Source organism: Salvelinus fontinalis, chromosome 14, assembly GCF_029448725.1.
Source record: "Salvelinus fontinalis isolate EN_2023a chromosome 14, ASM2944872v1, whole genome shotgun sequence".
Lineage (NCBI taxonomy): Eukaryota > Metazoa > Chordata > Actinopteri > Salmoniformes > Salmonidae > Salvelinus > Salvelinus fontinalis.
The window spans coordinates 44255818-44323690 of NC_074678.1; the positions used below are offsets into that span (position 1 = coordinate 44255818).

The window sequence follows — 67873 nt, forward strand, 5'->3', positions numbered from 1 at the left end:
AAAGGCACAGTCAATTTAACTTCTTGCGACTACAGGGGGTGCTGTTTTCTCATTAGCATAATTGCATTACAGATTAAACGGCTTCCTACTAAATTCTTTATCGTACAATATGCATATTATTACTATTATTGGATAGAAAACAGTCTCTAGTTTCTATAGGCGTTGGAATTTTGTCTCTGAGTGGAACAGAACTCATTCTACAGCAATTTCCCTGACATGGAGTCAGATTTCACACATTTTGGCCCCTGATCTGGAGTCAGTTTAAAGGCCACTGTGAACGCTATCAGGATACGGACACTGCTTACGTCTTCCCCTGGATGCCTTTACGTGATGACGCTTTGAATGGTATCGATTGCGCAATCACAGCCACTATAAATGAAAAAAACCTGTAGGTAGGAACTCTTTTCCAGATGCGCCGGACGCGCGGTGGACACCGACCTGCTCTTTTTCCAAGCATTAGTGTAGCCAGTAATATTTCTCAGGTCATGTTTTTACTCGTTATAGGAGTTAAAAACATCATAAGGTAGTTAATTTAAACCGTTTTATAGCAATTTATATCCGTTTAGTGCGCATTTTGGGACATTTATTTCTGAGACACTTTGAAGCGCCGGGCAGGTTTCCAGTTCATGCCGAACGCAGTTGGCATTTCCACATGGCAAGAGGACAGCTTTCGACCAAAAGACGATTAGACCCAAGAAAGGATTCTTTGCCCAAGATTCTGATGGAAGAACAGCTCAAAGTAGGAACAATTTATTATGATAAATCGTGTTTCTGTCGAAAAATGTTAATCGCTTATGACGCCATCTTGTTAGACGTAGCTTCGCTTGGCGCAAACTGTATTGAAAAGTAAGGATAATTAAAAAAATGTAAATCAGCGATTGTATTAAGAATTAAATTGTCTATCAATCGCTGTCCACCCTATATTTTTTAGTTACGTTTATGAGTATTTATGTATACGACTAGATCACTGTCTAATATGGCGCACGACATTGTCTGACCAGCTGGGCAGCTTTTGTCATTGTCTAACCATGATTTTGGTGGCTAAATATGCACATTTTCGAACAAACTCTATATGTATGTTGTAATGTGATGTTACAGGAGTGTCATCTGAAGAATTCTGAGAAGGTTAGTGAAAAAATTAATATATTTTGACGTTATCGCTCTCTTTGGCTAGAATCAATGCTCTGGTAACGTTTGCATATGTGGTATGCTAATATAACGATTTATTGTGTTTTCGCTGTAAGACACTTAGAAAATCTGAAATATTGTCTGTATTCACAGGATCTGTGTCTTTCGATTAGTGTATGCTGTGTATTTTTACGAAATGTTTGATGATTAGTAATTAGGTAAACACGTTGCTCTATGTATTTATTCTAGTCCATTTTTGACGGTGGGTGCAAATGTAAACTATGATATCTACCTGAAATATGCACATTTTTCTAACAAAACCTATCCTATACCATAAATATGTTATCAGACTGTCATCTGATGAGGTTTTTTCTTGGTTAGTGGCTATCAATATCTTAGTTTAGCCGAATTGGTGATAGCACCTGATGGAGTAAGAAACTGATGGAGTTAGAAAAGTGGTGTCTTTTGCTAACGTGGTTAGCTAATAGATTTACATATTTTGTCTTCCCTGTAAAACATTTAAAAAATCTGAAATCGTGGCTTTATTCACAAGATCTGTATCTTTCATTAGGTGTCTTGGACTTGTGATTTAATGATATTTAGATGCTAGTATTTAATTGCGACGCTATGCTACTCAGTGTGGTGGGGGGTGGGGGGTGCTCCCGGACCCGGGGTAGATACTCGTGAAAGGTTAAAGGCACAGTCAACTTTTGACCCACTGGAATTGTGATACAGTGAATTATAAGTGAAATAATCATCTGTAAACAATTGTTGGTGTCAAAAGTAGATGTCCTAACCGACTTGCCAAAACTATAGTTTTTTAACAAGAAATTTGTGGAGTGGTTGAAAAACGAGTTTTAATGACTCCAACCTAAGTGTATGTAAACTTGCGACTTCAACTGTAAATAGGCATGTTTAATTTTGTCTGGCTTAGCATTCCAAATAAAATGAAACCTTTTTTTCTCATATGATTTAAAAAAGTAAATGTGATGTTTCCATAAATAGATTTTACCTTTCCATGGTTGCAGAATCTTGTCTATTTTTGCAAACTTTCTATTGAAATTGATAAGTATGTCATACTAAGTATGTCTACTTCACCATCCGCCCATTTTATTGGTAAACTACAAGGTAGTGTAAACACTGTCTTTTAATGATCCAATACGTAATATGGTACACTTGTCATAATTGGGTTTTAGTCCAGAGAGGCTAGAAAAGTGATCAAGATCTTCAATAAGAATGTGCAGGGATCCAGATTACAGACCTTAGATCCAACAAGAACGTCTAACGGTTAGAAATCCAGGGGATAAAAACAAAAGTGTCAATGTATGCCGATGACTCAAGTTTTTTATTTTTTATTTAATAGCTAGCATTTGAAAGGCCATAATAAATAGATATGGAGACAGACAGCCTTGTTTGACTCCTCTTAAAAGCTCAATACGTTCTGAGAAGTAACCATTATTTACTATTTTACACCTGGGGTTGCTGTACATAACTTTAACTCATTGTATCAGAGATTCACCGAAATTAAAGTAATCCGGGCATTTATATAGAAATTAGAGTCGTACTTTATCAAACGCCTTTTCAAAATCTGCTATGAAGACCAGGCCTGGTATCTGTTGATGTTAAATAATGTTCAATTGTTTCAAGTAATTGTTGTATATTATCTACAATATATCTTCCATGTAAAACAATATCTAGTAAATGAACATGATGTGTGTCAGGCTGGGAGCAGCTCATGGGCACTTAGGGGTTGTTGTGGTAGGTTCCTTGTTCCTTGTCAGTCATTGGCTTATTGGTGAAATCAGCAATCAGACAATATCTTTAAGTAAATCAATCAAACCTTTATTAATACAATTGCAGACAGAAGTTGACAACGGAAACATAGCACGCATGTTTCCGAGTAAGTTCTGCAAAATAAAATGGGTCCAAGTTGCTTTAATATGCTTGCAGTCAACCCCTAGTGATGTAACTGCCTACGTCAACACCTTCTACTCATGAGACCAAGCCCATGCATATACAGTTATACAAACTTGCAGGAGAGAACAATAGTTGTAGCTGGTTACCCTCTAGCTGCTGGATCACTCCCTGCAGATTTCCCCGCAAGCATCTAGGGGTTTGAACCGATAACCCGCCAGTTATTGGAACTCCCTTTCTAACCTCAAAGCTACTGCCGCCACTATTACGTTTGCTCTTTCCTCACTCCTTTGCTCAACCTTTCTTATCAGCCCTTCCCTCCTCAAAGTATGTAGTTTATTGTAGAAATATGGGTGAAACTATCCCTTAAAATCTCTCCCTAGCGGTTAAGTGTAGCGGTTAAAGTCAGCAAGGTGGAAAAATCAGCTGTTCTGCCCTTGAGAAAAGCAGTTAACCCCCAACAACTGCTCCACAGATGCCGGAAGACGTGGATGTCGATAAAGGCAGCCCTCCACTCCTCTGATTCAAAGGGGTTGGGTTAAATGTGGAAGACACATTTTGGTTGAATGCATTCAGTTGTGCAACTGACTAGGTACCCCCTTTCTATTTTGCAGCGGATGAGATAGACCAGGAAACGCTCTAGCTTTTGGATGACTCCACTATAGCCTGATTCATAGTGCTGGGCAGTATACCGGGGCGGTCGGTAGCCTAGTGGTTAGAGTGTTGGACTAGTAACCGAAAGGTTGCAAGATCAAATCCCTGAGCTGACAAGGTAAAAATATGTTGTTCTGCCACTGAACAAGGCAGTTAACCCACTGTTCCTAGGCCGTCATTGAAAATAAGAATTTGTTCTTAACTGACTTGCCTAGTTAAATAAAGGTAAAAAAAATAATATATATATATATTTTACGATATACTGGTATTGATGCACAGACCGGTATGTGTTTTTGTTCTATAACGGTATTTCAATGTTTGGTTTGTTAAATGTGATACGCCGTGTAACATACATTTTTATAGTTTACTTTGCTACTTGAGTCATCTCTCTCCGCTCTCCCCATGCAGCTAGTTTGTCTTTTCGCAGCAAGTTGGGCCTAAATGTTGTTAGCCGCTAATGCTAATCCTATGGTCACCGAGGACACACTTATCAACACTTTGGTTACAAAATAATAATATTTAACACTTTGGTTTAATACAGTGAAATGATATTTGGGGCAATCGCCCAACCCTAAGCCTGAAATTAAAGAACATCAGACTTACACAGATCGTTGTTTTACACTTTCCAAACTCAATAGCAACAGATACAGGAACTATTTTATCCCACAGGCCAAAAACTTTCTGAATCTGCACATGAAATGAAATGTCTATTTATTCCTGCACTTTTGCACAATGTTTGCTCTTTTTTATCGATCTTATATCGGTTGTATGGTTTTTAATTGTTGAACCCTGACTGCACAACAAATTTCCTAATTGGGACAAAAACAATTACTTGAACTTAACGCCACCTTTTTTTATACACAAAAGGAGGTCCTCAGGACACATACATTAATACATAGGACTGTGGACACACCAGGCTTGAGCAGTAGCCGGGTCTTGCTAGGTATATGTTTAAAGATTGTTTGTGTATTTTGAAAACTGATTGTTAAAAATAATTGAGTACTTTGTGCTCACAACAGGGTCAAATGTGAGAGGGCAGCCCAGATGACCGAGTGGGTGAAGAACAACATCTAGCCGACAAACCAAGTTGCGGAGTACATGAAGGAGACCTCAATCCAGAGGGCTCAGTGGACCAGACAGAATGGGGCCAAGACAGTCGAGATAGTCTGAGAGTATCCCACCATGCTGGATACTCCAGGCATGGTGGGTTACATTTTTACAAAAACATTAGACTTGAATTTAATTGTTTTCTGTGATTAACAAGCCTGGCTGATGGGACACAGCGCAGGGAGAGCTATAACCTCACTTGTCTGGAAAGGAAGCTGTTTGTTAATGCAATATTCACCCATAAATTGTGAGACAGGGTTTGATTGGTTCTCTCAAGTGTTTTTTTCCCTCAGGGGTTGAGACATCTCAGACCTCTCATTGTTTGAATTTGAAAATCCAAACATTATAATAGAAGGGGGTGGCGCTCGGAGCCTGAGTGTGGGTGTTTGAGTGAGAAAGACAGAGGAGAGCCAACCAGTAAGCACAGCCCCCTTCATTATGCCGACACCATCAAAGAGCCATTCCAGAATGAGGTTAGGGGGGCTTTGAGAGTTAGGTGTTAGCCAAAATAACGATTAACTGCAATAGAAAAGTAATTGTTTGTCTACTTTACTTCAGATTGCGCATGACTTCTCCATTTTACACCCAGACTGCTTGGGGAAACTCACTGAGAATTGCATCACGGTCTTCAAGGACAAAAAACTTTGCCTCGCCAGCCGAGAGAACAAGGCCCAAGATCTTGTCTAGGAAGTGCAGGTATAGCTTGAAGTCACCCTGCTGGTGGTGCCTCAGACGATGATTCATTTTTAGTCTGAAACAATCAAGTTATTCCCTAAACATTCTTCTCTCCAGATACACAAGGTGACATCGCTTTAAGACTTCTGTCAGTAGTCCTCTCAACACCAGTGTACAAGATTGTCAGGAAGACATTCCAACCCGAGATTCCAAAAGACCAGAAAGTCAAAGTCCTTCATTGACTTGCAGCCTGTACATTTAAATAGTGGATAGGCATGGAGAGATTGATAGGGAAATTAGATGATACCATTTGTAAACCTTGAATGAAAAGACCAGCATTCCAAAATATGTTATGCATAACTGCACACTTCAATACATTGTTGTGTAAATGAACCTATGAGCCTCAGCCCCAAATGAATGGGAGATGTAGGCATCAACCAGGGATTGGGTGTTTATATTGATGTGTAAATGGCTAAAACAAAAATATAAAAGCAACAGCAACCATTTCAAAGATTTTACAGTTACAGTTCATATAAGGAAATCAGTCAATTAAAATAAATGCATTTGTCCCTAATCTATGGATTTCACATGACTGGAAATACAGATATGCATCTGTTGGTCACAGATTAATGAGGTAGGGGTGTGGATCAGAAAACAAGTCAGTATTTGATGTGACGACCATTTGCCTCATGCAGCGAGATATCTTCACATAGAGTTGATCAGGCTGTTGATTGTGGCCTGTGGAATGTTTTGATGAGGCTGTTGTTTGTGGCCTGTGGAATGTTGTCACATTCCTCTTTTAATGGCTGTGTGAAGTTGCTGGATATTGGCAGGAATTGGAATACGCTGTCGTACACGTCGATCCAGAGCATCCCAAACATGCTCAATGGGTGACATGTCTGGTGAGTATGCAGGCCGTGGAAGAACTGGGACATGTTCAGCTTCCAGGAATTGTGTACAGATCCTTGCGACATGGGGCCATGCATTATCAAACTGAAACATGAGGTGATGGCGGCGGATAAAGGGCACAACAATGGGTCTCAGGATCTCGTCACGGTATCTCTGTACATTCAAATTGCCATCGATAAAATGCAATTGTGTTCGTTGTCCATAGCTTGCCTGAGCACACTTATCCTGCGTGCCAGTGGCCATTGAAGGGGAGCATTTGCCCACTGAAGTTGGCTACGAAGTCGATATGCAGTCAGGTCAAGACCCTGGTGAGGACAACGAGCATGCAGATGAGCTTCCCTAAGACGGTTTCTGACAGTTTGAGCAGAAATTCTTCGGTTATGCAAACCCACAGTTTCTGGATAAGTATCTTGTCTTGTATGTAGTGCGACAAGTGACAGGAATAAGTGTTTGTGTTCCTGTGAATTAATAGATCAATCGATGGATGAGCCATGAGTGTCTCCCTGATTCAGACGGGTTGGGTTCAATGCAGAAGACACATTTTGGTTGAATGCATTGAGTTGTGCAACTGATAAAATATCCCCTTTCCTTTCATATTGCAATACTAATATGCTCTTAACACTAGAACTGCTAAAGCAGTCATTTTGACTGCTCATGAATTTAATGTTTTTATTGCTCTGTCATTTTTAAAGTCATCACCCCCTCCGTCCTTAACAAGTCTATGACACACTGCCATTGTTCCAATCTTAATATAACAAACTGGAGTTTTAACCAGTTTAATGAGGGTAATTTCTTTTTTTTCTCCTGACAGTAGGGCCTGCTCCACTCCTTTTCGCAACAGTGGAATGTGCTGTGCCCAGTTGATAATCACCTCAATAATTGCCTCGAAACTGAACCTGAACCAAAACTAATTTTACACATATAACAGATTAAATAAAAAGTATGATGGGGAGAATGGATGAGTTGATGAGCGAGGGGGAGCAAACAATGCATAATTATGTAATCACCAATTGTGAATGAAGAAAGGGGCGTGGTTAGGGCTCTGGTTGTCACGAAATTTTGTCAGCCGGTGATTGTCAACCAAATACAGTAACTGTTGGACTCACAGTAATTTACCATTAATTAACATAAACACATTTAGCATCTCCTGGCTTTCACACACGCTACAAGCCACTGATGCAGACCTTTGGAACATCTACATTTTAAAAAGTCTAATAGATCCATGTAATATAGCCTACACCTTCCCAATAAATCCATTATTTATTTTAGACCGGTCTAAAGAAGCATGATATGAGGAAAATGTATTATATTTCAAAAGAACAGAATAGCATACTCTGTTGTCCTTATGTTAGGTCATGATCTGGCTTTGCCAAATGGCTGTGGGCTACATTAGTTAATTTAGCAGACAAGCTTTGCTTAGAATCCCATGGCATTATTTTATAGTATGAAGAATATAGTAAAAATATTTTCTCCAAAGGATTTGAGGGAGTGCGCACATACAGCTATTCTGTGTTGAGAGGTTAACAAATAAATAGCTAATCCTATTTGCTTAATTTAGAGTTATTCATGTAACTTTAGTTGTTCTACAAACCTTGGGCTATATGTTTTGATTTTTAATACATTGTAAGGCTGTATGATGCGACTGTAATGATGATTTGAAAAACGTCGCTTGAAAGGCATGAGCTCAGCTCTGTTTTTTTCCCAGGCTGTACACACTTCATTAGTCTCTCATTCACAATTTGACAAGCACTTGATAATGCCTTGAATTTCCCGACTGCATCCCTTTTGTCACTGTAATGCAACCTAAACAAAATCCATGCCTTTTGTGGCCAGTGGCCGGTGTGCTCCTGGCCCGGATTGCTGCGTTATGCCCTTCTCCCTGAGTGCTGCCTCTCACTCACATGGCTCTCCATCATGTGATCGGGTCTTTCTCACAGACTACAAGTGAAGACTATGCGCGTCCTTATCCAATACCTAGGTGGATTTTGAAGATATTGGAAGAACTGTCCACATTTACTTTCGACGGCCAACAAGATGAGTAGGCCGAACAAACAGCAGAAGCACTAGCCTATGTCAATCTACGATCCCCCATTGTACAAAAGTCGACCTATTCTGTACGGGAAATAAATATTCCAAACAGTCTGGGACAGTTGTGGGATGCAATAGATCCCAAATTAATACAACCACTAGCATTAAACTTTTTTACGCAATGTGGCTGACGCAACAGATCAGAACATTTGGCTTAAAATGTTGCTAAACTATTTCTTCAAATTATAAGTGCAGCAATGCGCACATGGCAGTAGGCTATAAGTGCAAATGTTCCATTAGCAGGAAAACACCATTATCAAAAGTGACAGGAAATGCAATTATGCATGTAATGCTTTTATTATAAAAGGTGCATTTTTATGGTGAGAATTATCTTCCCCAAACTTGAAACTAATGCGCTACTTATGTATGCCAGTTAGGCTCTAAACCCGGTGTAAAGTGGATTAATGTGCTTAATTTTAAGAAGTTATTTTGCAACTTTAGTTGTGATACAAACCTTATCAAAACATATAGGCCTATGGGCTAGGCTACATAAGGTGTGCGACTATGATTTTTTTTTAAGGAAAAGCAAATTTTTTGTCCATTAAAATAACAGAAATACAATGTAGGCATTGTTAATGTTGTAAATTACTATTGTAGGTGGACACGGCAGATTTTTTATGGAATATCTACATAGGCGTACAGAGGCCCATTATCAGCAACCATCACTCCTGTGTTCCAATGGCACGTTGTGTTAGCTAATCCAAGTTTATAATTTTAAACGGCTAATTGATCATTAGAAAATTATTTTTCAATTATGTTAGCACAGCTGAAAACTGTTGTTCTGATTAAAGAAGCAATAAAACAGACCTTCTTTAGACCAGTTGAGTATCTGGAGCATTTGTGGGTTCAATTACAGGCTCAAAATGGCCAGAAACAAAGACTTTCTTCTGAAACTTGTAAGTCTATTCTCGTTCTGAGAAATGAAGGCTATTCCATGCGAGAAATTGCCAAGAAACTGAAGATCTCGTACAATGCTGTGTACTACTCCCTTCACAGAACAACGCAAATTGGCTCTAGGCAGAATAGAAAGGAGTGGGAGGCCTGTCTCACGCACCCATGCTTTGCAGATCAAGTTTAGCTGAGGCTTTAGTCTGATGTTTGTTTGGACTGTTTGGTTCATGAAATAATATAAATGAATTTTAATAATCAATCCTATCTTATGAAATAACATACTAGGCCAATAGGGCTTTGTTTCAATTTGCTATACATGTTTTAATTTCTATGTACAATTCTCTGACGTGATGTATGTTCTGAAATTGAGGCAATACAAATACATTATTTGAAATTCAACATTGTATCTTGATTGTGTGTAGGAAAAGGAAGAGGGTGGGATGGTAGAGAAATCTCAAATTTAAATTAGGATTACACTGAAAATACCCAGCTGGATTGCATTAACCCAATTCTCTGTTTTGCCAATCTTGACCCAGAGCTGGGTTGTCGAAATTACCCAAAATGTAATCAGTATCCAAATGTTGTGTGTTTTCTGGTTGTTTCAGGCAATAGTTCTGAACTGGGTTTGATTGAGTTTTTGTTTGAATTATTACACATTTGTTAGTTATCTTTTAAACTTCCATTGGTTGAAATCTATTGCTCAGTTCAAATCAAATGTTATTTGTCACATACACATGGTTAGCAGATGTTAATGCGAGTGTAGCGAAATGCTTGTGCTTCTAGTTCCGACAATGCAGTAATAACCAACAAGTAATCTAACCTAACAATTCCACAACTACTACCTTATACACACAAGTGTAAAGGGATAAAGAATATGTACATAAAGATATATGAATGAGGGCCTCCCGGGTGGCGCAGTGGTCTAGGGCACTGCATCGCAGTGCTAACTGCGCCAGCAGAGTGTCTGGGTTCGCCCCCAGGCTCTGTCGCAGCCGGCCGCAACCGGGAGGTCTGTGGGGCGACGCACAATTGGGCTAGCGTCGTCCGGGTTAGGGAGGGTTTGGCCGGTAGGGATTTCCTTGTCTCATCGCGCTCCAGCGACTCCTGTGGCGGGCTGGGCGCAGTGCGCGCTAACCAAGGGGGCCAGGTGCACGGTGTTTCCTCCGACACATTGGTGCGGCTGGCTTCCGGGTTGGAGGCGCGCTGTGTTAAAGAAGCAGTGCGGCTTGGTTGGGTTGTGCCTCGGAGGACGCATGGCTTTCGACCTTCGTCTCTCCCGAGCCCGTACGGGAGTTGTAGCGATGAGACAAGATAGTAATTACTAGCGATTGGATACCACGAAAATTGGGGAGAAAAGGGGGAGAAAAAAATAAAATAAATAAATAAAAAGATATATGAATGAGTGATGGTACAGAACGGCATAGGCAAGATGCAGTAGATGGTATAGAGTACAGTATATACATATGAGATGAGTAATGTAGGGTATGTAAACATAAAGTGGCTAGTGATACATGTATTACATAAAGATGGCAAGATGCAGTAGATGATATAGAGTACAGTATATACATATACATATGAGATGAGTAATGTAGGGTATGTAAACATTATATTAAGTGGCATTGTTTAAAGTGGCTAGTGGTACATTTTTACATAATTTCCATCAATTCCCATTATTAAAGTGGCTGGAATTGAGTCAGTATGTTGGCAGCGGCCACTAAATGTAATCACTCGTCTCATGTAAATAACTCTGTAGTTGTCCCTTTAAACATCCTACGGTCAACATCCCCATAGTGTTCACATTTCTTTCATTTAAAATGGTGTAGCTTCATAAAGATGAAACCATTTATTTGGGAAATATCCAGTCTTTGCTGACTTACCATGATGATGATTTCAAGTTGTCTTGGATTTATTTGATCTGTTAAGACATTGAATATGTGTTTAATATACACTGCTCAAAAAAATAAAGGGAACACTTAAACAACACAATGTAACTCCAAGTCAATCACACTTCTGTGAAATCAAACTGTCCACTTAGGAAGCAACACTGATTGACAATACATTTCACATGCTGTTGTGCAAATGGAATAGACAACAGGTGGAAATTATAGGCAATTAGCAAGACACCCCCAATAAAGGAGTGGTTCTGCAGGTGGTGACCACAGACGACTTCTCAGTTCCTATGCTTCCTGGCTGATGTTTTGGTCACTTTTGAATGCTGGCGGTGCTCTCACTCTAGTGGTAGCATGAGACGGAGTCTACAACCCACACAAGTGGCTCAGGTAGTGCAGCTCATCTAGGATGGCATATCAATGCGAGCTGTGGCAAGAAGGTTTGCTGTGTCTGTCAGCGTAGTGTCCACACCATGGAGGCGCTACCAGGAGACAGGCCAGTACTTTAGGAGACATGGAGGAGGCCGTAGGAGGGCAACAACCCAGCAGCAGGACCGCTACCTCCGCCTTTGTGCAAGGAGGAGCACTGCCAGAGCCCTGCAAAATGACCTCCAGCAGGCCACAAATGTGCATGTGTCTGCTCAAATGGTCAGAAACAGACTCCATGAGGGTGGTATGAGGGCCCGACGTCCACAGGTGGGGGTTGTCCTTACAGCCCAAAACCGTGCAGGACGTTTGGCATTTGCCAGAGAACACCAAGATTGGCAAATTCGCCACTGGCACCCTGTGCTCTTCACAGATGAAAGCAGGTTCACACTGAGCACATGTGACAGACGTGACAGAGTCTGGAGACGTCGTGGAGAACGTTCTGCTGCCTGCAACATCCTCCAGCATGACCGGTTTGGCAGTGGGTCAGTCATGGTGTGGGGTGGCATTTCTTTGGGGGGCCGCACAGCCCTCCATGTGCTCGCCAGAGGTAGCCTGACTGCCATTAGGTACCGAGATGAGATCCTCAGACCCCTTGTGAGACCATATGCTGTTGCGGTTGGCTCTGGGTTCCTCCTAATGCAAGACAATGCTAGACCTCATGTGGCTGGAGTGTGTCAGCAGTTCCTGCAAGAGGAAGGCATTGATGCTATGGACTGGCCCGCCCGTTCCCCAGACCTGAATCCAATTGAGCACATCTGGGACATCATGTCTCGCTCCATCCACCAATGCCACGTTGCACCACAGACTGTCCAGGAGTTGGCGGATGCTTTAGTCCAGGTCTGGGAGGAGATCCCTCAGGAGACCATCCGCCACCTCATCAGGAGCATGCCCAGGCGTTGTAGGGAGGTCATACAGGCACATGGAGGCCACACACACTACTGAGCTTCATTTTGACTTGTTTTAAGGACATTACATCAAAGTTGGATCAGCCTGTAGTGTGGTTTTCCACTTTAATTTTGAGTGTGACTCCAAATCCAGACCTCCATGGGTTGATAAATTTGATTTCCATTGATAATTTTTGTGTAATTTTGTTGTCAGCACATTCAACTATGTAAAGAAAAAAGTATTTAATAAGAATATTTCATTCATTCAGATCTAGGATGTGTTATTTTAGTGTTCCCTTTATTTTTTTGAGCAGTGTATTTACAACATTTTGTGTGTTTTGTGTTTTCTGAGAAGTTCATTTAAAGTCATATGTGATTTGGTTTATGTAGATAACATGTTTTAACACACATTAACCACAAACATGATCTAATTTGCATATTGATAGTTCGTTTGCGGCAAATTTGCATCAAACAGTAGATATGCAAATATTGAGGCGGCTTATTCCAATGCTTACCTTAACATCATGAAATATATCGAGACAAATTAGACAGTAGCCTACAAGTAGCAAAATATAGAGCCTATAGAGCCTACTGTAATTATATTTGAATGCAGTCCTCTTGGTTTTCATTTCTTTATTTGGATCCCCATTAGCTTTTGCCGAGGCAGTAGCTACTCTTCCTGGGTCTACAAAAAAACACAAAACAAGTACCAAAACACTGATAGACAAGGAAAGTCACAACTTGCTTCCATCCAGCCACAACAGCATTAGTGAGGTTGGACATTGATGCTGGGCGATTAGGCCTGGCTCGCAGTCGGCGTTCCAAATCATCCCAAAGGTGTTCGATGGGGTTGACGTCAGTGCTCTGTGCAGGCCAATCAAGTTCTTTCACACAGATCTCGATACAAACCATTTCTGTATGGACCTCGCTTTGTGCACGGGGGCATTGACATGCTGAACCAGGAAAGGGCCTTCCCCAAACTGTTGCCACAAAGTTGGAAGCACAGAATTGTCTGGAATGTGATTGTATGCTGTAGCATTAAGATTTCCCTTCACTCGAACTAAGGGGCCTAGCCCAAACCATGAAAAACAGCCCCAGACCACTATTCCTCCTCTGCCAAACTTAACAGTTGGCACTATGCATTTGTGCAGATAGCATCCTCCTGGCATCTGCCAACCCCACATTCGTCCGTCAGACTGCCAGATGGTGAAGCGTGATTCATCACTCCAGAGAACGTGTTTCCACTGCTTCAGAGTCCAACGGCGGCGAGCTATACACCACTCCAGCCGACGCTTGCCATTGCGCATGGTGAGCTTAGGCTTGTGTACGGCTGCTTGGTCATGGAAACCCATTTCATGAAGCTCCCGACAAACAGTTATTGTACTGAAATTGCTTCCAGTTTGGAACTCTGTAGTCAGTGTTGCAACCGAGTACGCTTCAGCACTCGGCTGTCCTGTTCTGTGAGTTTGTGTGGCCTGTCACTTAGCCATTGTTGCTCCTAGATTTTTCCACTTTAACAGCATTTACAGTTGACCGGGGCAGCTCTAACAGGGCTGACATTTTACAAATTGACTTGTTGGAAAGGTGGCATCCTATGATGGTTCCATGTTGAAAGTCACTGAGCTCTTCAGTAAGGTCATTCTACTGCCAATGTTTGTCTATTGAGATTATATGGCTGTGTGCTCGATTTTATACACCTGTCAGCAACGGGTGTGGCTGAACTAGCCGAATCCACTAATTGGAAGGTGTGTCCACATACTTTTGTATATATTTATGTATTTCACTGCATCAATTTGCCATTGGATATTCTCACCTCTGTGACCCCAGTCACAAATTATATTATGATCTTTCCTTTTCTCCCTGGTTTGCTGTATGATATCTCCCAGAGATAACATACACTCTCGGCGGAGGTCTTATGTTAATATGAGCAATCATCATGCTTGATTTGCAGAGGACCAGTCATCTACAACGCATTAGCTAGCTAGCAATCTAATGCTCATGCCTGACTGGCAAAGGTTGCCCCCCCTCGCGGTTAATCAATATCTTTGTTGGAATTATCGAGGGTCGACCACATCTGATGTGGCAATTTAGCTGACAAAAACACATTAGATGTGTTAAGATAGTAAATAAAAGGTGAGTTATCTTAATTACAACTGACTCACTTCCTCATCAACACAGGTAGGAGTTTCCCTGTCTTCCTGGTTGATATAAAGAGTCCTGAAATCACACACGGCCACAGCTACTGCCACCTAGTGCTTGCTGTAAAATTTTTAGTTAGACCCTGCAGCACTTGCAGCTAGTGCAAGTGATCAGCTCAACGATACACTATTATGGAGTATATTTTACATCTGTGAATTATCTTTACTTACTGTACAGTACATCAAGGTCTACTGAATGCACAGTAACCATCTTTTTAAAGCAGATAGTGTTCTCTCTGCATGTCATACTGGGGAAGGTACAAATCAACTTTTATATTGCTGCTGTAGGCTGTGGCAACCAGTGGCTGTCACCAGTAATGTCATTCTGTCTGAAATGTAACAGGCCCTCTAGGTCTCCATACGGGGGTATCTTATTGAGAAATGGGGTCACAAGAGAAAATCGTATGAACCGATTCTATTTCATTAGATGTCGTGCTCGTGCCTATAGGGGTTCACATCCTCATTTAGTGTGTTCTATTTGACGTGAGCCCAGAGGGTTGTAATAGTAAAGGGCAACATTCTGCAATGTAAATTCCATTACCTGCTATCCTTGGTGTTAATCCTATGGTTTAACCCCAGTCTGGAAGGGTTTGGGGTCTATTGCATTTCTACAATTCAGCAATTACATTTTTTAAAATTTGTTCGCAGATGTGTGAGTTTAAATCAATTGAATCCAGCCCTGCTGGCTGACGTATAAGAGGGTCTTACAAGAAAGAAGCACTCAGGAGACAAAGCTGGGTGGCCAAGGGTGGCTGTCCTTCCCTCTGCTCCTCATCCATTCAAAATGGCAGACACTCTCCCAATACTTGCTATCATTGTTCAGAAGAGTTATTGGACCAGAAATACTGCACCACCGGTCTCTCTACTCATCACCGCGCCTATCCTCCTCCTCCTCATCACCATATCCATTAAAATGAAATAAACAGTGTAGGCTACAATCAATTACTGCAATCTGTGGTAGACTCTACATGAAGTAAATGCAAGTAAATAATAAGTAATAAGTCCCAAACTAGATCTAATAATTATTTACACCAGGGACATCATTATTTAAAGAAATTGAAAGAGAGATTATTATTATTATCAACTGATGTTGAAGAGCAGGGCTATGTATGGTCATTCGATTAATAATTTCCTGACACTCTTTTGTAATAAATTATAAAGAAGCACAAGCAAGGAGGATAAATAATAAATAGGGATAGGTTTAACGCATCTTGAATATTTTAGGACGTTTCAGTGTACGTGGTCCAGGATTAGTGGCTTGAAATATCAATCAAACCCCACCAACATTGAGGGCCCGCCCTCCTCAGTAGTCAACTGTCAGTCATATGACGTTAGGGTTTCTGCAGGTGCTTGACGCGGTGGTGTATTGCGTAATAGGAGCCTAAAATACACTTAAAGGTAAGGATATAATTATTATATTCATCATTTACACTATAGCTGGTGTAGAGTTACGTTTGTTTAGAATTTTCTATGGAAATGCGCCAAAAAAATAGAATAAAGGAGAAACAATAACCATCATTTGACATTCGATGCTTGCTTTTTACAGATAAATGTAATTGCAGTAGCTCGTAAATATAGTATTTCATATGGGGTTGGTTACAATTATGCCGTAATGTATGACATTTCAAGCCTTGAATAACCACAGAATCAGTGAGAGAAGAATGACCTGTCGAAATTCCAAAAATAGCTAATCGGTTACAGTAGCATATCTTGTTCGCGATACCACATGTGTGTCCTTCATTTGTGGTGCGGGATAATTCTTACATCAATTAAGCAATGTATAATTTACATGAATTAATATCAGGACTGCCATATGGAAATCCAATGCGCTGTAGATAGGTACACGGGTCGCTCTGTGCTCTCAAAGACAAGGGAACGAACATACTCGTATAGGCTGATTGACTTTACGCTGTTCTGTTGGCTATTTAAATCCTTGACGTCTTCATAAAACCACGGCTTTGACAGCACAAAACCTGTCAGAGAGAATCGTAATGCTGTGTGTCTGAATGGGACCACATCAGCAAGCAGGGGTAGGGGACTCTAGTTACCTACTGATTGTAATCTCAGGACAGTTTACACGCACAGTTTTTAGCCACTCAACCATGTCACCGTCTATGAGCTTTGGGATGATGCATTGTACATTTCCCCATTTTAGGTAGTTATACATCGTTATATTAATTGTCAAAATAGCAAAGCAAGCTATGTTAAATTGGACAACTAATAATAAATACTCATTTAAAAAAAGCTACTTGAGCATTTTTGCACGTTAGATTGGGACCATTTAAAATAATCATAATTTGAATGCAAGAAAGTAGATATTCTATGCTATAAAGGAAATTGTAGGCAGTTAGGACAGTTCGAAATTTACTGGGGTGGGGGGTGGTCCAAAATAGGCTGGATCAATATCCAATATGAATCCACAAGGAGAAATAGGAATAGCTGATAGGCAGTGGAGAGGCCAGGTGCGTCATTGCGCATGAAAGAACATTGAAGACATGAGACACTCAAAAAGCTCCCCTATTGACCATGTTTAGGGAAAAAAACTAGTATCCTACCTAGACTAGCCAACAACACCACAATGCAATGAATCATTTCATTATTGTTTTCAAATGAGTACTAAATTCTACTCTAGGCTGCAGTGAAAATCTAATTTGAATAACAGCGCAAAAGCCCTGTGATTTGAATGTTTCGTTCCATTTGGATCAGTTGTGGGTCTACTCTAGATATTTTATAAAGTCTAGAAAGGCACAGTAGCAGGCCATTCTGGCTGTATTTCTACCTATACTGAGATGCGCTGTCTGTTGCAGATCATCATTCTCCCAAATCGTCCTATAATAATGTGCCCACATATGCTTCCGGCAGGCCTAGTTATTCAGGAAAGCTTAGTGCACGCTCTGCCTCCTCTCCAATCCAAGTGGCTATTCCTCACACACCTAGAACCTAGCGCCTCAATATAGCCTAAATATTTGTTATTTCACTTTTAAAACGTATTACCTTTTATATGTGACATAAACACAACCAGTCACAATGTTTTAATCTTATTAGGTTTCTTCAAAAATCTCCCGTAGGCATGCACACTTCCGTTCAAAATATAATTCCAGCATCCTCAAAATGGCTTGACATTAACCAGGTTTCCAACCAACCTTTTCATGCGAGTAAAGTACGTCGGATAAAAAATGTCACATCATGGGAAAGCATGCAGTTCATTAGGCTACATTATGATTAAATAAATTATGATGAACTTCACAGGGTGGTGAAAGTGCTGAGTGAGGAGCTTGATGCTCCTTTCAATAAAGATCGAGGGTCTTATTCTGGTGACATGATGATCGATGCTTGGATGCTGTTTGACAAATAACAATAATCTCGCAGTTTTGTCCATAATAATCTCATCATGTAGGCTATACCCACACTGTATCTGTGAGCTGTTGGCTAGAGTGCACGTGTCAATACCAGAGTGGTTATATTTTCAATACCTATGCAATATTTTTTGTGACAAAACCAGCAGTAGGCCTTGACTGCAATGGAAACCCATTCAACTTGTATTTTTTTATTTGGTAGATGGGAATGTAACCGCAAAAGTAATTTTTATGTGCACTACGTATTTATGCAAACTTTTATCCGCAACAAGTAAATTTGATGGAAACACAACTCTGATGGGAAAATGTGTATATTGTTTTTATGCAGATTTTAAAATATTTACATGAAAATCTGTCGCCAATTGGATGCAAACCTAGCTATTGACACCCTAAAGAGTCTGGCAAGTGCGCTAGTCTGGTGTCACTTTGATTATGCCTGTACTACATGGTTCACCAGCAGCCCCAAATGTCTAATGAATAAGGTACAGACTAGAGGTCGACCGATTATGATTTTTCAACGCCGATACCGATTATTGGAGGACCAAAAAAAGCCGATACCGATTTAGTCGGCCAATTTTTTTATTTATTTTTATGGCTTTATTTATTTGTAATAATGACAATTACAACAATACTGAATGAACACTTTTATTTTAACTTAATATAATACATCAATCAAATCAATTTAGCCTCAAATAAATAATGAAACATGTTCAATTTGGTTTAAATAATGCAAAAACAAAGTGTTGGAGAAGAAAGTAAAAGTGCAATATGTGCCATGTAAAAAAGCTAACGTTTAAGTTCCTTGCTCAGAACATGAGAACATATGAAAGCTGGTGGTTCCTTTTAACATGAGTCTTCAATATTCCCAGGTAAGAAGTTTTAGGTTGAGGTTATTATAGGAATTATAGGACTATTTCTCTCTATACCATTTGTATTTCATATACCTTTGACTATTGGATGTTCTTATAGGCACTTTAGTATTGCCAGTGTAACAGTATAGCTTCCGTACCTCTCCTCGCCCCTACCTGGGCTCGAACCAGGAACACATCGACAACAGCCACCCTCGAAGCATCGTTACCCATCGCTCCACAAAAGCCGCGGCCCTTGTAGAGCAAGGGGAACAACTACTTCAAGTCTCAGAGCGAGTGACGTTTGAAATGCTATTAGCGCGCACCCCGCTAACTAGCTAGCCATTTCACATCGGTTACACCAGCCTAATCTCGGGAATTGACAGGCTTATAGTCATAAACAGCACAATGCTTGAAGCATTGCGAAGAGCTGCTGGAAAACGCACGAAAGTGCTGTTTGAATGAATGCTTACAAGCCTGCTGCTGCTCAGTCAGACTGCTCTATCAAATATCAAATATAATTATAACATAATAACACAGAAATACGAGCCTTAGGTCATTAATATGGTCAAATCCGGAAACTATAATTTCGAAAATAAAACGTTTATTCTTTCAGTGAAATATGGAACCGTTCCGAATTTTATCTAACGGATGGCATCCCTATGTCTAAATATTGCTGTTACATTGTACAACCTTCAATGTTATGTCATAATTATGTACAATTCTGGCAAATTAATTACGGCCTTTGTTAGGAATAAATGGACTTCACACAGTTTCTCAATGAGCCAGGCGGGCCAAACTGTTGCATATAACCTGACTGCTTGCACGGAATGCAAGAGAAGTGACAATTTCCCTAGTTATAAGAAATTCATGTTAGCAGGCAATATTAACTAAATATGCAGGTTTAAAAATATATACTTGTGTATTGATTTTAAAGAAAGGCATTGATGTTTATGGTTAGGTACATTGGTGCAACGACAGTGCTTTTTTCGCAAATGGGCACCGCATCGATTATATGCAACGCAGGACACGCTAGATAAACTAGTAATATCATCAACCATGTGTAGTTAACTAGTGATTATGTTAAGATTGATTGTTTTTTATAAGTTAAGTTTAATGCTAGCTAGCAACTTACCTTGGCTTTTTGCTGCCCTCGTGTCACAGGTAGTCAGCCTGCCATGCAGGCTCCTCGTAGAGTGCAATGTAAGGCAGGTGGTTAGAGCGTTGGACTAGTAACCGGAAGGTTGCAAAAACGAATGCCCGAACTGACAAGGTAAAAATCTGTCGTTCTGCCCCTGAACAAGGCAGTTAACCCACCGTTCCTAGGCCGTCATTGAAAATAAGAATGTGTTCTTAAACTGACTTGCCTAGTTAAATAGAGGTGTAAAAAAATATATATATATAATAATAAAAAATAAAAAAATATCGTCAAATCGGTGTCCAAAAATACCGATTACCGATTGTTATGAAAACTTGAAATCGGCCCTAATTAATCGGCCATTCAGATTAATCGGTCGACCTCTAGTACAGACCAGCCAAAACAAGCTTGTAAGAATTATACTTAAACTCCTCCCTCCTACTCATCTGGAGGTCGAGCATTTTAAGCAGCTAAGTTAGCTATCTGTGGAAAAAAGAGTTGTATTCATTCAACTTGGTCTGGACGACAGAATTTTCACGGACTCAGCCCCCAGGTACAGTTGAAGTCAGAAGTTTACATACACTTATGTTGAAGTCATTAAAACTAGTTTTTCAATCACTCCACAAATTTCTTGTTAACAAACTATAGTTTTGGCAAGTCGGTTAGGACATCTATTTTGTGCAAGCCTACCTTCAAACCCTGTGCCTCTTTGCTTGACATCATGGGAAAATCAAAATGAAATCAGCCAAGACCTCAGAAAAAAAATTGAAGACCACAAGTCTGGTTCATCCTTGGGAGCAATTTCCAAACGCCCGAAGGTACCACGTTCATCTGTACAAACAATACTACGCAAGTATAAGCACCATGGGACCACGCAGCCGTCATACCGCTCAGGAAGGAGATGCGTTCTGTCTCCTAGAGATGAACGTACTTTGGTGCGAAAAGTGCAAATCAATCCCAGAACAGCAGCAAAGGACCTTGTGAAGATGCTGGAGGAAACAGGCACAAAAATATCTATATCCACAGTAAAACGAGTCCTATATCGACATAACCCGAAAGGCCACTCAGCAAGGAAGAAGCCACTGCTCCAAAACCGCCATAAAAAAGCCAGACTACAGTTTGCAACTGCACATGGGGACAAAGATCGTACTTTTTGGAGAAATGTCCTCCGGTCTGATGAAACAAAAACAGAACTGTTGGGCCATAATGACCATCGTTATGTTTGGGAGTGCTTTGCTGCAGGAGGGACTGGTGCACTTCACAAAATAGATGGCATCATGAAGCAACATCTCAAGACATTAGTCAGGAAGTTAAAGCTTGGTCGCAAATGGGTCTTCCAAATGGACAATGACCCCAAGCATACTTCCAAAGTTGTGGCAAAATGGCTTAAGGACAACAAAGTCAAGGTATTGGAGTGGCCATCACAAAGCCCTGACCTCAATCCTATAGAAAATTTGAATGCAGAACTGAAAAAGTGTGTGCGATCAAGGAGGCCTACAAACCTGACTCAGTTACACCAGCTCTGTCAAGAGGAATGAGCCAATTAAACAATTTAAAGGCAATGCTACCAAATACTAATTGAGTGTATGTAAACTTCTGACCCACTGGGAATGTGATGAAAGAAATAAAAGCTGAAATAAATCATTCTCTCTCCTGTTATTCTGACATTTCACATTCTTAAAATAAAGTGGTGATCCTAACTGACCTAAGACAGGGAATTTTGACTAGGATTAAATGTCAGGAGTTTAAATGTATTTGGCTAAGGTGTATGTAAACTTCTGACTTCAACTGTACTTATCCAAACATTTTTAATTTGTTTGAAATGTACACCAGCATAATACCAGCACTAGAGACTAATATTCACTGTTTTAAATATAAAAGTCTATCTGGTAAGAAAACATTTTTATATACCGCCGCTATTGAGTGGAACAAACTACCAGAGAAACTCAAAGCCATACCAACCATAACCCCTTTTGCCCTCAGAACAGCCTCAATTTGTCAGGGCATTGACTCTACAAGGTGGCGAAAGAATTCCACAGGGATGCTGGCCCATGTTGACTCCAATGCTTCCCATAGTTGTGTCAAGTTGGCTGGATGTCCTTGGGAAGTGGACCATTCTTGAAACGCATAGGAAATTGTTGAGTATAAAAACAAAACAGCAGCCTTGCAATTCTCGACACAAACTGGTGCGCCTGGCACCTACTACCATACCCTGTTCAAAGGCACTTAAATATATTGTCTTGCCCATTCACCTTCAGAATATCACACATACAGAATCCATGTCTCAATTGTTTCAAGGCTTAAAAATCTTTCTTTAACCTCCCCTTCATCTACACTGATTTAAATGGATTTAACAAGTGACATCAATAAGGGATCATAGCTTCCACCTGGATTCACCTGGTCAGTCTGTCATGGAAAGAGCAGGTGTCCTTAATGTTTTGTATACTCAGTGTATTTAATTGTATGTATTTATGAAAGAAATAGGGACCACAATGAAAATAAGTCCCCGACTTTATTGTACAATCCTCGTCACTTGTAAAAAATCTTTGTGCTCTGTATATATTGATTTTATGTCAGTAGAAAAAAATACATCTATCCAAACTGTGCAGCTGCCATTTGATGAATGGAGAGAGACATCTGTTAAAAAACACCAACAAGTTTAATGACATTCAGGGATTGTCAAGCCAAGCCTTCGATACTGGGAATTGCTGCACAGCTTTTTCAGGTCTCTCCAGAGATGTTCGATCGGGTTCAAGTCTGGGCTCTGGCTGGGCCACTCAAGGACATTGCGAGACTTGTCCCGAAGCCACTACTGCATGTCCTGGCTGTGTGCTTAAGGTCGTTGTCCTGTTGGAAGGTGAACATTCGCCCGAGTCTGAGGTCCTGAGCGCTCTGGAGCAGGTTTTCATCAAGCATCTCTCTGTACTTTGCGCCATTCATCTTTGCCTCCTGACTATTCTCCCAGTCCCTGCTGCTGAAAAGCATCCCCACAGCATGATGCTGCCACCACCATGCTTCACCGTAGGGATGGTGCCAGGTTTTCTCCAGACGTGACGCGTGGCATTCAGGCCATAGAGTTTAATCTTGGTTTCATCAGACCAGAGAATCTTGTTTCTCATGGTCTGAGAGTTATTAGGTGCCTTTTGGCAAACTCCAAGTGGGCTGTCATGTGCCTTTTCCTGAGGAGTGGCTTCTGTCTGGCCACTCTACCATAAAGGCCTGATTGATGGTTGTCCTTCTGGAATGTTCTCCCATCTCCACAGAGGAACTCTGTCAGAATGACCATCGGGTTGTTGGTCACCTCCCTGAACAATACACTTCTCCCCCGATTGTTCAGTTTGGCTGGGCGGCCAGCTCTAGGAAGAGTCTTGGTGGTTCCAAAATTCTTCCATTTAAGAATGGTGGAGGCCACTGTGTTCTTGGACCTTCAATGCTGCAATAATTTTTTTGTTACCCTTCCCCAGATCTGTGCCTCGTCACAATCCTGTCTCGGAACTCTACAAACAATTCCTTCGACCCCATGGCTTGGTTTTTGCTGTGACATGCACTGTCAACTGTGGGACCTTATATAGACAGATGTGTGCCTTTCCAAATCATGTCCAATCAATTTCATTTACCACAGATGGACTCCAGTCAAGTTGTAGAAACATCTCAAGGATGATTTCGCTTTGTCATTATGGGGTAGATTGCTGAGGATTTTAATACATTTTAGAATAATGCGGTAACTTAACAAAATGTGAAAAAAGTCAAACGGTCTGAATACTTTCCGAAGGCACATTTGATATAATTATAAATATGGCATCAAAATGTTGAAAATCAGATTTCCTCCTAGCTGATCATTGTCTGCAGCCAACTCTGATCATAGTGTAGGACTAATGAAACAGGCAGGGAAAGTGAGCTCATTCATGGTGGTCGGCGAACGCTCAACCTTCTGGTCCGTAGCCCAGTGTGGCATCAACTGTGCCACAAAAGCATGCTGAAGTGGCAAAGTATATATCCACGTTCATAAACAAAGGGTTGCTACATTTGTTATTTGTGGCCTATACATTTCAAACGGTCCCTTAAGCTACCTGGCCTACTAAACAAATGTAATCACAGATAGGATGTGGCTGGCCTATTCAACGTTTCAGAAGGACTATATTGTTGCAAATATGATCTTTTGAGTCCCATGGCAATATTATATACAGACATAGTCTAAATGTGTGCGTGAGCATTTACCTTAAATATACTTGAAAGAGATCATACTCCAATGTTATTGCTGGATTCTCTGGGGGAAATGCATCACAGAAAAAGTATTAAGGCACCTTCAATGTTTAATGGTTTAATAAGGGCTGCTATTGCCTGCCCTACAATATTATATTAGATTACAGAGCACTTTTTGTTTCCCCCCCCCATACTACGAAAACAAAAACTCCACTCTCTTAATTGCAGGCTTCCATTGTGATACTAGCAGGTTCATGGCATCTTCTGCTCTATAAAGAGGGAGGAAATGCTATATTTAGCTCCTTCTGATCTGCATTTGTCTTCTTAGAAAATGGAAAATGTGATTGGATGGGGGGAAAATGCCATATTAGGCAACTTTCTGGATGTTTTGGTACCTTTACAGTTCTTTGGTTAATGTCTCACTATGAATTTTCATGTGATTTGATTCAGTCCAATTCGGTCCACTGTCAATTGAACGTTTATTTCCCTTTTATGTTTTTCCACTACCCAAGTAATGAATCATCACTTTTTGTGAAATGAATTCAGCCCATCCTTGAAAGAGAATGCAGGGAGTTGTCTTGGAAATGGGTGTGTCTGCTGTGGAGTATAATTTCTCAGTTCTAGCAATGTGTTGACAGATGTTTATTTTACTGGGCAAAGTTACTTTACTGTAGAGGGCCTTTTAGTGCCTCAGTACATTCAGTTCTGTGATTTCAGGATGAGAAATTCACCAATATATCGTTTATTATCTTGGCTAAGTAAGTTTAATCTTTGCTCTTGAATTAATACTGTCGGCCACTTAATTTGACAAAAGAGGATAGCTACAATGTGTTCCTAATTAGATCACCCAAGCAACTCTTTATATCTTTCATGAACTTGGGTCACCTGGGGTTGGCGTGTAGCCTAGCGGTTAAGAGCGTTGGGCAAGTAACTGAAAGGTCGCTGGTTTGAATCCCTGAGCCAATGAGGTGAAACATATGCTAATGTTACCTTGAGAAAGGAACTTAACCCTAATTGCTTCACCTGGATAAGAGCGTCTGCTTAAATGTAAATGTTTGATATAGGTTTGAAAAATACAATGTTTTATGAAGAAGCACAATGGTTTCTTCAGACTGCTTAGCTGGGAATATAAATTCAAGTATCTCACATCAATAAAGATGAAGCATATTTAGGACAGGGGTTATAACAATATTATGGACATTCTAACATCCCAAAATGGAAGTGGATTATTTATTGCCTTACATTACATTGGCCTCAGAACAACCATCCGGCGTGGAATAACCTTAGTAATTACATAGTAATATGCTATTAAGTTATGGCACATTTCATTAGCATTTTTGTATTGTCTTGTAAGAAAATAAGTACCAGCTAGGTAACAGCCTGGACTTAACTTGACTAACTCACTAAAGTTATACCCTTATAGTTACCCTGGAATAATGCATATCTAATGTATAGCGCTGCCCAATTTGCTTTCACAAAATGTTGGTTTTGTTTTATTTGAGCCAGATTAAGCTGAGGTATACTTCAGCTCCTTTGGCAGACTGTCATTGTCTTTCTCATTAGCTTGCCTAATGCCAGGGTGTTTGGATCAGGTCTGACTCTCAGGCTTTCTGGGATCATCCTGGACTAAAACAGGATTAACAAGCTGCCAGTGGGAACCCATCCAAAAGACTGATCAAAACTGTCTGACTCATAGTGCAGCGACACAGTTTAGGACCAGCTGACATCACACATCTGTTAAGATGTCAATCTCTTTAGGCTGAAAAGAAGAGCCAACACAGGTTTATGCCACAGAAACACAGGTTGGTGCCACAGAAACACAGGTTGGTGCCACAGATGCACAGGTTGGTGCCACAGAAACACAGGTTGGTGCCACAGAAGCACAGGTTGATGCCACAGATACTTTCCTCAGTTGGGAGAGGTTGAAATGTTTATGGTAAATCACGTTGGTTGGAATTATTTTGAGTCTTCGTCTCTCATTTAACATATGGTCAAGACTCATGTCATCTTTTTTTTGTCCAAATTGTGGGATTAGTTCTCTTGGCCTAATATATTAGCATATTTCAGTCAATAGTTGAATAGAATGCATTTGTTTAATAAGATTTAGACAAATTGCACAAATCTCTTGAAAGGGAGGTGTCAATAATGATGATTGGGTTTCCAATAGAGTGGTGAGTGGGAGGAGGAGCTCTGCGGACCCTTAAGTGTCCGGAAGCAATTTAGCCATTCATTGTATCATATTTCCTTGAGTTGCTATTTTGTGTACATATCCAGCTGTGTTGGCAAAATGACTACATATTCCATCGAGGTTGCCCATTGTCACAGTTCTAAGACCAGTCGAAACATCCAGCTATAACTCTACGCTAATGACGTCAGTGGATCTCAAAACTGAAGTTGGATCCCCGTTAAGAAGCAATGATATCCTTCGCCACTGTCGTCATACGACATGTCTCGAACCAGTCATGACCATTCAACAAAACAATAAAACAAAATGTACGTTTCTTTCCAGAAAATGTCTTAGTTACATGATTGCATAACTAGCAAAGGAGTTTTGAAGTTGAGAGTGCAGTATTTATAAAGTTTGGCAATGAGGACGAAAACTAGCTTAGTTCAGCTAGCCAGCTAAACTCAGCAAAAAAAGAAACGTCCTCTCACTGTCAACTGCATTTATTTTCAGCAAACTTCACGTGTAAATATTTGTATGAACATAAGATTCAACAACTGAGACATAAACTGAACAAGTTCCACAGACATGTGACTAACAGAACTGGAATAATGTGTCCCTGATCAAACAGGGGGTCAACATTTAAAAGTAACAGTTAGTATCTGGTGTGGCCACCAGCTGTATTAAGTACTGCAGTGCATCTCCTCCTTGTGGACTGCACCAGATTTGCCAGTTCTGGCTGTGAGATGTTACCCCACTCTTCCACCAAGGCACCTGCAAGTTCCCAGACATTTCTTGAGAGAATGCCCCTAGCCCTCACCCTCCGATCCAACAGGTCCCAGACGTGCTCAATGAGATTGAGATCCGGGCTCTTCGCTGGCCATGGCAGAACACTGACATTCCTGTCTTGCAGAAAATCACACACAGAACGAGCAGTATGGCTGGTGGCATTGTCATGCTGGAGGGTCATGTCAGGATGAGCCTGCAGGAAAGGTACCACATGAGGGAGGAGGATGTCTTCCCTGTAACGCACGGCGTTGAGATTGCCTGCAATGACAACAAGCTCAGTCCGATGATGCTGTGACACACCGCCCCAGGCCATGACGGACCCTTCACCTCCAAATCGATCCCGCTCCAGAGTACAGGCCTCGGTGTAACGCTCATTCCTTTGACGATAAACGTGAATACGACCATCATCCCTGGTGAGACAAAACCGCGACTCGTCAGTGAAGAGCATTTTTTGCCAGTCCTGTCTGGTCCAGCAACGGTGGGTTTGTGCCCATAGGCGACGTTGTTGCCGGTGATGTCTGGTGAGGACCAGCCTTACAACAGGCCTACAAGCCCTCAGTCCAGCCTCTCTCAGCCTATTGCGGACAGTCTGAGCACTGATGGAGGGATTGTGCATTTCTGGTGTAACTCAGGCAGTTGTTGTTGCCATCCTGTACCTGTCCCGCAGGTGTGATGTTCGGATGTACCGATCCTGTGCAGGTGTTGTTAGACGTGGTCTGCCACTGCGAGGACGATCAGCTGTCCGTCCTGTCTCCCTGTAGCGCTGTCTTAGGCGTCTCACACTACGGACATTGCAATTTATTGCCCTGGCCACCTCTGCAGTCCTCATGCCTCCTTGCAGTATGCCTAAGGCACGTTCACGCAGATGAGCAGGGACCCTGGGCATCTTTCTTTTGGTGTTTTTCAGAGTCAGTAGAAAGGCCTCTTTAGTGTCCTAAGTTTTCATAACCTTGACTTAATTGCCTACCTGTAAGCTGTTAGTGTCTTAACGACCGTTCCACAGGTGCATGTTCATTAATTGTTTATGGGTCATTGAACAAGCATGGGAAACAGTGTTTAAACCCTTTACAATCAAGATCTATTTGGATTTTGCCGAATTATCTTTGAAGACAGGGTCCTGTAAAAGGGACGTTTCTTTTTTGCTGAATTTAGTTTAGCCAGGGAAAATCGGGGAAAGTGAGCTTGGGCCTTGTGCACATGTGCGCCAGCTGGGCACACTAGGCTAATGCAGGAGACAGATTAGAGTTTTTATGCCCTGATATTATCAGGAGCTGTCAGCGGAAAGTTAAACAATTCAGAGACTGAAACGAATAAATCCGATGGTTTATATTTAAGGAGAGAGAATTGATATACAATCCCAAAATCAGCTGTAACTTTCAATAGTAAAGCAAAGCTTGAAATTATGTTTGAGTGAACCCAGAATACAGAGAATGAATGGTGAATTCGCTTCTGGACACAGTAGACTCCTCACCACTCTATAAGCTCTTTGTGAGGTCCAGCAACTATGTATTGGTAGGTCTAGGCCTATAGTCTAAATTATGTTATTTGGAAACAAGAGGCAAAACCACATGGCTTTGAATGTTGGGGACATTTATTATCAGGCCCACAAGCAAGCTTATTTCACTCATAACCTGAGTGTTCAAAGCTAAGAGTGTTCTTTGAGACAAACATTATTTTTCTAGTAACACTGGACAGCAAGTAAGGCAGAGTCATATGACTATCTATCATCAGAGGAAGCTTAGAGAAATCTTAGTCATCATGACTAGAAGCAGACACGTTAGAAATTACCTTGAATTTCACTCTGATATTTTGACATGTCAGGGATACACTTAAACAAGAACCTGCATGATTCAGGTTCTGGCCATTTGTGATGTATTATATTGAAGGTTGTATAGTCTGTTATGTCAGTTTATTTTGTCAAGACTTATTTAGAATGTATTTAGAGTTTGCAGTATTGATCCGGTTGCATATCAATTCCTGGCATGCTTTTTCTATTGACCTTATTTGCACTTCCTTCTCTATTCTTTACAAGAGTCCTGTGTCAAAGCTATGAACAGCACCACAGTAAATCTGAAAATAGCACTATGGGTACAGTTGCACTAAGGTCAAAGATGCACTATGTACTCCACACAGGTTAGCGTTTTTCGTCATGAAACTTGTTCTGGAGGCAGCTGTGCAGAGTGGTCACTAGCTGGCACAGCCACAAAGTCATAAAATCTGATTTTAAACCTAACCCTAACCTTAACCCTAGCCTTAACAATAATGCCGAATTCTAACCTTAAATTAAGACCAAAAAGCACATTTGTGTGCTATAGATGGAGCCTTAAGAGACCTTGAATCCTGATGGGCTGAAGTGAAGTCACTGTTGCCCTAAAAAGTAAACACGATTCCCGCCACAAGATCAATATGATCCCTGCCAATGCGATCAATCACTTTACAACTATACTGTTCTATCAGGGGGGCAGATGTCCTGAGAGGACGAGCAGTCAATCCAGTTGAAATCCTTTTTGTGGCATGTGGCGTAGGCTGCTCTATCTTTCAAGAATGCACTGTTGAGAGCTGACTAAATATGTACACAATGGCTCACATCTTTTGAGAGACAGAATGATTGGTCTGTAAAACCAGCAACCCATAATTAAAGAGGTGTTGTAATTATCAGGCAGTTCAGAATGTTCAACTTTGTGCGAAAAGCTTTGATTCCTGTCAGGTGCAAGAGAAGCCGTCAGTGGACTATTTCCTCGCCCACTGATATCTTGTTGTCACGTTGAAGGGAACCGATTTAAATGTTTCTTGATGCACTGCCTTGTCTTCTTGTGCCTCTGGTTTATCGATGTTCCAGAACTTAGTGTCTTATTGATTACTACCACTAGTTGGCCTTGGTGAACACTGATAAACTGCACTGTGATGGATGAGGTTGCTCACTTTTTGTACTAGGTGTGTTTGATAAGGGGTTTTAAGCAGGCCCTGTGTGGATATTTGGCACTTTGGATTCTGTATTGTTTCGTCTGTACTTAGAACATGGCCTCCACTGCTTATCCTAGGCTTTACCTTTTGAAGTAGGCATTTCTGAAGTGTTAGAGGCCATTTATAGAAACACAATGTAATAATAGTACTGCTCTGTGATCCGCCAAGAATCAGTATTGGAACTCTTTCCATGATACTTCCAAATACAAGGGATATTGTCAGTCAGTTGACAAACTCTCTCTCTCTAATCTTTCAGATGGCTTCAGCTACAGCTACCTATGGACAGAAGGAGTCTTCAGACCAGAACTTTGACTACATGTTCAAGATCCTCATCATTGGAAACAGCAGCGTGGGCAAGACCAGCTTTCTGTTCCGCTACGCAGACGACTCTTTTACGCCAGCCTTCGTCAGCACGGTGGGCATTGACTTCAAGGTGAAGACCATCTACAGGAACGACAAGAGGATCAAGTTACAGATCTGGGTGAGTTTTGGAGATGGCCCCTTTCATACGGTTGATATGTCCCTGTAACAAAGAATTCTGTCCCTATATTCATCCACTCAAAAACACAGCCTAAAGTTAGTTGAACTTTCAATGTGTTATCACTACACTTTCAACCATCTAAAATAACAACCAAATTCCAATGGAAAAACAATTTCAGATTTTTGGTTTAGTTGTCACCCAAATGTCTATCACTGGGCTTTCAACCATTTAAAAGCACAGCAAAGTTCAAATGGGAATACAATGTTAGATATTTTGTTTATTTATACAACAGATTAATGTCATCATTGTGCTTCATCTAATAGCAGAAACAAAGGACCTGGACTGCAGTTGAGATTAAAAGTACATAGTGCAAGTGATCAATGCCGTTCGAGATTTTGCGTAGATTATTATAGCAACCTGTGATGACCTATGCATGCTATCTTGAACAAGCACGCTTTATATGATTACATAAGAAGGAATGCATAGTTACAGTAACCTAAAAATGTGGCCATGGATATGTTAGTCAATTTAGGTTGAATGTAACATTAGTTTGTAAGATAGCCTTAAAGGTGCTACACACACATGTGGAAGCTAGGTGAATTGCAACAACACTTAGGTTGAATACAAACAACTCTCCCTCCTCCTCTACATCCCATTTCCCTGCAACATGTTGGAGACTTTGTGTCTGTGGAATCTAGTGGAAACCACTCGCGCTTGAGCCTTTAACTTTCAGTTTTGTCCACCAGCTTTAAACAGCTGAAAACAAGATATTTCACAGCGATTTTGATGGTGCAATGATTCTGTTTACTATGAATTGCTTGTATTGTCACATAAAATGAAATTAGGCGAACAATTTAGAATTTTAGCAACCAGGTAATGGAATGGTGATTTTCTGTGGCTGAATGGCATTATTGGAAACTAAGACTATTCTCATGGCAGGTCTGGCAGTTTTGACTAGCAGAAGCAACTTTTCGTAGCAGGTTAGGATAATTAACATGGCAGGTTAGGAAAAGGGTTAGCTTAAATGCAAAAATTGTCCCCGACGCGACTTGAACATACAGTATCTCGATAAAACCAGGCCTGCCCTGAGAACAGTCTTGGTTTCCACTAATGTGATGCTGCATTTCTGTGTCTTTTTACTTTCGGTTTTGTACATCACTTTCAAACAGCTGAAAATACGATTTTATTTGTAATTTAAAATATATTTCACAGCGATTTAGATGGTGAAATGATTCTTTACACTATAAATTGCTTGTTTTGTCACATGAACAGAATCTTTTAATTTTATTATTATTTTTGTACTTTTTACCCCTTTTTCGTGATATCCAATTGGTAGTTACAGTTTTGTCCCATCGCTGCAACACCCGTACGGACTCGGGAGCGGCGAAGGTCAAGAGCCATGCATCCTCTGAAACACGACCCTGCCCAGCCGCACTGCTTCTTGACACACTGCCCGCTTAACCCGGAAACCAGCCGCACCAATGTGTCGGAGGAAATGCCATACAGCTGGTAACCGAAGTCAGTGTGCATGCGCCAGACCGTCACAAGACGTCGCTAGAGAGCGATGGGACAAAGACATCCCAGCCGGCCAAAATAAATGTATGTAGTGTTCTGTCCTTGAGCTGTTCTTGTCTATTAATGTTCTGTATTATGTCATGTTTTTCGTGGACCCCAGGAAGAGTAGCTGCTACTTTTGCAACAGCTAATGGGGATCCTGATAAAATACCAAACCCTCCCCTAACCCAGACGATGCTGGGCCAGTTGTGCACCGCCTCATGTGTCTCCTAGGATCGAACCCGGATCTGTAGTGACACCTCTAGCACTGCGATGCAGTGCCTTAGACCGCTGCACCTCTCAGGAGGCCAACATTATAGAATTTTATCAACCAGCTAATGGCAAGTTGATTTCTGCCATTGATGATTCTGCTTGTGAGATGATAACCACTTCTCTGAGAGACGTTGATGGAAGAGAGGGGGGGTGCAGCCTGCCAATTTGACATCGAGCCAGTCTGGCTTTTGTTGACCAATAGGAAGGCTGAACAATCTTTATGTAATTTCGTGTGGGCCCAAAACATTATATTTTAAAACATTGTGAAACACTATGATTCCACTGAAATTACAATGCACAAATATTTCATATAGCTCCTTTAACTTTAGGCTATTTACTGTATTACAAAGTAGTATTGAATTGTGTTTGGTTGACAATGCAACCAAATATCAACATATAAAAGATGTATCTACTGTATTGGATAGTTCCATCTGAACCACTGGCTTAATCCCATTCTTTAACTTTTATTTTTGGTTAACTTGTAGAACTTGTAAAAATAATATTGAGTTACATTTAGCGGACACCCTTACCCAGAGTGACGGCATACATTTTAATACTGCTCCCACGTGGGAATCGAACACATAACCCTGGCATTGCATTTGCAATGCCCCACCAGCTGGGCCACATAGGAATTGTGTTTAGTTGTCAATGCAACCAGATATCAACATTTTAAGAATATTTATATTCTGTTTGGATAGTTCCATCTGTAACACTGACTTAGTCTGGCTTTAATTCCAGTTTGTCTACACATTAATAATTTATATGTTAAAAATCAAATCAAACTTTAAATCCACTTTAAATAAAGTTTGATTTGATTGATTCCTTTTATTTAACTTTGACTTTTGTTTGAGATGGAGATGTGAATTAAAGCCAGACTAAGTCAGTGGCAAAGGTGGAACTATCCAAGTAGAAGATACTTCTCCTTCAAATGTTGATATTTGGCCTATTGTGTTGTCTATTTAGCTGAATTCTGGGTTGAATTCAAACAGTTGCTGTTGATGACTTTGCAAATGCTATATAGGCCTAAATAGCATCATTGATGATTGATAAAGTTCACATTTAATTTGCTCTGTTAAACCTACCCTTTGGAATGACTTTAATAGTGAATCTATTTCATTTTTAAGTGGGGTCCTCTCAACAATCATTCTCATGATAGCACATTGCTAATAATCAATGACAAATATCATAGCTAAGTAGGGCTGGCCTTGGTTAAAACCTTGGATGGAAGACCAAAGGGTAGCTGTAGATAGATCAATTAGAAGGTGCTGCCCAGACTATTTAAAAAACAATTCTGATAGTGGATATAACGTTGACAATCTGACATTTTAAAGGTACAAATTCAACATATTTTATACAAGGTTTATGTTGAAATTTGGTTACCATGATGACATAATACTGCGGTCGAAATTTCACCCTCACAACAACAGTTTACGTTCATTACTTTTTTCAAATCCAATGTATTTCCCACATAGATTCCACATCACAATACATTGACAAATTATGTTGAAACAATGTTGATTCAACCAGTTTATGCTGTGGGGCACTGCAGTCTCTACTGCACATCCATATTGTGTATCAAACACTGCTATAGTGGGCTGGTGAAAGAGGATACGTGTATGTGTGTTGAGGAAAGGCTTGTTCTGTTGTCAGCCTTTTCCCAGGGCAATGACTCTGAAGTGTGCACCCTCCCCCATTACTACACATTTCTCTTGAGTATATAACCCCCCCCCCCACACCACCTATACACACACTGCTCCCCATCCCCCACTTCCCAGTACAGCATACAGTCAGCTTAGCACACACTCAAGTGTAGTAAAATTGAAAAAGCTGTGTATGCTGATAATTCAAATATGACCTAAAACATAAACAAGCACATTTGTTACACACCATATAATGTACATATTTCACCCAATTTACATATTTACATGTGTATTCAGATTCATTATGCATGCTAGACATTGCTCATAAAAAAAAAAAAAAAAATTTGACTACTACCCTAAAATAAAGCCTAACCAGCATAGTGTTGTGTGTAATGGGGATTGGGGCTGATGTTGCTCCACCGTTTAGAGAGATGCAGTATTAGGGTTGTCAGGGAGGCCTCATTCCCTGAGCATTCATTAGAGCTTAGGCCGTAATTCAATCTGCCCCCTCCACCCCCCGGCTTGCCAACCAAGGAAGGGAGGCGAAATTTGGCAAGTCACAGTGGAAATGCGTCAGGAGCTGTAAAAGCTACTGATACCCCATCATCATCTGTTGGCAGCAAAAGCAGTCTGCGGGTAGACTGTTTGAAGTCACCGGAGGGTTTTAATGTTCTGTCGTTATTGGTGTGCGTGGGACGATCGCTGTCAATGTCAATTTGACTGTGGTGCATGTCAATTTGGCTGTGGTGCTCGTTTTAATGCAACCCCCGTGTGTGTGTGTGTGTGTGTGTGTGTGTGTGTGTGTGTGTGTGTGTGTGTGTGTGTGTGTGTGTGTGTGTGTGTGTGTGTGTGTGTGTGTGTGTGTGTGTGTGTGTGTGTGTGTGTGTGTGTGATGTTTCTAGGATACGGCAGGGCAGGAGAGGTACAGGACTATCACCACCGCTTACTACCGCGGTGCCATGGGCTTCATCCTCATGTATGACATCACCAATGAGGATTCCTTTAATGCTGTGCAGGACTGGTAAGTGATTGCTCAGGAATGTGGTGTGGTCATGTGACCATATGGCAAATAATAGTACAACAGTGGACAAACATAGACCAGTGTTCCTTAATACAGTACAGGCCTGACTGGAGGAGGTCCAATTGGCACCAAAGGTTTGTTGACCTTTTCTTCATAAAGGCCTACGGTGTGCTAGGTCCAAACACTTGTAGAATCTATACCAAGGTGCATTGAAGCTGTTCTGGCTCGTGGTGATCCAATGCAATATGTTGGTGTTTCCTTTTTTTTGGCAGTTACGTGTATAGTTCTAGTTAGTTTGAGATTCAGGATTGTAACAGGGACCATGTTGACACCAAGTGGCATTTTCCACTCCTAATCACTGTCCTCAATCCTATGCAAAAATACTATTAGAAACAGTAACCGATTAAATTACCCTAACATGCTGACTACACTGGCCATGCGCATGCGTCTGCGTGCGACATTGTGAACCAAGTATATTCATTTTGAGGCAGGTCAAAACACAGATGAAACATTCATGGACATTTAGCTAGCTAGTTTGTTGCTAACTAGTTTGTCCTGGAAGATGAACATTGGGTTGATATTTTACCAAACATGCATATGGTTCACTTTTTAGCTACTTCTTTGTATACTGAACAAAAATATAAATACAACATGCAACAATTTCACTGAGTTACAGTTCATATAAGAAAATCAGTAAATTGAAATTAATTAATTAGGCCCTAATCTGTGGATTTCACATGACTGGGCAGGGGCCCACCCATGGCTGGGGAGCCAGGCCCAGCCAATCAGAATGAGTTTTTCCCCACAAAAGGGCTTTACTACAGACAGAAACACTCCTCAGTTTCATTAGCTGTCCGAGTAGCTGGTCTCAGACAATCCCGCAGGTGAAGAAGCTGGATGTGGAGGCTCTGGGCTGGCGTGGTTACACATGGTCTGCGGTTGTGAGGCCTTTTGGACATACTGCCAAATTCTCTAAAACAACGTTGGAGGCGGCTTATGGTAGTGACATGAACATTCAATGTTCTGACAACAACTCTGGTGGACTTTCCTGCAATCAACATGCCAATTGCACATTCCCTCAAAACTTGAGACATCTGTGGCATTATGTTGTGACAAAACTGCATATTTTAGAGTGGCCTTATATTGTCCCTAGCTCAAGGTGCACCTGTTTGTGTAATGATCATGCCGTTAAATCAGCTTCTTGATATGCCACACCTGTCAGGTGTATGGATTATCGTGGCAAATAAGAAATGCTCACTAACAGGGATGTAAACAAAATGTGTGCACAAAAGTAGAAGTAAATAAGCTTTTTGTGCGTATGGAACATTTCTGGGATGTTATATTTCAGCTCATGAAACAAAGGTTTAACACTTTACATGTTTAGTATATAATTTTGACCCGGAGTCAGACAAAATCATGTGTTTCTTTACTATGACGATTAATCCCCAGACAAAAAGCGTCCACGTGGGTTTGTATCTTCCTGATATCCAATGAGGAGGGGACTTGGGTTTGTATCTTCCTGATATCCATAAGGAGGGGACTTGGGTTTGTATCTTCCTGATATCCATAAGGAGGGGACTTGGGTTTGTATCTTCCTGATATCCAATAAGGAGGGGACGTGGGTTTGTATCTTCCTGATATCCAATAAGGAGGGGACGTGGGTTTGTATCTTCCTGATATCCAATAAGGAGGGGACGTGGGTTTGTATCTTCCTGATATCCAATAAGGAGAGGACGTGGGTTTGTATCTTCCTGATATCCAATAAGGAGGGGACGTGGGTTTATATCTTCCTGATATCCAATAAGGAGGGGACGTGGGTTTGTATCTTCCTGATATCCAATAAGGAGGGGACGTGGGTTTGTATCTTCCTGATATCCAATAAGGAGGGGACGTGGGTTTGTATCTTCCTGATATCCAATAAGGAGAGGACGTGGGTTTGTATCTTCCTGATATCCAATAAGGAGGGGACGTGGGTTTGTATCTTCCTGATATCCAATAAGGAGGGGACGTGGGTTTGTATCTTCCTGATATCCAATGAGGGGACTTGGGTTTGTATCTTCCTGATATCCAATAAGGAGGGGACGTGGGTTTGTATCTTCCTGATATCCAATAAGGAGGGGACGTGGGTTTGTATCTTCCTGATATCCAATGAGGGGACTTGGGTTTGTATCTTCCTGATATCCAATAAGGAGGGGACGTGGGTTTGTATCTTCCTGATATCCAATAAGGAGGGGACGTGGGTTTGTATCTTCCTGTTATCCAATGAGGGGACTTGGGTTTGTATCTTCTTGATATCCAATAAGGAGGGGACGTGGGTTTGTATCTTCCTGATATCCAATAAGGAGGGGACGTGGGTTTGTATCTTCCTGATATCCAATGAGGGGACTTGGGCTTGTATCTTCCTGATATCCAATAAGGAGGGGACGTGGGTTTGTATCTTCCTGATATCCAATGAGGGGACTTGGGTTTGTATCTTCCTGATATCCAATAAGGAGGGGACGTGGGTTTGTATCTTCCTGATATCCAATAAGGAGGGGACTTGCAGCACATGGAGCGTCTCAAATAAAACCAAGTTCTATTTTAACGTTTGGCTAAGCAGACGCATGTTTACGTGGGTAAAATTATTGAATAACATGTATGTGTACATTTATTTTCAACGCTTGCTTACATAATGTGGCCGATGAAGTTTGCGTGTAACCAAATACTATTACTCACAATAACCCAAAATAGACGTTAATCTTATCGCAAGCTGCATTATTCCAAACTCATTTTGGATGACCCTTGAATGTTGGATAAGTGCAGTGAAAATGTCACCTGAGCTTTCAATGGCTCTGCAGTGGACCATATCTCTGCAGTCTGCACACTGCAATCTATGTTCTTAGTAAGAGTGGTTTATTGAAACAATGTTTCGATCCTCAGATCATCATTGTGTCTCTTTGACCTCAAACACCTGCTCAAAACCACTGGATGTGTGTGTAATCTTTTCCAATACTGAACCTTTCTGTATGGCTGCCATAGGTCGACCCAGATTAAGACGTACTCGTGGGACAACGCCCAGGTCCTGCTAGTAGGCAACAAGTGTGACATGGAGGACGAGAGGGTGGTGGCAGGAGACAGGGGCAGGCAGCTTTCTGAACACATGGGTGAGTTCAAGTCACACAACACCAACTCACAGTGCCCACCATAACTACATGAGCTATACAATTCAATGATACTGCTGATGTTAATGGTACTTCTTATCTGATGATTTGATTTTATCATCTGAGTTGTCAGCAACAATAACATGTATAATTAGTTTGCAATCGCTTGGTAGAAGTTCTTATCCAGAGTAAATGCGATCAGGAGGTGGAACAGCATCATAAGCAAACATAAAAAGAATTGTGCCGAATTGGCTGTTGAACACAGATCCCCCAGCCACCACCAAATGTCATGACAAAACACAAAGTTTGCTCACAATAGCTTCAGAAACCAATGGGAAGGATTACTGATCACGTATGGCTAGTTTGGTAAACATTTAAATCCAACACCATTATAACACCATGTTCCAGGGTTCGAGTTCTTTGAGGCCAGTGCCAAAGATAACATCAATGTGAAACAGACGTTCGAGCGGCTGGTGGACATAATCTGCGAAAAGATGTCTGAGAGCTTGGATGCCGCTGACCCGGCAGTTACAGGGGCTAAACAAGGGCCCGAGCTCACCGAGCAGCCCGCACCCCCCCACCAGGACTGTGCATGCTAAAGCTGAGCAACCCCCCCTCCCCCACACCATCAACTCATCCTCCGGTCCCCTCACAACCCCCCCCCCCCCCCCCCTTCCCCACAAATCAATGAATCACTCCATATGGGTGAATAGGTGATGTTCACTGTTTCTCACATGATTCTCGTGTCCTCTGCTTCCTTTACTCGGGTCCTTAATGTGGTCTTAAATTATGAACTGGAATGTCTCTATCCATAGTCTGCCTCAAATCTTCATCATTGTTTACCTTATTTTCTCAGACTAATGGTTTTCTGATAAAAGCCTTTGTTAGAGACGGATGGAATTCCATATTAAAGTATGTGTTGTCATAAGCAGGTCAATACTTTGGAAACAGAGATATTGTAGCCTAGTGCATATATACTGTCTAAGTCACCTGTCTCTGTGTGAAATACAAGAAAACATATATTGGATTGCATCAGTCACTGGTATAACATCATTCCAGTCTCAAATTGTTGTCCAATCAGCCTTTTTTCATAAAAAAAAAAATGTACCTTATGTTTTGTATACTGGTACCGCTTTCCTTTGTAAAGCTTTTCGCGTATGAAAAAACAGTAAGGAAAATACAAACAAATTATAGATAGGTAAAAAGAAACAGAGACATTCTTTTTACAGTACCAGTCAAAAGTTTGGACACACCTACTTATTCCAGGGTTTTTCTTTATTTTTACTATTTTCTACATTGTAGAATAATAATGAAGACTTCAAAACTATGAAATAACAAATATGGAATCATGTAGTAACCAAAAAAGTGTTAAACAAATCCAAATATATTTTAGATTTGAGATTCTTCAAAGTAGCCACCCTTTGCCTTGATGACAGCTTTGCACACTCTTGGCATTTTTGACTGGTACATGTTTGGTTTAAATGTGTATGTAAATAATGTGCATTATCTAAGGGATCCATTTGAAAGAATTTTTTTTTTTTTTAAAGCATAAAGAAACGATCTATGAAGATATGAGAGGTCAATGTTGTAGATTTTCTCCGAATCAATTTATTTATGGTTTAATTAATCTCATTGTCATCCCCCTATGCCCATTTACACTAAACTTCTTTGCTCCTACTACCGCTCTCAGGTACTTGCTGATACACTTACTAAGAGCTGTTAAGATTAATGCTAGTTGCATGGAAAGAGGCTGAAACTACGGAACCAGAGCATAGCTGAAGTATATCAGCATCGCTCACCTTTTACATCCATTTCAATTATCTTATTTTGTATTTTTGTGAGAAATAAAGAATTACAATGTGCATGTTATATCAGAGGCAATACTTGGCTCCTTATGACTTGAAATAGGATACAAGAGACTGCACAAGTGAAGTTAAATAATATAGAAATCATACTGTGTCCTGTACAATAACATAGGTTAAAAAAATATGTTTTGCTCAGTTTTGGCGAAGGCTGTTTTTGTCCCACTGCTTGTAAGTACTTAAAGGTAGATATGACGTAGGTGCACAAGTAAACCAGGGCCAATAACCACAACAACTAAGAGCATTAAAGAGTGAGGGTAAACTTCTGCTGTTTGGATCCCGTACCTACCATGCTCAAACAGCTTGACTTGAACCCATGCGCAGATACTGTGTGGGAGTGAAGTCTTGCATCTCACTCATCGCAATATCTGCGATGCTGCTCGTGGCAATGTAATTTTGCTGACTCTACCTTTAATGCACACAAGCGTAGGCTAATGCAACAAAGAGTTTATGGGTTTGTAGTGTGTGTGTGTGACTGGAACAATTTGCAGTAAAATGTGTGTAAAATTAAACGCTAACCCTTATGAGACTGTTTGAGTGCAATTTAGTAAACTGTTTCATTTAGGAAAGAAAAACATTTTGCCTCTTGTCTTTGAATTGATATTCAGTCCAAGGTCTCAATCCAGGCAAGTTTCCACTCAAATTAGAGAACCACTATCTCCCTTAAGACCTTTGTGATGTTTACGAGTCAACTTTTCTATGTTGTTGACAAATGGCTGTCTTTACTAGAGTGAATGAGTGCGAAATAATCATACAAATAGATCAGTCATTCAAGCATTCTCAATTGATGAAACTGTCACATTTGTACTTCACTGAGTCATACCAAAGTTTTGATGTGGGACAATATTGATAATGTGTAACAATAATACTACTGTAGTTACAATAACAACAATATTTGATCATCTTGCAATCCAGCATACATTTAACATAATTTTGCTCTACTATATTATGGCTGTGAGTCTGCCATCTCAGTAGTAGAGACCAGAGGACCCCCCCCCCCCCTCTCTGTAAACTGTCCTCCTCCTCGCCGATGCTGTCTTCCTTTCTATGAAACAAACTGTAAATGCATTTGTCATATGTTTCATGCGTGGATTGTGTGTTGTATTGACTCCAGGCTTGCAAAAAAAGGACAAAATCTGAAACCTGTATTTTATCTGCATTAGTTCTAGGCCTGCTTGTGAATGAATGTGTCACTTTCTTTAATAAAAAGCAATATGCAGTACAACTGAACAGCATTTCAAACAGTAGAGCTTGCTGACAGTAGATCTACTATATAAAGGGTGTTGGGTATAAAAAGAGGGAATAATCATGTTCAATTGATTTGTTAGGTTACATAAAGCCATTACTTTCAAAAAAACATTTACACAAATATACTAGTGGTTTTAAAACTCTTGTAAAATTGGTGGATTTATAGTGAGAAATGTTGTTAGGATCTTGGATGTCACCAAAGCTTGGGAGAAAAATAAACATTTGACTTGAGTGTAAATTTAGAAGAGTACAATAAGAGTATTTGAGATTATGTTTTTATTTCATTGATTTGCTACGAAGGCAACCTTCAAGGCATCCAATAAGGTTTGTGCTGTCAGGAAGGTATTGCAATTTTTCAAAAGACCCAAAGTGTTGCTTGTTTTTGGAATTTATTTAATAGTTTTTATAAAAAAAAACGTTTTTTAAATTTTCTTTTTGTGCATCCACTGAATACTGTTCTGCAAAGTACTGTTGACTTGGTTTACATAGATTTTTACTTTGCATTTCTATTGTGGGAATACAACAACTACTGTTATAACAATAAGGGAATATGGTGTCAAAATGTTAAAATGTGAACATTACCAAATCTGCTGTACATGTTGTGGAATTCAATGACAAAAATAAAAGTTTGGCCTGTTGCAATATTGCAGTTTTCCTCATTGATGTATGTTCACCACTATCATTATGTAGTGTGCGTCTCACATAAAAATACAGAAGACACACACTCACAAACACAGCAGTTGCACCATCTCATTTGGCTCGCAACATTGCTTCCAGGAGCCTGCCAGCCCCTGCAACATCACATATTTTATAGCCCTGGTACTGATGCTGCAAATTCAAAGCAGGCTGGGACCATTTGTTATTCACTGTCTCATAGGTGTCTACGCTACGGTATCTATAGAGTGGTCTCTGAGGCTGCATTCAAAGCAAGCTTGGACCATCTGTTTCATAGGTGTCTGGCTGTCTACACTAAGGTGTTTATACAAGGTTTATACCTTGTCATAAAATTATCCATGAAGCATTATTACAGGTTTGATTTACAAAAACAACACCAATAGATCAACTGTGCTCCCACAACTTGGTCCTATGCAAACAGTTTCATACTGTATAAAGTAACTAAAAGTAATCTTCATTTTTGTTTTGGACTAAATGATCATATGTAGACCTACCAGCATAGCCGGCACTCAATCGAACAAAGAAATTGTGTTGATACAACTAATTAGATGACATTTCGTATACTCAATCAATACATGAACTCATCTACAGCACAGGAGTCTAATTTCTGCAATAGGCTTATCGTATTACACCAGCAGAGGGCACAACACACCATGTTGATACACAATTCACTGACATATCACAGCAAACGGACTTCCTGCGAGGAATGGATACGTTTGTATTCAATATGCTAAATGCTACAATGCCACGATGGACTCCATTCTCCGGACGTGATGCCAGAGTTAGGAGTCAATTTAGGCCTAATAAAGTTGGCCAATTTGCTAACTTTTAAAATTCACATAAATAAGTGGAAGTGTCCCATGGGCATATTGTACAAAAAAAGTGTATTTATATGAAATAAATTGTAATGCTGGGTTGGACCCAAGTTATAATTTATTGGACTTTCCAAATATGTATTGAGCAATATCCTTGTGTGCCCCACCCAATCATTTAGCCTATTGTGAAAACGCAACTAGTATAAAGGCTTACTGTCGCTTGTGAAGACATTGGTGTGTAGGATCTTGTTTTGTTGCTTCTAAATTAATCAGAAAACTGAACCAACAGACAGCACAAACATGTGCCGTGTATTATCAAGCAAGGTTTATTTGATAACGGAATCCAAGTAAAATAGGAATGTGAAGGGAAATATTCAGTGCAACAAAAAGGTGACAACAGTTTCACATTAAGATAACACTGAAATAAGACACTGGAGCATTGAATATAAAATGTACAAGTGCTTGCTTGTAAACGTTAAAAGGGGTAAGAAATAACGTGCACCCAATGACACCCTCTTAGGTAACATTCGAGTTTGTCAATAAACATGCAAATATTTATTTATTCAGTATAAGGCTATGATATAGTAATACAATAATGATGAACTGGTTTGATCCAGTCTTACACCCATGAGAAAGAATGTGTAAACAGAAAATGTACATTAGTGAAGTCCTTTTAGTCTGTAAAGTCGATGGCTCTACGTGCATAATTGAGATATTTGAGAGCCAACAAGAGAACAGATATTGAGCTTATTTATGCTGGTTGACCAATGTCGTCCTGCGATTAGTACACTTGAACTTGATGTGGCAACAATTGGCATCCGCTGTTCACATGATTCAAAACATTTTGTTTTAGCTGAGCCACTTGATCCCGGAGTACACTTGCCGTTGAGGCCAGGTCAGTGTTTTGAGTTTTTAGGTTATTGACTTTGTCTTCGAGTCTGGATATCCTCTCCAGTTTCCTCTTTCGGCACTTGGACGCAGCAATTCTATTCCGCAGCTTTTTCCTCTCGGCTTTAATGCGCTCCTGTGTGTCCATGTTGATAGGCGACAGTTGTGGACTGTCGCCGAAGCTGTGCAAGTCAGGGACCGTCTGCGGCTCATCCTTCAAGGATTGCAACCGGGAATGTGCTTGTTGCTGCTGTGTGCCACCTAAATGGTGAGAGGGAGGAGGTGGGAAGGGTACAGTGTCTGTGGAGTAATTGACAGTGGTGCCCAAAGGTCCATTACCATAACTGTTCAAGTTCGTATAGACGGGTAAGTCCATGTGTACAGTGACAGGAGCCACGTTGGTACTTAGGTCGAGACTGTTCGTTTGAGCGCAAGTCCCCCCGTTCAGCTGGTTCTGTTTGTGTAAGTCCTCCAGAGCCTTGACGAATCCCTCGGCAAACTCCTGTTCGTCAGTTACTGACTTGGGGTAGAGGAACTGAGAGGTCGGTGTTGTTACGACCATTCCGTTGGACTGAATGAGGAGTCTCTCCAGCTCCGGGGAAGCCAGTTTCAGCAGCCCAAGGTCCGGGGAGTTGAGAATGCTCTCGGCGTCGCGGAGATGGGGCTTTAGATTAGTGGCATCTACAAGGTTTAAATGAATGTCATTCTTCATCATATTTTGGTAAAAGACAAATTCTTAGATGACAGCAGCTCTAAAAAGTCAGCAGAGCCTTACGACAGAAAGAGGGGTTCCCATAACCTCTCAGTTGCTGAAGAGAAAACGATGCGTAATTTGCATAACATTAAATCAAATGCTCTTTTAAAGTTGCCCTACCCCTTCTCCAAGATCAGGGTATAAATCACCTCTTGCCTCAAAAATGTTGTCGTTTTTTGTTTTTCCTCGTTAATAAACAATTGATAAGAAATAGTCGATGGTTAATCTCCCGACTAGAGGGGTAGAAGTTCCAATGTGTGCGCTCGCATGCTGCCGCTACCTTTTCTATCCTCGTAAATTCCATTATGTCACTTCAGAGCGCGCAGATTGGACAGAAATCACGTTTTTTACGTATTTTATTTGAATAAGGGGACGTACTAGCCCCATTGCCATGGAGAAGGCGGGTAAACTGCAAACACTGCGGTGCATTGTGGTTTGATGTCATAGCAAATCTTGGATGGAGGCTTGTTTTCTTCCCTGTTCTATTGCTTTTGCACAGTAAAACAAGTCATTGAGTTCTGTTTGACAAATGTTTTTGCACTAAATACCCTATAACGTAATTTTTTACCTTGTCCAAAAAGTGAGGTGAAAGAAGAAAATAGCAAATGGAGAAGATACTAGGACTAAGAGTGTGGTTTTTAGAATGAGCTTTATAAAAAACACATGATATATAATGACTATCAGTGTATTCAAGGTCACACTATTTTCACTAACTGATTGACACAGTAAAGGCATATACAATGTTATAAGGTAAGAGTGACCTACTCTTATTTTCAAGTTTCAAAGTTTATTCACCACAGGGCTGATTCTGACCCGAGTTAAGTGCAAGTAAATGAAACGTAATTCCCTTTTCATGCACCTCTCTCCCTAGGCGTATTCTGACCTTTAACTTAAACATGAGAATAGCATGCTATTCAACCGCTATTCGTTTGGGGTGGAGATTTAATAAATGAAGGTGTGTCTACAGATACTTCGTATTCTGACCTTGACTTCATTCCCTTTTAATTCCACCACCTTTACGCACAAAGAAAACATTAATAAGGTCTAGCGAACTTACCGGTTCCAAGTGGAAAAAGCATCTACTTTATTTTTTTAGATTGAAATAACACCGTTCTCCATGCACTGTAATTTACAACTTAATGAGAGCTATTGATAAGAGCCAGGTAAATGAGTAATCCGTTTGGAGAAGGGGATTGGAAATATACATTGTTTTAGATCTATTTTACCTTGTCATCCCTGGAGATGAATGTGAAACCAGTCAAATGGCAGCATTTCATGAACAGTAAAGTTTATGAAATGCTGTGCCATTATGCAGAATTGAAATTGTACTGCCTTTTTACTTGCAGGGATGGGCACCCTCGAATGTCTTAGTTATAGGCTACCCAGACTTTCTCTGGTTCCTATTTCTATCAAGGTAAATATTAGCCACAATCAGTATCGACCGTAGGGAGTCCTAACAACCACACATATTCAACTGCCAATTTACTGTTAGTTCCCTTCAGTTGTTACAGCCTACATTATTATTCAATTTAATTATATTGTTTCGTTGACCTATATTTGCTTACCTCTGTAAACGCTGCCACGGCCGTGTGGTTGTTGCTGAGGATTATTAGTAACAGTTGATATATATATAAAAAAAATACATGTAGGCTAATTAAATCGTTATGGAGAGGAGCGCAGACTCAACGAGCTACACAAAATACTCTGTCAAAGAGGAAGAAAAACTAACATTTGTACAAAAAATAATAATAATGAAAAATAAAACAGTAATATAATTTGATTAGATAAAGACTCAATCCTCTGAGTCAATACATGTTAGAATCACCTTTTGCAGAGATTACACCTGTGTGTCTATCTGGGTAAGTCTCGAAGAGCTTTCCACACCTGGATTGTGCAACATTTGCCCATTATTCGTTTTAAAATTCTTCAAGCTCTGTCAAATTGATTGTTAATCATTCCTAAACAACAATGTTCAGGTCTTGCCATAGAATTTCAAGCAAATTTAAGTGAAAACTGTAACTCGGCCACTCAGGAACATTCACTGACTTCTTGGTAAGCAGTGTGGTGCCAGGACAACAACATCTCCCTCAACATCAGCAAGACAAAGGAGCTGATGGTGGAATACATGAAAACGTAGGGCCGAGCACGACCCCAGTCACATCGATGGGACTGTAGTGGAGATGGTTGAGAGCTTCAAGTTTCTCGGTGTCCATATCACTAAGGACCTATCATGGTTTCAAACACACCAACACAGTCATGAAGAGGACACGACAACGCCTCTACCCCCTCGGGAGGCTGAAAAGATTTGGCATGGGCCTGCAAGTCCTCAAAAAGTTTTACAGCTGCACCATTGAGAGCTCGGCATCTGACCGCAAGGCTCTACAGAGGGTAGTCTGTACGAACCAGTACATCACTGGGGCCGATTTCCCAGCCATCCAGGACCTCTATACCAGGCGGTGTCAGAGGAAGGCCCTAAAAATTGTCAAAGACTCCAGCCACGCAAGTCAGTCTGTTCTCTCTGCTACCATACGGCAAACGGTAGCGGAGCGCCGAGTCTGGGACAAAAAGGCTCCTGAACAGCTTCGACCCCAAAGCGATAATACTGCTGAACAGTTCATTTAACACCTACCCGGACTTTCTGTGTTTCACCCTCTAATTACATGTACAATTGAAGTCAGAAGTTTACATACACTTAGGTTGGAGTCATTAAAACTCATTTTTCAAACACTCCACAAATTTCTTGTTAACAAACTATAGTTTTGGCAAGTCGGTTAGGACATCTACTTTGTGCATGACACAAGTAATTCTTCCAACAATTGTTTAGAGACAGATTATTTCACTTATAATTCACTGTATCACAATTCCAGTGGGTCAGAAGTTTGCATACACTAAATTGACTGTGCCTTTAAACAGCTTGTAAAATTCAAGATAATGCCATGGCTTTAGAAGCTTCTGATAGGCTAATTGACATCATTTGAGTCAATTGGAGGTGTACCTGTGGATGTATTTCAAGGCCTACCTTCAAACACAGTACCTCTTTGCTTGACATCATGGGAAAATCAAAAGATATCAGCCAAGACCTCAGAAAAAAATTGTAGACCTCCACAAGTCTGCTTCATCCTTGGGAGCAATTTCCAAATGCCTAAAGGTACCACGTTCATCTGTACAAACAATAGTACGCAAGTATAAACACCATCGGACCACACATCCGTCATACCGCTCAGGAAGGGGATGCGTTCTGTCTCCTAGGGATGAACGTACTTTGGTGCGAAAAGTGCAAATCAATCCCAGAACAACAGCAAAGGACCTTGTGAAGATGCTGGAGGAAACAAGTACAAAAGTATCTATATATGCAGTAATATGAGTCCTATAATCGCCATAACCGGAAAGGCCGCTCAGCAAGGAAGAAGCCACCGCTACAAAACCGCCATAAAAAAGCCAGACTACGGTTTGCAACTGCACATGGGGACAAAGATCGTACTTTTTGGAGAAATGTCCTCTGGTCTGATGAATGAAAAATAGAACTGTTTGGCCATAATGACCATCGTTATGTTTGGAGGAAAAAGGGGGAGGCTTGCAAGCCGAAGAACACCATCCCAGTAGTGAAGCACGGGGTGGCAGCATCATGTTGCTTTGCTGCAGGAGGGACTGGTGCACTTCACAAAGTAGATGGCATCATGAGTGAGGAAAATTATGTGGATATATTGAAGCAACATCTCAAGACATCCGTCAGGAAGTTAAAGCTTGGACGCAAATGTGTCTTCCAAATGGACAATGACCACAAGCATACTTCCTTAAGCCATTTTTTGTGGCAAAATGGCTTAAGGACAACAAAGTCAAGGTAATGGAGTGGCCATCACAAAGCCTTGACCTCAATCCTATAGAAAATGTTTAGGCAGAACTGAAAAAGCGTGTGCGAGCAAGGATGCCTACAAGCCTGATTCAGTTACACCAGCTCTGTCAGGAGGAATGGGCCAAAATTCACCCAACTTATTGTGGGAAGCTTGTGGAAGGCTACCCGAAACATTTGACCCAAGTTAAACAATTTAAAGGCAATGCTACCAAATACTAATTGAGTGTATGTAAACTTTTGACCCACAGGGAATGTGATGAAAGAAATAAAAGCTGAAATAAATCATTCTCTCTTCTATTATTCTGACATTTCACATTCTTAAAATAAAGTGGTGATCCTAACTGACCTAAGACAGGGAATTTTTACTGAAATTAAATGTCAGGAATTGTGAAAAACTGAGTTTAAATGTATTTGGCTAAGGTGTATGTAAACTTCCGACTTCAACTGTGTGTGTGTGTGTATATATACACTGTGTAAGGGCTGTCGTTCTCCTCTTCCTCGGATGAGGAGAGGAGAGAAGGATCATCAGACCAAAATGCAGCATTCGGGAAATAAGCCATCTTTTTATTTGAAAAAAAAAACTATGATGGCAACACGAAAAAACAAAACACTTTCAAATATACAAAACAAGAAAACGACGTTGACGAAACCTGAACATAAACTTACATAACTAAACGTAAACTCACGGACAGGAAACAGACGACATCAAAATAAACGAACAGCCAAACAGTCCCGTATGGTACATACATTCGACGACACAGGAGACAATCACCCACAAACAAACAGTGAGAACACCCTACCTAAATATGACTCTTAATTAGAGGAGAACGCAAAACACCTGCCTCTAATTAAGAGCCATACCAGGCAACCACAACCAACATAGAAACAGATAACATAGACTGCCCACCCAAAACACATGCCCTGACCTAAACACATACAAAAACAACATAAAACAGGTCAGGACCGTTACACACTGCTCAAAAAAATAAAGGGAACACTTAAACAACACAATGTAACTCCAAGTCAATCACACTTCTGTGAAATCAAACTGTCCACTTAGGAAGCAACACTGATTGACAATAAATTTCACATGCTGACAAAAGGTGGAAATTATAGGCAATTAGCAAGACACCCCCAATAAAGGAATGGTTCTGCAGGTGGTGACCACAGACCACTTCTCAGTTCCTATACTTCCTGGCTGATGTTTTGGTCACTTTTGAATGCTGGCGGTGCTTTCACTCTAGTGGTAGCATGAGACAGAGTCTACAACCCACACAAGTGGCTCAGGTAGTGCAGTTCATCCAGGATGGCACAACAATGCGAGCTGTGGCAAAAAGGTTTGCTGTGTCTGTCAGCGTAGTGTCCAGAGCATGGAGGCGCTACCAGGAGACAGGCCAGTACATCAGGAGACGTGGAGGAGGCCGTAGGAGGGCAACAACCCAGCAGCAGGACCGCTACCTCCGCCTTTGTGCAAGGAGGTGCACTGCCAGAGCCCTGCAAAATGACCTCCAGCAGGCCACAAATGTGCATGTGTCTGCTCAAACGGTCAGAAAAGACTCCATGAGGGTGGTATGAGGGCCCGACGTCCACAGGTGGGGGTTGTGCTTACAGCCCAACACCGTGCAGGACGTTTGGCATTTGCCAGAGAACACCAAGATTGGCAAATTCGCCACTGGCGCCCTGTGCTCTTCACAGATGAAAGCAGGTTCACACTGAGCACATGAGCACATGTGACAGATGTGACAGAGTCTGGAGACGCCGTGGAGAACGTTCTGCTGCCTGCAACATCCTCCAGCATGACCGGTTTGGCGGTGGGTCAGTCATGGTGTGGGGTGGCATTTCTTTGTGGGGCCGCACAGCCCTCCATGTGCTCGCCAGAGGTAGCCTGACTGCCATTAGGTACCGAGATGAGATCCCCAGACCCCTTGTGAGACCATATGCTGACACATGCACATTTGTGGCCTGCTGGAGGTCATTTTGCAGGGCTCTGGCAGTGCACCTCCTTGCACAAAGGCGGAGGTAGCGGTCCTGCTGCTGGGTTGTTGCCCTCCTACGGCCTCCTCCACGTCTCCTGATGTACTGGCCTGTCTCCTGGTAGCCCCTCCATGCTCTGGACACTACGCTGACAGACACAGCAAACCTTTTTGCCACAGCTCGCATTGATGTGCCATCCTGGATGAACTGCACTACCTGAGCCACTTGTGTGGGTTGTAGACTCCGTCTCATGCTACCACTAGAGTGAAAGCACCGCCAGCATTCAAAAGTGACCAAAACATCAGCCAGGAAGCATAGGAACTGAGAAGTGGTCTGTGGTCATCACCTGCAGAACCATTCCTTTATTGGGGGTGTCTTGCTAATTGCCTATAATTTCCACCTTTTGTCTATTCCATTTGCACAACAGCATGTGAAATTTATTGTCAATCAGTGTTGCTTCCTAAGTGGACAGTTTGATTTCACAGAAGTGTGATTGACTTGGAGTTACATTGTGTTGTTTAAGTGTTCCCTTTATTTTTTTGAGCAGTGTATATATATATATAAGATATATTTGATAAGTTCAAAAATGGATGTAGCAACTACAGATTGCGCCTTTAAGTCTATCAAAAGTGTTCGAGATTGAGCATGTATCCATTATGCCTATGGGTTTATTTTTTAATCCGCATTAATTAGATTAACCAATAAAGGCCTCACTTTTATTCCATAGGCTCGGATCCGCACTATGCAGCTGTTGCAAGAGCGCATTTTTCACTGGCTGTCCAATGGTTTAAAAAACAATGATTGATAGGCAGCTTAAACTTCTTGAATTCAACCATTTTTCGATTCAAATACACATTTAGATTTGCGAACAGCCATCTACAACAACCACAATCCGTAAACTGCAATTAGCTAAACGAGAGAGCCGCAGTGTTATTCACATCAATGCGCTTTGTAGATATCAATAATAAGTGAAATCCATATCGCTGTAGACAACACCACTGCTGTCATCCCTACCTCCAAGCATGTATTCAAGTTGGATAATCTTTGGATGCCGACAGCAGTCACATCATTGGAAGATATAGCTTGGACTGTAGCCTACAAAAGCCTATTCCTGCTCTTTTCCCGCGATCCATCAAACACATTTGGTGTGTCATCATAGTGGTCTCTGACTTGTGGTCAGTCTCGCTCACGTTGAACACATTTAAAAGTGCACATTCTTTCAATGCTGATTTGAATGCATTGAAAAAATAGAAGTGTCAGATTTTTCCCCCGCTAACATCCTTTCTGAATTTAAAAGTAATCCTCGAAGTAATCATCTAGTTTTTTAAAAAAGTATCTGTAATCTGATTACAATATTTTTGATGGTAACAGATTACAGTTACAGTTTTTTTATAATCCCATACATGTAACGGATTTAGTCATCCGTTTCTCCCTAATCCTGGTGACAAGGTAGGGGTGGTATACAGAAGATGGTATTTTACCAAATAGGGATAAATCCATATTATGGCAACAAAAGCTCAAATAAGCAAAGAGAAACAACAGTCCATCATTACTTTAAGACATGAAGGTCAGTCAATCCGGAAAATTTCAAGACCATAGAACGTTTCTTCAAGTGCAGTCGCAAAACCCATCAGGTGCTATGATGAAACTGGCTCTCATGAGGACCGCCACAGGAAACGAAGACCCAGAATTACCTCTGCTGCAGAGGATTAGTTCCTTAGAGTTAACCACACCTCAGATTGCAGCCCAAATAAATGCTTCACAGAGTTCAAGTAACAGACACATCTCACATCAGCTGTTCAGAAAAGAATTCATTCATCAGGCCTTTAGGGTTGAATTGCTGTAAAGAAACACACTAGTAAAGGACACCAATAAGAAGAGACTTGCTTGGGCCAAGAAATACGAGCAATGGACATTAGACCAGTGGAAATCTGTTCTTTGGTCTGATGAGTCCAAATTTGAGATTTTTGGGTCCAACCGCTGTGTCTTTGTGAGACGCAGAGTAGGTGAACGGATGATCTCCGCATGTGTGGTTCCAGCCGTGAAGCATGGAGGAGGATGTGTGATGGTGTGGAAGTGCTTTTCTGGTGACACTGTCAGTTATTTATTTAGATTTCAAGGCACACTTAACCAGTATGGCTACCACAGCATTCTGCAATGATATTCCATCCCATCTGGTTTGTGCTTAGTGGGATTACCATTTGTTTTCAACAGGACAATGACCCAACACACCTCCAGACTGTGTAAGGGCTATTTGACCAAGAAGGAGAGTAATGGAGTGGTGCATCAGATCACTCTGTTTGACCACAGAGTGAAGGAAAAGCAGCCAACAAGTGCTAAGCATATGTGCAAACTCCTTCAAGACTGTTGAAAAAGCATTCAAGGTGAAGCTGATTGAGACAATGCCAAGAGTGTGCAAAGCTGCCATCAAGGCAAAGGGTGGCTACTTTGAAGAATCTAAAATCAAAAATATATATTTATTTGTTTAAAAATGTTTTGGTTACTACATGGTTCCATATGTGTTATTTCATAGTTTTGATGCCTTCACTATTATTCTACAATTAAAAAAAATAGTAAAAAATTAAGAAAAATCCTTGAATGAGTAGTTGTGTCTGTATACTTCTGGCCCTTCTTTGGACACAGTGTTAACAAACCTCCAGACGAGCTTCAATGCCATACAACACTCCTTCTGTGGCATCCAACTGCTCTTAAATGCAAGTAAAACTAAATGCATGCTCTTCAACCGATCGTTGCCCGCACCCGCCCGCCCGCCTAGCATCACTACTCTGGACGGTTCTGACTTAGAATACGTGGACAACTACAAATACCTAGGTGTCTGGTTAGACTGTAAACTCTCCTTCCAGACTCACATTAAGCATCTCCAATCTAAAATTAAATCTAGAATCGGCTTCCTATTTCACAACAAAGCATCCTTCACTCATGCTGCCAAACATACCTTCGTAAAGCTGACTATCCTACTGATCCTTGACTTCGGCGATGTCATTTACAAAATAGCCTCCAACACTCTACTCAGAAAATTGGATGTAGTCTATCCGTTTTGTCACCAAAGCCCCATATACTATCAAATCAATCAATCAAATGTATTTATAAAGCCCTTCTTACATCAGCTGATGTCACAAAGTGCTGTACAGAAACCCAGCCTAAAACCCCAAATAGCAAGCAATGCAGGTGTAGAAGCACGGTATAGAAGCACGGTGGCTAGGAAAAACTCCCTACCCACCACTGCGACCTGTATGCTCTCGTTGGCTGGCCCTCGCTTCATATTCGTCGCCAAACGAATAGGTAATCTATAAGTCTTTGCTAGGTAAAGCCACGCCTTATCTCAGCTCACTGGTCACCATAGCAGCACCCACCCGTAGCACTCGCTCCAGCAGGTATATTTCACTGGTCATCCCCAAAGCCAACTCATCATTTGGCCGCCTTTCCTTCCAGTTCTCTGCTGCCATTGACTGGAACAAATTGAAAAAAAAAAGAAAACACTGAAGCTGGAGTCTTATATCTCCCTCACTAACTTTAAGCATCAGCTGTCAGAGCAGTTTACTGATCAATGCACCTGTACACAGCCAATCTGTCAATAGCCCACCCAACTACCTCATCCCCATATTGTTATTTATTTATTTGCTCCTTTGTACTCCTGTATCTCTACTTGCACATTCATCTTCTGCACATCTATCAGTCCAGTGTTAATTGCTAAATTGTAAGTAGTCGCCACTATGGCCTATTTATTGCCCTACCTCCCTAATCTTACTACATTTGCACACACTGTATATAGATTTTTCTATTGTATTGACTGTACGTTTGTTTATCCCATGTGTAACTCTGTGTTGTTGTTGTTTGTGTCGCACTGCTTTGCTTTATCTTGGCCAAGTCGCAGTTGTAAATGAGAAATTGTTCTCAACTGGCCTACCTGGTTAAATAAAGGTGATTTAAAAAATAAATAAAAAAATTGAGTGTCCAAACATTTTACTGGTACTGTATATACATGTAAACAGAAGTTATAGTGACCAGTAGCAGGATAAATAAATCAATACCAATGTAATGGCAATCAATAATCAATGGACAGTAGTGTAATGGAGTAAGACATATAATCAATAATTTTAGCAGCAGCGTAGGTTGTGTCTGAGTGGGTAGAAACTTGTAAATGGGCATATAGTCAGTGTGGATAGTCTGTGGGAGAGGGAGAGAAGTAGTTGTTAGTCTTATGGCCAGAGGATAGAAGCTGTTTAAGAGTCTCTTTGTCTGAGCCTCAATGCACTGGTACTGCTTGTTGGACGGCAGCATTGAAAACAGTGCATGTCTCAGGTGGCTGGAGTCTTTGTCAATTTTTGGGGGCTTTTTCAGATACCGCCTGGCATGTATTCTAAAATGTATTAACTCTTTCTTTGTCCTCATCAATCTACACACAATACCCCATAATAACAAAGCAAAAACAGCTCATATACATTTTTGCAAATTTATAAAAAATTTAAACTGAAATGTCACATTTACATAAGTATTCAGACCCTTTACTCAGTACTTTGTTGAAGCACCTTTGGCAGCGATTACAGTATCAGGTCTTCTTGGGTATGACGCTACAAGTTTGGCACACCTGTATTGGGGACTTTCCCCCATTCTTCTCTGCAAATCCTGTCAAGCTCTTGTAGGATGGGGAGCGTTGCTGCACAGCTATTTTCATGTCTCTCCAGAGATGTTCGATTGGGTACAAGTCTGGGCTCTGGCTGGGCCAATCAAGGATATTCAGAGACTTGTCCTGAAGCCACTTCTGCATTGTCTTGGCTGTGTGCTTAGTGTTGTTGTCCTGTTGGAAGGTGAACCTTCGCCTCAGTCTGAGGTCCTGATCGCTCTGGAGCTCCTTCATCCTTCATCAAGGATCTCACTGTTGCTCTGTTCATCTTTCCCTCGATCCTGACTAGTCTCCCAGTCCCTGCTGCTGAAAAACATCCCCACAGCATGATGCTGCCACCACCATGCTTCACCATAGGGATGGTGCCAGGTTTCCTCCAGACGTGACGTTTGGCATTCAGGCGCTTGGCATTCTTGGTTTCATCAGACCAGAGAATCTTTTTCTCATGGTCTGAGTCCTTTAGGTGCCTTATGGCAAACTTCAAGCGGGCTGTCATCCGCCTTTTACTGAGGAGTTGCTTCTGTCTGGCCACTTTACCATAAAGGCCTGATTGGTGGAGTGCTGCAGAGATGGTCATCCTTCTGGAAGGTTCTCTCATCTCCACAGAGGAACTCCGGAGCTCTGTCAGTGTGACAATCGGGTTCTTGTTAACCTCCCTGACCAAGGCCCTTCTCCCCCATTTACTCAGATGATTTTATTTTTAATATATTTGCAAAAAATTGTAAAAACGTATTTTTGCTTTGTCATTATGGAGTATTGTGTGTAGATAGAAAAAAATATGTAATCCATTTTAGAATAAGGCTGTAACATAACAAAACGTGGAAAAGGTGAAGTGGTCTGAATACTTTCCGGATGCATTGTACTTCCTGGGTGGCTGGTAGCTCGCCCCCAGTGATGCGCTGGGCCGTTCGCACCACATTTTGTAGGGCCTTCCGGTCGCGGGCGGTGCAGTTGCCATACCAGACGTGATACAACCAGTCAGGATGCTCTCAATGGTGCCGCTGTAAAAGTTCTTGAGGATCTGAGGGGCAATGCCAAATCGTTTCAACCTCCTGAGGTAGAAGAGGCGTTGCCTACCTTCTTTACAACGGTTCTGGTTTGAGATGACCATGTTAAGTCCTCAGTGATATGGACACAGAGGAATTTGAAAATTTTGGTCATCTCAACTGCGACCCGTCGATGTGGATGGGGGTGTGTACCAATCCGTTTCCTTTAGTCCACGATCAGGTCCTTGGTTTTGCTGATGTTGAGGGACAGGTCGTTGTCCTGGAACCACACTGACAGTTCTCCAACCTCCTCCCTGTAGGCTGTCTCACCGTTGTTGGTGATCAGGCCTACCACCGTCATGTCATCAGCAAACTTGATGGAGTTGGAGTCGTGCTTGTCCACACAGTCGTGGGTAAACAGGGAGTACAGGAGGGGGCTAAGCACACACCCCCGGGGGTCCCCTATGTTGAGGGTCAGCGTGGCAGAGGTGTTGTTGGCTACTCTCACAACCTGGGGTCAGCCCTTCAGGAAGTCCAGGATCCAGTTGCAGAGGGAGGTGTTCAGTTCCAGGCTCCCAAGCTTGGTGACGAGCTTGGAGGACATTATGGTATTTAACGCTGAGCTGTAGTCGATGAACAACATTCTCACATAGGTATTCCTCTTGCCCAGGTGGAAGAGGGCAATGTGGAGTGCAATTGAGATTGCATCGTCTATAGATCTGTTGCGGCAGTATGCAAATTGGTGTAGGTCTAGGATAATGGAGGGGATGTGTGCCATGACCAGTCTTTCAAAGCACTTTCAAAGCAGATGTTAGTGCTACAGGGCAGTAGTTATTGTGGCAGGTAGCCTTAGAGTTCTCAGGAACAGGAATGATGGAGTCAGCTTGAGACTTGGGGATTACAGACTGACAGGTTGAGAATTACCGTGAAGATGTCTGCCAGCTGGTCTGCGCATGCTCTGAGAATGTGCCCTGGAATACCGTACGGGTGCGCGGACTTGCGAGTGTTGACCAGATTAAAAACCATACTCGTCGGCCTCAGAGCGAGATCACCCAGTCATCTGGTACGGTGGGGGCCCTCGTGCACGGCTCGGTGTAGTTTGTTGAAAGGTGCATAAAATGCACCGAGTTCGTTTGGTAGAGGCATCGGATGGATCACGGCTAGGTCTAACATTGTAATCTGTAATGGACTATAGCCCCTGCCAGATGCGTCGAACGTCGGAGCCGGCATAATAATATTCCACCTTGTTCCTGTATTGTCCTCTTGCCTGTTTCATGGCTCTGCAGAGGTCACAGCAGGACTTCTTGTACACGTTTGTGTCCTCGGCCGTAGCTTTGGTTGGCTGCGATAGCACTGTGTGCGTTAGCTGTGTCCTTTAGTTTAGAGAATAGCTCAGTGTTAATACAGGGCTTTTGATTGGGGAAGCAGCAAACCTTCACTGTGGGGACAACGTCGGCAATGCATTCCCTGATGAAGCCCGAGGTGGTTAGCTCATTGGTGCTATCGGCGGATTCACGAATATTCCAGTTGGCACTAGCAAAGCAGTCCTGTAACATAGCTTCCGATTCGGAGGGCCATCTCTCTATGGAGCGCGTCCCAGGTACTTTCTGATTGAGCTTGTTTGTAAACAGGAAGCAGGAGTATAGAGACATGATCTGATTTGCCGAAAGGGGGACGAGGAAGAACTTTATCGCCCTAGCGGTGAAAGAGACGTGTTGATAGAAGTTGGGCATCACGTATCTCTGGCAACAGGTAAAGCAGCCTCCGGGTGCATGGTTTCCTGCTTGTTTATAACCTCGTAGAGTTTAAGTGCCAGCTTGTTGTTGTCCTGAGGTGGAATATATACCACAGTCACGATAACAGATAAACTCTCTGGAGAGGTAGAAGGGTCGGCATTTGACCGTCAGGTATTCCAAGACGGGTGAACAATAGGTCGAGACTTCCACTGTGCTAGAGTCTGCACACCATCTGTTATTGATGAAGAGACATACCCCTCTGGATTTCCCTGAATCCAATGACCTGTTCACTTGTAGAATGAGGAATCCATCAAGTTGGATAGACATGGGGGGGTACCTTGTCAACCACTAGTATTGCTCTGTTACAAAGTGTCAATAATCCAGTTACTAATTCATGTAAAACTGCATTAAACAATAGCAACAATGTAGCTATTATGTGACAGTGTAATAAGGAGATACAAGGAGGGGAGACATCTACCACTTATAGCCTGATATAGGGGTCCCCAGACACCGCACACTCACATTTTAACAGCTCAATATACTAAAATCCCATTACTACTAACAGAAACATTTGATATCCAATACCCCTCGATCAGCCTCACTTGTGTAATGTCTATGTGTTGTCGCCAATTCATGTTCCATGAGTATAAGGGAGGATACAGTTCCTGCTTGGATAAGGAAAGTCCACTACGATTCCCTGAGCAAAATATCCTGTGGGTACACCCATTTCACTGCTACTTACTCTATCTACATTTATCCCCACTCAATTCAACCATAAGGCTGACCTAACGTTAATAGCAGAGCCTAGCTTGGTTGATTGAAGCACAGTGCCAAGGCTGCGTATTCAGTTCCCATGCTGCCTATTCTTCACCATCTAATACGAACTATACATCACATCTTGGATAAAACTGACCACGAACTAGCTAGAAATGTATAAAAGGATGCAGGGAATATTTGTCACCAGAGGAAGTCTTCCCTTAGTCTTCCTGCAAAGTATTTCTTAACATTAAAGACCTGTCCCAAAGGCCATACTATATCAACATATTATTTCTAAACACAAATGTCATAGAAGAGCCAATAAAGCATTTCGGACATTTACTTGTTTGTTTTATTAGACACACGTCACACAACCCAATTTTTCCCCCTGTGAATGGAGCTGCTCCACCTCTACAACAAACCACTGCAGTGCATGCACTTCTAATCTTATTTTTAAAGATGATGCCAATCCGGTTCTCCCTGTGTTCATACAAGCCTCTGGCATGGTAAGGGTTACACCGAGGAGGAGTGTGTGCGTCACAGGTAGGCCCATCTCTGCAAGGCAACGTGGGGGCGGACCACGTCTGCCTGTGATGTCAGAGAGAGCAGCGACAGAGCTCTCTGTGGCAGAAGGGATAAAAAAAAAAAAAAATAAAAAGGGAGGGGGTGAACGCTGTTCACTGAACAGGCAATATTTCTCTGTAAGAAAAGGCTGAATACAACAGTGCAAAGCGTGCGGGGGCGGTCCAGTGAAAAAACAGCCAGTAGAGGATAAAAAAAAAGGCAGTAACATCTAGTATTTTTTCGTTGCAATGTGAACAGGGCTGCTGTAGCATGCTCATACTATAATATACATGCTGTTACTAGAAATGTTTTTTTGGGGCAAGAAAAAGACCATGAAGAAGTACATAATCACATCATTTACATTCATTTTATTACATTTGAAGGCTTAATGCTCTAATGATGATTTATTTTCAATGAATAACCCAAAAAGTAATAGATGAAATGAATACGTCATGGTGGGTATACCAGCTGCTGGGAAAGTATATTATAGGGCAAGACACTATATTTGATACTGTCGAGGAATGACAATGTACAGAAGAATACAAAAGGAAGAATCTTATTCTCTCTGCGATTGAGCTATTCACCAGCTATACATCAACTCCTATGTAAGAGCATTCCACCTGCAGATTAACCTGGTTCTTTAATGTATCTAACATTTGGAGGCAAAGTAATACATTGCTTAGGAGCAGATACACATGTAGCAATGATCTTAACCTGAAAACATAATCAATTCATATTCATTGGAAGCAACCCTGTTGCTTTGGTCTCTATTCCTGGTTATAGTGGGCTGCAAAGGCTTTAGTTGAAACCCAGGACTAACACATTTGATTCAGCAAGTCATGGTCTTGTTGATTAGCTGAATCAGGTATTGTATTGCTAGGCTGGTCACAAAAGCCTGCACACACGGCAGCCCTCAGGGAATGAAGAACACTTCCAATGAACTTTTTCCCACGATGAGTCTTGATTTCACAAAGAGCTAAGGAAATCCCGGGATATTGTCTAATGTCATCTGCTGACGCTATCCTGCTTCACTAACACCAGGAACCTGGGACATGTTTAGTAAGCCCGAAATCAGAAAAAAAAATGCCCGAAACGGAGTGAAACGGGGACATATCTGATCTTGTGCAAAAAGAAATGTTTGTTTTCTGTTTCAAACTGTTTTGCTACAGTGTACCCCAATGAACACAAACCTATACTATAACTGATACTGCAACAACAGGTTAATGATACAAATAAATCAGGAGAAGAGAATCAAACCTGTATAGACAGACGGTGGATATAGACTACACATCTTTCAATGCTACAAGTCAAGGCACAGTGAGATAACACATCAGGAATGTTTGGCATCACTAATGCACGCTGGGAATGGAACACCTTTAAGCCGTGGCCAGGCCCAGGTAATGAATAGGTATTGTGTGTTTATGTTGAGCAACATGTCATTTGCTGAGCTGTTGTATGCGAGGCATCGCCCAGGATTTATGTCCCTGATTGGAGTGGTTTAGCGTTGTTAAAAGGTATTTGGCGAGAGCATCTGTCTTCATCTAATCAAATAGTACCAGTCAAAGGTTTGGACACAACTACTCATTCAAGGGTTTTTCAATATTTTTACTATTTTCTGCATTGTAGAATAATAGTGAAGACATCAAAACTATGAAATAACACATATGGAATCATGTAGTAACCAAAAAAATGTTAAACAAATCATAATATATTTAATATTTGAGATTCTTCAAAGTAGCCAAGAGTGTGCAAAGCTGTCATCAAGGCAAAGGGTGGCTACTTTGAAGAATCCCAAATATACTTTGATTTATTAATACTTTTTTGGTTACTACATGATTCCATATGTGTTATTTCATAGTTTTGATGTCTACACTATTATTCTACAATGTAGAAAATAGAAAAAATAAAGAAAAACCTTGGAATGAGTAGGTGTGTCCAAACTTTTGACTGGTTGTAGCCTCTGATACAGAACGCGTTATATCCCCTCCTATGGCAAGTCTGGGATGGCAGTAACAAGCACAAGGATGTTAATGATTGCATATCTCAGAAAATATAAATCACCTAATTAGTTTATACCTGATGCCATGTATCACAGCATGACTGCTTTGATATGTGTTTTCTACCTTTACCAAATTCTGGTTCTGCAGTGTTTTTACCGTTAGAATGAGCAAGGGCAGCAGTTTCACAGTACGTTGTCTGCCTTCACCTCTGTTCCCACAGATGTGCACTCTACCATGCCCATGACGCAGTTTCAACATGTAGATGACGTTCCACACTCACGGCTATGGGGGAATCCCTGTGTGCGAGGGGGTAGAGAAGTTTCACATGCGAGGTTAGAGGGAGCCTACGGTGGCCTGTCACACACACCCACACACAGACATGCACTCAAAGCCACAAACCCACAGCCACGCATCACAGCAGTGGTTTTGTGCTATGGCTTTGATACTGATGTGTTGACTGTTATACAACATGCAATGGACAGGACAGGTGGACAATTAGCATTTAGTTAATTCATCATCATTATGTGCTTCTGAAGAAGAAAAAAAACAAAACCTCAAAATACTATTACGAAATGTCAAGATTTTTTCCATTCATTCTCATCTCACTTTCTAAAAGGAAAGAAGCATGCAAATTCGTGATGTTTGAGGGAAAAACTTGATGGAAAGTAATGTGTGGCCAACACAGCAATAATTTAACAATATTTTTATGGAAACCATGCTACTAAGATTAATATTGATGTATGAGGGGAAAACGGTGAAACAAATCCATAATTTTTTTTAGTGGGATCAAATGTTCTGGGTGTGTTGACTCAGAAAAGGAATGACATATTAAACAGTATTTTCTCTGTAGATTTCTTCCTGAAAGTCAAAGGAACACTACATCACTGAACTAAGCCTAGAAGGAATTCTGTGATTCAGACAAAAAGTTGACCTGCCCTCAGTGCCCAAAAATGTTTAACATGCCCCTCTGATATCCAGTCACAACGAATAAGTCATCACTTGACACCCTCTTGATAAGATCAAAGAATTGGGGAATGAATAAGTAATTCCACAATGGCAAGAAACAACAATAAATGCCACTTATAGCCACACAAATATGCAAAGGTATTTAGCACTAACAGCGAGCTCCAAAAGTATTGGGACAGTGACACATTTTTGGTTGTTATGGCTCTGTACACCAATACTTTTGGTCCCCTAAAAGTGGGGCTATGGGGGGGGGCAATGTACAAAAAGTGTTGTAATTTCTAAATGATACCTTCAAATTAAAGCTAACAGTCTGCACTTTAACCTCACTGTAATTTCAAATCCAAAGTGCTGGAGCAGAGCCAAAACAACAACAAAATGTGTTACTGTCCCAATACTTTGAGCTCACTGTATGTTTGGTTAAAAAAAGTCAGAGTGGTTCAATAAAGCGGAATAAAAATGGAATCAAAACAGTCTTTCTTGTGGGGCTTGAAATTTTAACAGCTGTCCTTACAAGAGAACATTCTGTAGGCCTACGATGTCTCCGATCAGTCCATCCAGGTACTTAGTATAAGGAAAAGACCCTGTAACATCATGTCTCACAGTGAGTGTTAAATCCATTCACAGGATGCTAAACAAACTCAGGCAACTGCTCAGGAGACATTATCCAAAGTAATAGAACGCCTTTCAAAACAGCAGCACTGGAATAATCTTATTTCACCACTTACACTGAAATCAAATAGACCAAAATTACAGGAAAGGAAAAGCTGCTCTTTAATGTGATCGGTGAGAGAAACTAAAAATGTTTCCTGGCAGCCTGCATTAGATACAAGTTCCCATAAATACATGGGCAGGCTGGTATATCTGTGCCCTGCAGTAAAAATAGCCCCGATTCCGAAGGGAAGTGATGACGTCCACAGCCTGCCTGCATCAGCAGTCGTCATCATCATCCTCGGGTAGCGGGGGGGGGGGGCATTGTCGACCATCGCCATGGCAACACCTACATGCAGCATGACGCAGGAGAGTGTGGCAGAGGAGAGTGAGGCTGCGATTGGATGGGCTGGTGCAGTGTTGTGTGGGCAAACAATGCGTGGGAGGATGGGAGCAAGGATGTGAGGAGAGGGAGAGGAAGAGGAGGATATAAAGACCATCTCTGAGATGACTTCCACCCTCCAGGTCAAAGCCAGTTATCACAGCTAAAATTTCAGTGAAGCAATTACCGAAGATCTGATCCGCACGCCCCTTGAGCAATGTCTGAGAAGCAGAACAAATGTTTTTCCTCCCTTAGCAATTCATTTTTTTATATTGTTCTGCATTTGTGGTGAAATTCTGTCTCTCAGAATGAAAGGGAAACTGTGAATTAACAGTGAATTAATTCCAATGCAGCAAGAAAAAAGCATTTGGCAACACACTTAACACTGGTGATTCAGAGATGCCGAATCCTTTCGAATTTATAAGAGGTTTCCTTTGATTTAGTACACCCACAGATATGGTATTGTAGGGATAGTGGGAAACTGTATTCCAATGCATATGGCATGACACAGATTGATCCACCACATGAAAGCTGATGGTAAAATTAATATCCTTCCAATCTTCAACTCCTTGGGCACCCTGTACTTCCCTTGTTCTAGCATGATTTGATTAATTCCAATACCACTATTGATCCCTTCAGGGACAATTCATAAAGCATAATCCACCCACATACAGTTACGATACATCCGCCACATCCTCCACAACGCATGATACAGTGGCAGACAAATATATTGGCACCCTTGCACATTTCTTAAAGGTCCAATGCAACCTGTGTGTATCTCAATAGCAAATCATTTCTGGGTAACAATGAAGTACCTTACCGTTTACATTTGAAATTAAAACTGTAAAAAATAAACACATTGCTTATAAGTAAAGAGCCATTTTTCAAGCAAGAAATTTGCCAAGACTGTCTGGGATTGGTCTGAGTAGGAGGGGAAAACTGAAAACTAGCTGTTATTGGCAAAGGTTTGGAACTCTTTCTTATTGGTCTATTAACTAAATTTACAGCCTGGTGATGTCCCCAGGCAGGTCAATACTCCATCCCACCAAAACAGGCTGAAATTTCAGACAGCCTTTTCAAACATCACTAAAAGACCATTATCATCATTTTCACAGTATTATTCAAGAGGTGGCAGAATGAAGTGCTCGAGTTGGGGTGTAGGGTTTGAGCATAGCCTGTAGGTAGGGAACTGCCCCTCCCTACCTTCAAGCTGTGCTCAAACCCTACAACCCAACCACTCTGTTCTGCCACCTCTGGTCACTTGCCCCTCCCACCCCTACAAGAGGGCAGCTCACACTCAGCCCAGTCCAAGCTCTTCTCTGTCCTAGTGCCCCCAACCAACTTCCCCCTGAAGTTAGAACAGCAGAGTCCCTGTCCATCTTCCAAAAACATCTGAAACATTATTTAACATTTTAAATAATCCCACAGCATCCTGACCCCCCCCTAAAAAAAAAAGCATTTTGTGAACTAACTCGCACTTGACTTTCCCCCCCCCCCCTTTACTAGCTCTGACCTTGCTGATAGCTACTTTAAGGAAAATGTAGTTACTATGACTGTGATACGTCGCTGGCCCACCTAGCTATCTTAAGATGAATGAACTAACTAAGTCACTCTGGATAATAGCACCTTCTAAATTACTAAATTGTGAATGTATTCCAACCCCAGTGTGGAAATATATGACACAGGAAAATCACGTTGACTGAAGATAGCCTGCTGCCACCCCGTGCTTCACGGTTGGGATGGTGTTCTTCGGCTTGCAAGCCTCCCCCTTTTTCCTCCAAACATAACGATGGTCATTATGGCCAAACAGTTCCATGTTTGTTTCATCAGACCAGAGGACATTTCTCCAAAAAGTACAATCTTTGTCCCCATGTGCAGTTGCAAACCGTAGTCTGGCTTTTTTATGGCGGTTTTGGAGCAGTGGCTTCTTCCTTGCTGAGCGGCCTTTCAGGTTATGTCGATATAGGACTCGTTTTACTGTGGATATAGATACTTTTGTACCGGTTTCCTCCAGCATCTTCACAAAGTACGTTCATCTCTGGGAAACAGAACGCGTCTCCTTCCTAAGCGGTATGACGGCTGCGCCATGGTGTTTATAATAGCGTACTATTGTTGTACAGATGAACGTGGTACCTTCAGGCGTTTGGAAATTGCTCCCAAGGATGAAGCAGACTTGTGGAGGTCTACAATTTTTGTCTTAGGTCTTGGCTGATTTCTTTTGATTTTCCCATGATGTCAAGCAAAGCGGCACTGAGTTTGAAGGTAGGCCTTGAAATATATCCACAGGTACACCTCCAATTGACTCAAATGATGTCAATTAGCCTATCAGAAGCTTCTAAAGCCATGACATAATTTCCTGGAATTTCCCAAGCTGTTTAAAGGCACAGTCAACTTAGTGTATGTAAACCTCTGACCCACTGGAATTGTGATACAGTGAATTATAAGTGAAATAATCTGTCTGTAAACAATTGTTGGAAAAATGACTTGTGTCATGCACAAAGTAGATGTCCTAACCGAATTGCCAAAACTATAGTTTGTTAACAAGAAATTTGTAGAGTGTTTGAAAAACTAGTTTTAATGACTCCAACCTAAGTGTATGTAAACTTCCGACTTCAAGTGTATATCTGGCTGCCAATGTATGTACACCTACATTCCTACTAGGGTTGGGCAATATGGCCAAAATATCATATCAAGCTATTTAAAAAAAAATATGGATGGTATTTTATGTTTTTTAATAATAGAAGTTCTTACATTTGCTTTATGAGTAGTGCGTGACCCTAGGGTGGCAACAAATACAAGTCATTTCAATGGGTCTTTCTCCATTCTGATTGTTTTATACTGTTCAATTCAACCAAAAATTATTTAAGACTCATCAATTTCTGCATTTCCCGCACTCCTTTGAGATACTTTCCACACTGCCATGTGGTGCTGCCACGATATGGGCAAACAACCTAGGCCTTATTTTTAATCAAATGTTGCAATTCCGATTTGACTTGCGATTTAGTGAAAAACACTTGGGTGAACTGCTGGAATCATAGAAATAAAATGATTATTCTAATTCTACACTTAGAATATAATACTGGGCACTTTGAATAGTGTTTGACATGACAACGAATTAAAATGCCAGGGAGGAGTTATTGTGACAGGGTAGTAACCAAAGGGTTGACAAGTGTTTCCTAGGAGACCCTATAATCTTTGGCTACATTTTATTTTAGCTACTTTATGTAGCTAACATATTCATGCTTTGCGTGTTCCGCTTTGATTTAGAATATACTATTGCACAAATAACATGCTGATTTAGGTCTACACCATCACTGGTATTATCAGGCTGTATAGCTAATTATGTTTGCTCTGACTCAGTACATTTGTTAGCTAGCTAGCCAGCTAACTAGTGATTAGTGGCTAACAGGATTTAGGCCCAACTTGCTAAGAAAAAGACAAACTATCTGTTTGCAGATGTAAGACACACAAACTAAGTGTAATTATAGAACGGTAGTGGATTTATATTAAAGAAGCAAAGTGAAAACAGCAACCTTGTCATCAACATTGTTGCATGTGCTGCATTGACCATGCAGACTGAACTGAATGCAAGTGTCTCATGGTATAGGAACAACAATGGCACTCTTTGAGTGACAGGGGGTGGGGCTAGGTCTGTGTGGAAAGTGGCATGGAGAGAGAGCAGAGAGAGATGACTCAAGTAGCGAAGTAAACTATAAAAATGGACTTCACACGCGGCTTGTCCCAATTAACAAACATTCCAATACAGTTATAGAAGGTAAAGTAAAAACCAAAACCGGTCTGTGCATCAATACCGGTATATCGTAAAATACTATATACCGCCCTGCACTAATTCATACACGGCCATTATCATCAGGCATGAGTCACAGGCCTTCTGACTGACTGTCCATTGTCTACCAGCTAGATGTACTAGTTCCAGTTAGCTGGTATGGGGATAAAATAATTGCAACCTGTAGTAATTTTAGTTTGACATGTTTTGCTGTCTGCTAGGTTTAAAACTATGAGCAAAGAAATAGGCTAGTTCTAAGGTTGTAATTAACTCTAAGGGTATCATTTGGAAACTGAAAAAGACAGCAAAGGTAGGTCTGTATTAGTCAAGCTTGTAAGTTTTGTCTTGGCCCTTTTGAGAAGGCAGATGAGAGGGCATTGGGCTCTAATCGAAGAGAACCATTTGTCTTTATCTCAGGGCTTAGCAGTACTGTGGCATAACCTGTCAGAGGAAAATATCTTCCAACCAGAGGACATTAGCTCAAACCTCTTAACACAATATCTTTCTCCCTCATACATTGCTACACAAACACTCACCTACCCACACACACATTCTCTTACGTAGTCCCCCACAATGGTGTGAAATTGTAGCTTACAAGGACATATAATACATATGAGTAATGCTATACCCATGGATTTGGGTACAGGGTAACTTCAACCGTCATTAAAGTATCTCACAATCGAGGCCTCCAAAAACTAAAAGTCGGAAAAAGAAAGCCCATTAGCATGAAACTTCTGTTAACGTTATCTTTCACGACGTCCCAAAAGTGCTGTAAAAAAAAACAACACATTCCCCACAGGCAGGAAAAAGGCGAGCAAGCATTTTTCATGACCGAGCGCCAAATATGGAGAACAACATTCTGCTAATTTGATAATATAAGTGCTACATAACTTTTATATCCTGGGTCGTATCCTTCAAGAGAGCTGTGGTACATTGGTCTCATAACATTTATGGGACACAAAACCAGTGCCTAGGGATTTTGGTATATTCTGGTAAC

General features: G+C 41.2%; 2 protein-coding genes across 2 annotated transcripts; one reads left to right on the forward strand and one right to left on the reverse strand.

Moving 5' to 3' along the window:
* Nucleotides 1–16067: 16067 nt before the first annotated feature.
* Nucleotides 16068–42091, forward strand: LOC129810948 (ras-related protein Rab-3A-like). Its single transcript, XM_055861969.1, has 5 exons — nucleotides 16068–16164; nucleotides 30485–30709; nucleotides 35079–35197; nucleotides 38216–38340; nucleotides 38746–42091. Exons 2-5 carry the CDS (start codon nucleotides 30485–30487, stop codon nucleotides 38934–38936), a joined length of 660 nt encoding a protein of 219 aa, XP_055717944.1. The 5' UTR covers nucleotides 16068–16164; the 3' UTR covers nucleotides 38937–42091.
* A 1149-nt stretch (nucleotides 42092–43240) lies between these two features.
* LOC129810947 (transcription factor JunD-like) lies at nucleotides 43241–44859 on the reverse strand. Its single transcript, XM_055861968.1, has one exon. It carries the CDS (start codon nucleotides 44538–44540, stop codon nucleotides 43719–43721), a length of 822 nt encoding a protein of 273 aa, XP_055717943.1. The 5' UTR covers nucleotides 44541–44859; the 3' UTR covers nucleotides 43241–43718.
* Nucleotides 44860–67873: the final 23014 nt, after the last annotated feature.

Bases quoted from the DNA above. Each gene is read 5' to 3' on its own strand.
- LOC129810948 (XM_055861969.1), top strand. From the start codon at position 30,485: ATGGCTTCAGCTACAGCTACCTATGGACAGAAGGAGTCTTCAGACCAG. The intron at 35,198-38,215 runs GTAAGTGATTGC...TGGCTGCCATAG, and splicing joins TTTAATGCTGTGCAGGACTG to GTCGACCCAGATTAAGACGT. The intron at 38,341-38,745 runs GTGAGTTCAAGT...ACCATGTTCCAG, and splicing joins GCAGCTTTCTGAACACATGG to GGTTCGAGTTCTTTGAGGCC.
- LOC129810947 (XM_055861968.1), bottom strand. From the start codon at position 44,540: ATGATGAAGAATGACATTCATTTAAACCTTGTAGATGCCACTAATCTA.